The 72,089-nt window shown below is 39.4% G+C and overlaps 1 protein-coding gene and 1 long non-coding RNA gene across 2 annotated transcripts; one reads left to right on the forward strand and one right to left on the reverse strand.

Moving 5' to 3' along the window:
• Positions 1-15,597: 15,597 nt before the first annotated feature.
• On the forward strand, positions 15,598-18,886 carry LOC136057781 (uncharacterized). Its single transcript, XR_010623073.1, has 3 exons — positions 15,598-15,676; positions 17,052-17,185; positions 18,833-18,886. It is a non-coding gene; the product is annotated as an uncharacterized LOC136057781 (long non-coding RNA).
• Positions 18,887-20,123: 1,237 nt separating this feature from the next.
• On the reverse strand, positions 20,124-57,089 carry CUNH14orf132 (chromosome unknown C14orf132 homolog). The gene is made up of 3 exons (XM_065747196.1): positions 57,050-57,089; positions 55,231-55,640; positions 20,124-21,311 (listed from the first exon to the last, which is right to left on the reverse strand). The coding sequence occupies exons 1-3, from the start codon at positions 57,087-57,089 to the stop codon at positions 21,087-21,089; spliced, it is 675 nt and encodes a 224-aa protein (XP_065603268.1). The 3' UTR covers positions 20,124-21,086.
• Positions 57,090-72,089: the final 15,000 nt, after the last annotated feature.

The raw sequence follows: 72,089 nt of genomic DNA on the forward strand, positions 1-72,089 counted from the left end.
TGATGTATTTCAGTGCAAGTTATTTGGTGTCCACAATGGAAAATGAAGTTCAGCTAGCATGGCTGATTTGGCAAAAATTCCCACAAAACCCGTATAGTCTGCCCTGTGTGGTCTATCCGTTCAGGCTAAACACAGGAAACCTGTGTGTTGCATATACATAATTGGAAGTATGACACTTCTAAGCTGGCAGTATCTGGCTACCAGAATGCTCCAATGAGTCAGTCAGTGATCAGTTCAGTATTAAAGAAAGCTGAGAATATTCTAAGAATAATTCATGGTATGGAGTTGAACAGTAGTGTTTTGCCAGAAAAAATAAATGAGTCTCTGTCTTGAGAGATGAAAATAAGCACATCCTCCTTCAGGTAGTCTTATAAAACTGTCTGACTGAGCTGCTAGTCTGTATCCACCTACAGTCAGGTTTCCTGATGCTACTGTGAAATTCTTGCTGATACACAGGAAAGGTGACTGCACCCGAGTGTTTCTGATCTCTCCCAAGCAGCTGAGGTTAATGCTGTACGTCTACCTTGCTGATGTAGTTCCTGGGTGACAAGAATGCCAGAGCAGGGATGCACATGGAAGTGTAAGGAGTACATAGATACAAATCATATGGACATCTAGATCCTTATACTGTGCACAGCAGCAGCTGATGATGTTGACTTAGAGAAGGAAATAATAACAGTACATGTGTGGATAATTCTTCCCAACATCAGCAGCCTAAGGATTTCCTAAATTGGGCTATGTATGTGTATCTTCTTACTAAATAGCTTCAAGCAAATCCATCCCCATGAATGAATCACTGGCAGAAAATAATCATAGATTGTAAATGTTTTTAACTTGAATTTGTTTCTAAGATTGTTTAGAAGGCTTTACAGGTTTTTTTTGTTTGTTTGTTTTGTTTTTTTTCCTTTTAGTTACAGTTCCTTCAGTAAACATTGAAGGAGGAACATTGTTATTTTGATAAATATTTTCTGTGTGGGCAAATCTAAAATGATTCCTCTTTAGTTTATATTATTTTTTGTTGTCAAAGAAAGTGCATACTTTTGCTGGGCATTTGACATTAAGCCACATTTGACTGGGCTGGAAAGCACCCTGCAATTCCTGGTTCAGGGACTTGATTTGAGGTGCCTGGTCAGCCTGTTTGTCAACCAGTATATTTTGGAAAGCTAAGATGTAGTCAGACTAGGAGGCAAGGAATGGGAAGCTTAAGAGCAACAGCCCACATAGGGTGACTGAAGTTGTTCGGGTGGACAGAGCTGTACTGGAAGGCATGTCTGAGTAATCCAAATCCAAAAACATGTTTCAGATTATAAAAGGCTCTTGTAAAAGTGGGCAACAGTTAAGGCACAGCTCGAGGGGCATGTATCTAAACACTTGTGTTTAAGTTTTCCATTTAAATGAGAGCGGCAAGTCACATGCTAGATGTATCTAGGCCAAAGGCTTTCACTTTTTTCCTCTGGTGTTTGCAGAACACTCAGCACATGGTTAGCACTACAGAAATAAGGAACTTCTTTATGACATCAAATATTGCTTACCCCAGATTTCTTCTGAGTGTGCAACACATCTGAATCTTTCCCTGTATATTTATGTGAATGATGTAAATCTGGGAAAGCAAAGATGGCCCTGGAACTACGTGGGTGGGCATGCTCCCACTGGGTGTTGATGTCTTCTGCAGTCTAGCTCTAGAAAGGAATGTCATTTCCACTCAGACTCCCCATTGGATGATGAATTGTAAAGCATATGCTTTTGAGTAGCACATGACCTTGCTGCTGGTTTGCGTGGAAAAAAAAAATCAGATGTAATAAATACTACTATGCTGCTGTACTAGATCAGTAGATATTATAGATCTGTTCTCAAAGGGTATTTTTTTAGATGAATGCAATGACTTGAATGGTGAACTCTGTTTCTATTAACAAAGTTCAAAATAAGGCTCAGAAGTCTCTCAGTTTGAGTGTTTGCATTTGTGTGTACTCTGGGATTCCAATAGGCTTCTTATTAGAAAAGGTCTTTGCAGGCTTCTGCCAAACAATCCAAATCAAGTGGCCAGGCTTCTGCAGTGGTTCATTGAAGGTCTCTCAACTGTTCAGATGAAAATATTTTTATTAGAACTGCTGAAGGCTTTGAACTCCTCGTGTGAAGCGCCTAAGCATGTTCTGAGCTCTCTTCATTGTCCTAGATGTTGTTAATGCTATGGGTAGATTTTCCGGCTGTGTTGGCCTTGCTGAATTCACAGAGTGATGCTATATCCTCTTAGTAGTCACAGCCATTTTACAACCATGTTCTAGTTATTAATGTAAAGCCCACAACTCACTGTTTTTAGTGGCATGTGCTGATACCAGTAAACAGAGTAGTGTGTATTAATTAGCTTGGAAAACAGAAGAAACCCAAATGGACTAGCAAGTCACCTCTAAACCTGTGTATAAACAGCACTCAGAGATGAGGGAAGTAAATGCAATGCCTTTGTTTATGGTCAAATTAAGTGTGGGATAATTTCCAACTGGTTATGCAAGCAACTTGGCAGGAAGGGTGTTTCACTTCACAGTGAACATGCACAGGGTACATATGCTTGTGAGAAAGGTGCTTTCCCTTGCTTTGTCTGAGCCCTGAAGAGCCTTGGGTTATTTATGGTAAGTACAAGGAAGTACATAAAATTAGTTTCCCCCAATGTGGGTTTGTGTTTTAATGAATTTTATTATTTCATAAGGTCTTATTTTCAAGTGTTCTGAATGTTATTTATCACTGAATCAAGCACCCAAAGTTTCTCCTAGTGCGATGCAGGCCACAGCTCATGTTGTTGACAGGAAATATCAGTGCTCGGTTACATGTAGTGCTGTACAGTGCGCAGAGGAAACGACCAACCCCAACTGCTGTCTCCCCAGGCTTTTACATGGCCCCAAGGCACTTCCTCTGGAAAAAAGTGGTGTTGAGGCAGACATAGGTGTGGGACCTCTATGGGGGTGGGGGGGGGTGGTGTGGAATTGTAATAGGACTGATGCAGGAATGTGACCACTGGCCAGTAATCCTATGCAATAGCATATAGGCACAGCAGTAAAACACTAGAGACCAGAGGGAGGGTGACTTTTCCCTCACCTCCATTGGGAAGTCAAGTATAAGTCATCCTCAGCAGTGAGAAGACAATGCTAACTAAGGAACCTCCTGTTGTATAGTTTTGCTCTGATAGCTCTGCAAGTGATGTTCTTTTCCAACAACTTTGTGTAATTTATAATGGAGAAACAAAATAGTTATTTATTTTTAATTAAATAGTAAAGTGTCTGAAACTTGCACGAATGTACGGGGTGCTGTAAGGAAAGCATCCTCTTGAGGATTTTAACTCACATACTGTAAGACCTGAGCCCAGCACTATTTGCAGTGCAGGCCAGTACATCTGGCCCTGGTGGTGGCAGCAGTGTCTCGTGTTACCCCTACCCTGACCATGCCATCACTCCCAATTGTCAGCAGCAGACTGTGGGGACAAAGTTGACAGTGATAACATGCTGATGTAAGTGGTAATGCTGATGGGGGGGAATATTCTTTCCTCTTTTTGCTAAAAGAATGATAGATCTCAGCCATGGTATAGGGTTATATTGCTGTGTGTTTCCTGATCCCTCAGTTATACCCCAAGGATGGAGAAGAGTTGGGTTTGCATAGCTGAGAATTTCCCTGCTAGACACAGAAGCCTTTTGGATAGTACACAGGAAGTATTCAGCCCATTTGCTTCTCCCTTGCCTAGCTATGGTACAGAGGATAAGATCAGGTCATGCCATGGCATGTGGCTTCTTACGAGTTCTTTACAACCTGAAGAATATGACCCTAAACCTGAGATACACTTGGCCACTTTTGTGAACTGGTACTCTGACGAAATTCCTTCTTCTGGCAAAAAGCTTATTAAGGACATAAAAGATTGTTCAGAAAACCTAAACAGATTTTATTGGCAGCAGTTACTTTTATTGGAAGCAATGGAGAAATACTTGTGTTTGGATTTTGTAGCAGGCTTTTAGCCTAGCTCCTCCCAACATCAAAGTATTACAGATGCATCTACTTTTAAACTATATATATTATGGAAATGCATTTGCATCTCAACTTTTGTAGATGAATTTGTTTCTTGTTGGGAAGGCCTACAATCTTCTCCAAATTAGAATGGGACCTAACAAATCATCTGTGCAGTTCCATCCGTGTAATTATCCATGCTCAAAACTGCTTGGGCTGGAGCCTTTCCCAGGACAATGTTCTCATCTGTGCCAAGAAAATGTTCTCTGAAGTTCGTCAGACCCTCTCTTAACTTGGTCAAAGGTCAGCTATCCAAACATGGGGGACTTGAACAGAGGCTTCCTGAAGAGTGTGTGTGTGTGAGGGGGGGAGGGATCAAATTGCAGAACTTAATTCAGGTGCTTGTGTGTGTGAGTGTGTTTAAAAATTAAGCTGACAGGTGTCCTATGTTTTCTAATAGCAACGTTTTACTATACCATTACTATAAAGCATCCTTTTGGAGCAAACTATTGTATCACTACATTGACTTATTGCAATAGTATTTGGAAAAGTGTTTTGTTAGATGTGTTTTGGTTCAGATGATGAATCCCTTAAACATATCTTCCTCTCAGACAGATGTATAATTTTGTAAGTACTGTATAAACAAAGGTAGACACCGTCTAGTTCAGAGGAGCCAGTGGAGGGAGGCCAGGATGAGAATAGAGGTCTCCCAGTACCCAGACTGCTGCCTCTGGCAGACTGAACTTCCTCTCAGTCTGCTTTCTGCTCTGATTTGAAGAACAATTGTCATCACTGGGTCCTTCCCTAATATGGCTAAGGTCTTAAACACCGCAAAACATGACTGTATAATTTTCCTGAGCTTCCTCCATGCTATTGAATTCCATTTTCCTTTACAAAGTCAGGACTAGGTTGGGTGTTTACTTTCAGAAATATGGCCCCAGAGGAAACAATTATGGTTTTCCCCTTCTTGGCCATCTGTCTTTCTGATAAATTGTTATGCCGTGGACTCAGTTTATTTTTAGTTAATTCCAAGCTGCAGCATGTGGCTTTGTTGTCCTTACACTTTTTGCCTGTTTCACAATCATTTACTCAGACGTTTCCTCTTAGTCAAGTTCCTTACAGTCAATGTCTATCTGAAGGAGCTTGCCTTCCATTTCACTTGTGTCACAACTAAGAATGAGTAGAATGTGAGCATAGAAATCAGACATTTGTGGGATGTGGTTATTTGTTTGTTTTTAACAAGTTTCATCTTATTGCTTAAAATTCCTAGGATCGTAACAGGGAGACCACAGTCACTTGTTTTAGAAGTTGGTTTATGTAAAGATTAAAAAAAAAAAATCCCCACAACATAAATGCACAGTATATAGTTTTGTGCTTTTTGAAATACTATTTAATAAAGTGCTGTGTTCCTGACTTAAATACTTGGGAGAAGTAAAATGATCAGTCTTCTAATAATACGAGATTGCATAAAGCCCTCAGATGCTGGGCATTTTGAGATATTCTCATTTTTAGAAAGAGTAGCAGCTGTAGCTCCATTAATCTTCAAAGCTGTGTTATTTACTAATACTCCACTGTAAAGGGAGTGAGTAACAGCTTCAAGGTGATGTTCCACCTAGCCCCTAGTGGTCAAATAAACATGTCTGTTTTCCTCCAGCTGAGGGATCTAGTTCATCAAAGGGCTAAGTTGTGCTAATGTCTGATGCCTCTAAGAATAGCTGATGTTCAGCTTGATATCTAGGATTATCAAAGTGAGCTCCCAACAGCAGGCTATACACTAGGAATATGCACCATTCAACAAGCTGATGACCTTCTATGTGAAAAGTAATCTCTTTGTTTGAAACATCCTTCCTGCTAGATGCAGTTTTTGCTATAAATTTTAATACTGGAAGAAATGGTGACCACATCATCCCTGCAAAATATCTCATTATCGGTCATAATTTTGTAGATCGCTATCAAATATAAGTTGTCACATTTTCTTAAGAGGCACATTTTCTTTACCTCTGCTCTCTCCTGTTGCCCTTTGCTGAACTTTTCCCAGTTTCAGCATATCCTATTCAGATAAGGGAACAAGATGCTTGTATGTATAAGGGACAAATTGCGATAAATTAGGTATGACTGGCAGACATCCCCTTATATTTCTTCAAGTATAAATGCATAAAACCAGCTGTATTTTTCTCTTTATAAGAATGATGAGTTAAGCATTTGCACTTTGAAGAAATAGCAAATGCACTGCATATAGTTTAGAGACAAAATAAAAAGGGAAAGGGAAAAAAATCAGTTAGAGATTAAATGGATAAAAGACTATGAATTCATCTCTAAAGAACAGAGATTGAATATTAGGTACTATGTCTTTTGAAGTGAAACACAAGAAAGTGAAAATATTTTATTGCTGATGCATACCATAGTGAGACAGAATAGCATTCATGAGGCAGCTGACAAAGAAATGGCTATGAGTGGTAACAGGAAATATAAATCAGCAATATTTTTTTTTTTCCCCCAAGATCCTCTGACCTGGAATGCATCACTTTTAAAAATCCAGCACCCATGAAGGTCAATAAGCATTTATATGTCAGCTTAGCAGCAGTTCTTGTATCCTTACGCAGAGAACTTTCCCCCCATTGTATCCTTACGCAGAGAACTTTCCCCCCAACTTTCCCCATTCTCTTCTTCAGAGATGCAGGTTTCCAAAGCAAAGGACAAAAGTACTATGGGAACTTGAGGAGTGGATTCACTCTCTTAATATGCTGGTTCTAAATGAGAAAATAGACTCATTATTCTGCAGATGGAAATACTGACGGAACTCATGGCAATTCTGGGAATTAAGATTTAATTTAAAACTCCTGTGAGTTCTTTAAAGCATGACAACTTGAGTGGCTAGATGTAGTTGCTCTGCTCTTTTCCCAGGCCTGCACTTACTCATCACCCTACTGGTCATTTTTTGAGCCATATATGAAATAAAGGGTCTGACTGAACTTACTGTTAGTGGTCTAAATCAAGAACTTTATTGGAGCCAGTATTATATTAGGTGGGGTCATTTAAAATGCGTATGAAACAGACAAGTTAGATTATCTTCTGGACATCAGTTGAAAATATTGCTCTATTTAGTCAAATTGATTTATTTATTTTTATTTTTATTTTTTAAGTAATGGAAATGGAATTCTAATGTCTTTGCTTCCAAACATTCTCAGTAGTTTGTCTGAAAATACACTGAAGATCTTGTAAATAAACTTTTACACATTTTTAAGCTGCAGGAAGAGAGCAGTATCAAGGCTGTATAATGTTACAGATCTTTATGAATACGTAGTGGGAATTCTTAAGGGTTTTCTAAAGCAAAAAGATGCTTTTGTGATTTAATATCTGTATAAATAGACCACATATTTTCAAACAGTGCTTTCTCACTGCTTAGATTCCTTGAATCTTTTCTATAACTGAGTACCACATAATAAGAAGGAATGTGTATATTTTCGTAAATCTGCACTATGTGGTAAGTCATATCTAGGACAAGAAATGAGATATATTTTTGTTTCAATGTCTATTTTAAGTTTATGATTCATCCGTATGCAACTAATGTGACTGTATCTTTTGTGACTTAGGAAAAAGCAATCAGTTGCAGTGTGGTGGGTGGGGGTGCCTACTTCGAATTTCTCGTATATTGATGGACAAATGTAATGTAAATAATTTTGGTTTTGTAACCTATTAAGAAACAGATTCATCATTCACTGTAATTGTGATATAATGATTAATTCATAGTAGATGAAGTAGCATTCCAGTAGAGAGCTCTAATTCTATCTCAGGGCTATGAAATTATATTAAATAGTGTTCATTACTGATGGAAAATGAAGGAAAATACTGCAGTTCTGATTATAACAGAGCTACTTATTTCCAAAACAAGATGGGAGAAATATCACTTTAGGCTATTGCTCCAGATTTGAAGTATTATTTATGACGAAAACCATCCACAGCTTTTTTCCTGCCTAAATTTAAAAACAGTTCAAGGGAACCTATGTGTTCCTCCAGTATCAGTCAGGAGAACCGAAGTTGCCTGTAGTGTGTACACTGATATAATTTAAGGAATGTAGGAGAGAAAAAGAAGGGAAAAAATCTGTAGAATAAAAACAACTCTAAGGTATTTTGTTGAGATTGCTTGATAGATCAAGCACAAAAAGAACAAGAAGATTCTCATGGCTGGACACTTAAACAGTAGAGACAGCTGTACCATCCAAGCAGATGAGGTTTTTGCTACTGTTTTCATATGGAGTAGAACACTTAATATGTATGAATGCCAACTGTTTTTCGTAAGACCTAAAGGAGCTGAACTGATGCACAGACTGTGCAATGTTTACATGAAAGGGCATTTTGTAAAATGCTATTTAACAAGTCAGAAGGATTACTTGGTTCTTATTAGAACAAAATGTTACTATTTGGAGCTTTCATTCAAAAACTTTTTAGTTCTTTAAGAATACTCTAGCAAACAAAACAAACAAACAAAAAAACCTCATAATGCTGTCTTCTGACAGCCTGGCAGATTACACTGAACCAATTAAAATCTGTATATTGGGGCACTGCCCAAAAGAAAAATAAATAAATAAAATAAAATAAAGGTTCTTTTATTCTTTTTATTCTTTTATTCTTTATTATTATTTATTCTTTTTATTCTTTTATTCTTTATGCTAGTCCCAAGCAGGCAGAGCATACTGTATGAATGACGAAGTTCATTTGTGAGGTCCAGTGCACCAATGGACAGAACTAATTAGCGACAAGAGACTAAGGTCATATTCTTTCTCCTCCTTCCCCTCAGTGTTCAGTGTTTGTTTCCTGAACACTGAGGGGAAGGAGGAGAAAGAATATGACCTCAGAACACTGAGTGTTTCCTGAACTGCTCTCCACCTGAATGTGGTGGAGAGCAGTTCAGGATCCAACTCTGCTTGTGGGGACATGAACTTTCATTTCTAAGGTGACAGATGCACTCACTGAACTGAGGAATGCTATTTGCCGTACTCCCATTTTAGCATTCAGGCTCTAATAAAACATTAAGTGCATGACAGACAGTGAACATAAGTGGCTTAGCAGTTAGGACACTCAGCAGGGAAAAGAGGAGCTGAGTTATCACTGCTCCTCCACTCAGGGATTTCCTACTTGACAAAAGCACAAATATGCAGGCACAGTTTATCAAAGCCGCTACAATTGTTATAAGTTTTTTAGTAAATGCTATGCAGATTTCTAGTGGGCTAATAATACATCTGAAGAAATTCAAAGCTTTCATGACTTCTCATCAATCTTCTCTGCAGCAGTAAGAGATGTGGACTTGATGCTAACCTGTGGATGCCTGCACTGTGGAGAAGTGAGATTCAAAACCAAAAAATGGAAATTGCATGAAAACAATGACTCACTTCAAATATCTAGGGTAAAGTGACTTTTCTCAAGTTGATCAGACAAAGAGAAATCTTAAAATAGTACTGTAGAAACTGCTTTTGTTTTTAAATCTTGCTTTTAAATCTCTTCTGTATGTGAGACGTGTGCAACAGGCTATTGAGATATACAGCAGGAAATGTAAAAGATGTTAGGGTTTATTTGTTTCGAGTTGTTGAATCCTTCTGCACTCAGGATTTTTACTAATCTAGCATGGTAGCATTTTCTCTAGCTTGTATTATGCCAGAGAGGAAGTACTCAAGTGTATTAAGATGGGTGTGTTACAATGAAGGTGTCCACACAGATTGACGGAGATGCTTTGTATGTCCCTGGGGTGAATCATTGAGCTCATTCACAGAGAGAATTCAGGGCAACCCACAAGCAGTGGTTACTCTGCGGTAATTTCCAGGCCAGCTGTACGTGCCTTGCTTTGAAGAGTATTGCTCCATTTACCATCCTTGGTTCCATCCCAGTGCTGCACTCAATCCCAGTAGAAGTTTCTCAGTAGAAAAACGTGTGGTTTTTGGCAGCATCTGTGATGCCTTCCTGTGGTATTCAAGTAACCAGCTGGTTTGAAGAAGAGCTTTTTAGACTCCAAAGTCATCTGTACTCAGCACAGCTGGTTTCTGAGGCAACTCCTGCACGCTCAGTGTGAATAAACACACAGTGAGGACGCAACTGCTGAGTGAAGCAGGGCTGGTTGTTGAGCAGTAAAGTAAGGGTGCCTCCTGTCTGTGTAGATCAGCCTCGCTGGGGGAGGGGTTCACAGTGCCAGCACTTGAACGTGTTAAAATATCCGATGAACTAATTGTCTTGCAGAAGAGATGTTATGAAAAATTTCAGTGTAATTTTTGTGCACTGTACTTTTGGCTTCTCAATGTATTTAAAAGTCACAGAATAGCTTGAGTTGGAAGGGACCTTAAAGCTCACCTAGAGGCAACTCCTTGCTGTGGCACGTTGCCCATCACCAGCTCAGGGCCCCATCCAGGCTGACTTTGGATGCCTTGAGGGATGGAGTGTCCACAGATCTCTGGACAGTCTGTGCCTGAGTGAAGAACTTTCTCATAACTTTAAAAGAGGAGACATTTAGGTTAAATTTCACACGATTCCCTCTTTTTCTTTCACTAGCAGACCACATAAAAAATCACTCTCCCTCCTGATTATTAGCTTCTTTTAAGTATTGGAAGGCTGCAATGAGGTCTCCCCAGATCCTTCTCTTCTCCAGGGTGAACAAGCTCAGCTAACTCAACCTTTCTTCATGAGAGAGGTGCCCCAGCCCTTTGAGCTCATAGCCTTCCTCTGGTCCTGCTCGATTTCTTCCTTGCAATGGGGAACCCAACAAAAAAGATTATACTGCAGATTTTAGAATATCAAAAATCTACAATTGTTTACAACTACACTGTCACATAGTATTGTACAAAAATGCTCTGACTTCTGTCAAATCTTAAAGCATGTCACAGATAAAACTGAAGCTATGCTAAAGCCTTTGGAAATAGGACAAAATATCATTGGCTTTATGCTTGCTTGTTTTATTGGTTATTTTTCTTCACATTTAGAGTGGATTTATTTTTCCCAAATCACTTGAAGAAAAGGAATTCTAAACTGCAGTTTGAAGATGGAAAGATCCAGGTTTCGCCCGGAGTATCCTGCAAACTGAAGTAAAGCAACTAGCACAAAAACCTTACGAATGAGCTCATATTCCTCCACCGAGGAATCAGGAGGTAAGAAAAATCCTTATATGATCAAAGCTTGAGTCTGACTGTAGCAGACTCCAATCAAGCTGTACTTTAGAAGTCTGGGACTGATCTCTAGTGATGTGAAACCAGTAAGAAGTCAGCAGAAATTACTACGGAAGGTTGCTAAGATTTGAAGGGCTAGAAGAATTTTTTATGGTCATATAAATCATTAAAAAAGAAATACAAACAAAACATTTCAAAGGAATTAATGGGTACTTTGGCTTACCAGCAAGTAAGGGAAGTAATCAGTAAGTACATTATTTGCATTAGCTGTCATCACAGAGGACTTTGAAGAATATTTACCCTGAATCTTTTCTTTTCAAATTGTAAATATTGCCAGACATCAGAAGAGCTTGAGTATTAGTACAGGGATGGAAATAAAACAGAAGAAAACAAAAATAATTAAGAAAAAGCCCCAACGTTTAATAGATTAGCAGAGCTGCTGAGAAAACAGAACGTGTTTGAAATCAGTTGCTGCACTGGAGGCACAGGGAATAGTAGAACTTCACCTATATTTTAACTGCTAGGGAAGAACATATCAGTAAAACTTGCTTGTGTACTCAACTAGCGTTGGCAAGAATAAAATCTCTGTAAGCTAAAACAAAAACTTCAGGACAGACCTTTCATAAAAGGAGCATCTATCTTGCCTCTAGCATGCATGGATTATTTGAGTATGTAAAGGAATGTGTCATGGTGCCAGATCCTGCGCTGAACATGGGCTGGCAACTTCATAGTGCAGTGCTCTCAGCCTGCTGCCTTTCCAAAACATTGTGGCATCTCATAGGAATTCCAAGCAAAATGCAAACTCCTGTTTGGTTCTTTTATCATGGCCGGTGATGAAATGGAATGCAGGCTGTTTACAGAGTACTTCTTCAGCCCTAGTAGAAATGTATACGCTGCAGTGAAGTTGTGCAGTCACTCCAAGCAGTTTTGAATTCAAGTTGTTCCTCAGCCTACATAAAAATGTAAGGTAGCACTAGACAATGGAAAATATGGCAGCTGAATTCCTATCATGAACAGGCTCTCTTGGGCTAAAAAATTGATAGTCTTAGTCTTTTTACAAAATAATTTACATTAGAATACATTAGTACCCAGTTTGTTTATGTAAATAATGCTATGTGAGAATTTGTATTCAGATTTCTAACAATTTGAACTGGTGTTATTAATATGAATACACAGAGCTAAAGCTGTACGTGACTGTTTTCCTCCTAAAACATTCAACAGAATACTCCCTTCTGCTTCTAAATTATTCTCATTTCTAATTATTCTGTAGAATTCCAAAACAATCTGAACTGAGATCTGTGAGATTCTGATATGCAGCCAGATTTTCACAGTTGCAACAGAAGGTGACATAATTGGACATTACTGTAGTGTAGTAATTGCAGTCATTCTGATAGGTAATCTCGAATGTTATGGTGCTAGATTGGTAAAAATTGGGAGCAGAAAAAAAGTGTCTGATTTCCATGTTTTTGTCAGATTTGCCATAAAGATTGGCAAAGCAGCTTTGTGATGTTCTGAGTTTGATTCATGGAAAGGTACGTCTCATTTTTATTTAAAACTGTGTTCCATCATTTTCTTAGTAGCTCTGAATGTACTTGCCTCATTGGTTCTGTTTTGGGGAATTTCAAAGCAGGTGTAATGATCTTTGTGTAGGTATTGCATTATAACAACTATTTTTTTCCTTTCTTCCTTGTGCAACTGTTTACTTTTATGTCACTTGCTGAACATCCTATAGTGAGATTTGAAGCACCCCCTCGAATTCCTAAAAAGTCTTTGAGTGGCTGCCCTAGGACAGGAGATTGGGAGGCATAATCACACACAAAAAAACAACCTGTGCTGCACTATCTGAAAGGCAAGGGTGTGCTAAACTGAGGAGAGATCTGGGAGAGAACAATACCTTCCATAAGACTTCAAGGTATAAGGACTTCCGAGCTGAAGCTTGAGGAAGCTGAGACTTCTTTTTGGCTCTGAGGTATGCTGAGATGCTTTGACACAGCAGGTTAACATACTTCAGTAGAGAATGCCCTGGTGTCATGTTTGTCAGTCTTGGTAACTATCTCCTTTACATGCATGGCACAACTCATGCACATTTGTGCCCTGCAAGAAGTTATTAGTGTCTGTATGTCATTGGAGGTAGTAATAATTAAATAGGTACATTTACAGGCTTCATAATGCTGTCAATTAAACAGACTAAAATGAAAAATTACACATTGCCACTGATTTGAAGAACTTTATCCAAAAACACAGTTTCCACCTGATGTTAACAAAACTTATCATTTTCATCTTAGTAAAAGAATGAGCCAGTACCAAGTACATACATAGTGAAAGCAGTCAATAACTGGATAAGAATATAGCTGGAGCTGAAAAGAATACAGTTCTGTTAGCTAAACTTGCTAATTACAGTAAACTCAGAGAAAACAGAGGGTATTTTTTCAGTTTTCTCTTTACAGATAGAGATTCCCATTTCAAGAATGATTATTACAAGAGTAAATGTTTTTGTTTAAACCAACCTCTATAACAATAATAATAATAAAAAGACATACAAAGAAATCCATAAAACCTGTTAGTGTGCAAAACAAGGCAGCAGAGACAAAGAACAAGAGATTAAACTGCCTGGTGTTAAGAAAAATAACACAGCATTCTAAATGGCTCCTGTAAACTTCTTTTTAATGTGAGCTGAAGGAGGATGTCATTTCCAAATGATGTCCATTTTATGCACAGATGTTTTTCAGAAGTGCCACTAATAAGTTTATTTTGGGAAAAAAAGCACAAACAAATAGGCAATATTTGAAATGAGAACTTTAAGTAAATGGTACAGGCTACCTCATAAAGATAGCTACTGGATTTATTTACATTAGTTTAAAATTTCATTGAGGCTTTGCACTTTATTCCTTCCAAGGCTTTATAACTTCATAACTGAAAAAGAAGTTAGAGAATCAGAGAAAGAACAAAATATTTCTCAGTTCTGGTGCTCAGTAGAAAAAGTAGTGCAACAGTTTGCTACATTATATACCTTTCCAGCAAATCTATCAAAATATTCAGACTTGTCTTTTTTTTTTTTCTCATTTAAAAAAATACAGTGCTCTGCTTACTTTCTTTTGATTAGGGAAGTATGAACATATTTAGATGTGTTTAATTTTTTTTTTAAAGGATAAAAAGCTGGCAAGTCAGAGATAGTCCTGCAAGTTGCAAGTTGATCCACTGAAGCAGAGGTCAGAAGTGAAGAAGTGTTATTAATCCAGTTGACTCCAGGTGGAGGCAAAGATCCCTCTGCAAAGAGCAGATATCCAGCTTGGCAACATCAGCTTCCTTGTGAAAGGCAGCAACTGAAATGTGTTTTAGGTTTAATCTCACTCATTATTGGGACTGAACTCCTCAGGAAACACAGCATACCTTTGTGACTGCAGCTCAGGAAGCTCCCAAGTCAATACCAGAACAAGCATGGACTGAAGGTAGATTGTTCAGTGTTTTTCAGTTCCTAAGAACTACACTTTGTTTAAGCATTTCTAAATGTTATTTTTAATCTGATTACAGCAGCTTTTCCATGTACCTGATAAATACAGGCATCGCTAGATTTGAAATACCAGTGTCTCAGTACACTGTGCTTTACTGAATAGCTTGTGGTCCAGGGCCTTGACCCTACAGTAAATCAGGGCTTTCCTACTCTTCTGTTTATGGTATTTTTTAGTGTGTACGTTCAGTGCCCTTCGCTTTACCCAAGTACTTTGCCAGTGATACTGATTTGCAAACGAAAACAAGGGACTTGGGGTTAGAGTTAACTTAGTAAATGCAGAATGATGCAGTAGTAATTGTTTTTATGTATTAAAAAATAACAGAAGTTTTATATATATATTTATATAAGAATTACCTTTGTGCTATATGGATACTAGATGATACAGTTGGAAAGCTTAATGGTCACGTTCTGCTCTTCTGCTTGTGGGGAAATACACTGCAGTTTGCTGAAGTAGATAATAACTAAGATCTGTCTACTGCTGGAAGGGACTTTATTTTACTGATCTTTGTCTAATGTCACTACAAAGGTCACCAGAGGTTGTTAAGAACAGCTGAAGAACATTGCTGACATCCAAACACTTGCGTGCTCTGATGCCAGAGAATGAAAAGACAACAAGGGGAGAAAAAAAAAGGTGTGGAGACACAGTGACAAGCTATTTTAAAATAATGGATGAGAGTTCACATCAGGATACTTTGGGAAGGTAAGAGGAACAAAGTGATGTCTGAGACATTCCTGAAAAACAGTTTATTTCTGTTTTTCACTTCTGTTAATTGTCAGTAATAATGAGATTGCCTTTAAGGTTTACTGGCATAAAACTGTAGAATGAAATATTTAAGTGAGGTGCTGCAACTGAACAGATGACATTTGACTCGTTAACATTCCTTGTGTAACAAACCTGGTGTTTCTTTGGTTTTGCACAAGACTAAGCAGCACTTTAGAAGGTGATTCTTGCATGTATTCAAGAAAAATGGGAAGCTTTCTGTGTATTTTCTACAAATGAAAAATATCTTCACTAGGAGCTTGCACTGGAAAGGTAAGAGTGGGTGGCATAATGATTCAGTGTAATACCAAAGAGATGGAACCACTGGCTGCATTCATATGAAAGGGCACTTACCTTGGTACTAACAGACCAGAATGACACGAAATTACAATACCATGTGGGAAGACATATTTCCCTAGAGATTTCTGGAGAGACAACTGGAGTCTTTTCTTTTACTTCGTGCTAGAAGTGCCAAAACTGAAATGGGATGTGATTGGTTCCAACCTACTAGATTTCCCTATGTGTCTATACACAAGCATAGAGGTGACTTAATTTTTACTGTCTTGAGTTGGAAAGACAAGGTAAAAGGCAAAGAGGAACTGTATGAGGAAAGACAAATATCAGATCTTGGGCAGTCTTGAGGGCTTTAAGACCTCAAGATGTTTTGAGTTCTTTAGGGTGTTCTCAGATCAGTGGAAAAGTAGTTACTACCTGTTAACCCACTCTGATCTTCATCTGATGATGATTGACCAATCTACCAAGTAACAACGTTGCTAACAGAATATTGATCTCTGCTCTTCTGTTAAGGGAATAAATACTCTTGTTTCCCTGAGGATGAGCAAGCTGTAAGACAGGAGGGACACACTGTACTTTATGGCTAGCTCACTTAAACTCAGCTCAGACTGTGTGTGCAGGAAGGCACTGGGGCTCAGAGGGGCAGATGAGGAGTTAATGAAGCACTAAGATTTGCTTGTCAGAACCCTGATGTCTGACATTATCATCAGAGACCTGATTGCCCTTTTTCTTTTTGAACATTAGCCAGATGAAATCCAGTTATCAGAGCTCTGAGTTCTCCAGAAGCACAGAAGTATTTTGATCTACAATTCTGATTTTCAGCCTATTTCTCTCAATAATGGAAATCTGCCTTAGAATGAATAATTTTCCAGATTCTGCTCTGTGATTAGCCACAGGAAACCCAGTAAAATTACACTGTATAAATGAACAGAGCTACATGAAATTAATAGCTCTCAGCAGCCTGCAGAGTGATGTGAAGAGGATATTAAGAACTGGAATAGTTTTGAGAACAGCAAAAAGCTTCTAATAATAGACAAAATGCATAACAGCCTACAGACCAAAGAATCCTGTTTTAGTTTGGTCCTAGATATGAAGATGTATTTTCTGTTTGAACTCTAAACAAATGTACAGGTTGGAATACAAGGTCTGGCTGCTTCTATTTTGCTCATGGAGGTCGTGGAGTCACCATACCTGGAGTTGTTCAGGAACTGTTCAGATGTTGTACTGAGGGATGTGGTCTAGTGGGAAGGAGCAGTGATAGATGAACTGTCGAATTGGATGATCTTAGAGGTCTTTTCCAACTTCGGTGATTCTATGATTCTATTCACTCTTGCCCAGGGTTTTGCTATCATAGGCTCCTCAGCAGTTTGGTGGGATGCTGATGGCCCTCAGGACCCATTGCAAACAAGGATTTTTGAGAGGAGACCTTACCTTACAGCTACCACCTCACTTTTCCATTTAAATTGCTAAATACATTAATCATAGCAGGTAAGTACCTCTGCTATTGCTGTTGCATCCGTTTCAAAATCTGTTACTCAGTTTTGCAAATGCATTGACATGAAATTACATCTCATTTCCTCATTTTATTTTTGGAAATACTAATGCTGTGAACAAGCACAGACAGCTAGTTCTGGAGATAAAATTGTAACAGGAATGGCTGTGTGGGTTTCCTCATTTGTCCTCCTATCTAATGTTCCACTGCTCCTACCTCCCTGTGTGTTCAGCCTTGCTGTCTCCTTGCTGTGTTGTCTGCACAGCAGCCACATCGATCAGCTGAATGCTTAGACCAAAATAAAATTCTCAAGTGACAGTTTGATTATTTGATATGTTGTCACAGATCCCTAGGGGCCATGGCTAGAAAAGGCACAAAGGGCATCCAGTTTGTTTCCCTGCTTCCTAGGGATCATTAATAACACTGCAGAGCAGAGTATTGCTTTTGTGCTTACAGCATAGCTTGGGGTCTAGTACTGCAGATCGTTTTGCTTTATCTGCTACAAAATGACCTCCCATCAGGCTCCTGTAACTGTTGTCTGTGCTAAATGCTTTTGTTTAAAGCATAGAGCTTCTACAAGTGGAATCTTGCTCTGATGTTGATGCACAAAATACTCATCAAAGTACAGAAGCCTCTTCAACTTTCTTCCAGTACAGCTCTGGGGAGTGTATTTGGGCTTACTCATTATCCCTCAGTAGCAGATAGCACTTCTCCAGATGCTGGGCTCCAAGGAAAGCAGCAGCTACCACACTCCAAGTCAAGCGGTGGTGCCAGTTCAGGGTATAACTTACACTCAAAGAGACAGTAATACCACATTTCAAAGGACCATATCTATGAAACAGACATCATTTCTTCCCCACTTCTCTCTGTGGTTAAGCTACACTTAATGATGGGTGACTCCTTTTCGGTGCTTGAATTTTAACCCTCCCTCCTGATTCTTCTAGATTAAGTGATTGCAGTGGATTGAGTGAGAACACAACATCCAGTAACATACATAGCATGTTATCACTATCAAACATGACCATAATCTGAACCAGCTCTTCCTGCTTTAATTTAGGGATGTTTTATATGCCAGGCAGCATTCTGTGTATCCTCTTGGATATAGTATCCTTGCACCTGCATCTTACAGATTTTTTTTTCCAGCAAGAAACTGACAGAACAGTTAACATGTTTAACTACAGGATAGGAATTGCTTGTGCTTGCTGCCTGCACCCTGTTTTCCTATCACACTGTCAAGCCAATTACTTTAATTAAAGTTCTGTCTGGCCCTTTTTGACAACTCAGCCTCTAATGATGAAAGTATGTATGAGGATGATGTGGATTAGGGAGTCAGAACTCATTGTTTTCCAACACTCCTGCAATTGCTATTAATTTCACAGGAAAGTAGGGCACTTTCTTTGGTAAAAACACCACAAAAGTGTCACTCGGGTTCAGTAGCAGAGTGGTGGTTCTCTGCTCTTCCCTCTTTAATGCATTTCCTCATGGGTGAAGCATTCAGTCCAGTGCTTTGAGAAAAAATGCAAACATTGCTAATTGCACTTACTTAGATTAGTATTATAGGAAATTACGTTCCACTGGCAAAGTTATACTTGGCAGTAGAGTACCCTCATTGGGCAAGTACCTTGTTGTCAAATTGCTTGCAGGTTCTGGCATAACTGGAGAGCCTACTGAAATGCTGAAAAGAAGTACATTAGTAAGTAATTGATCCAATGACAAAAGGTACAGAATATCAGAAAATTATACTTTACGTGATGTTTCCATGGATCCCGTGTGTCTGTATACATGATCTTTCCTGCTCAGTTCGGTGTTCAAAACCCCTCTAACAGCCTTCCAGCCTCACTTAACAGTTTGCTTTCTGCTCAGAGAGGATAAAGAATTGAAGAACAGGACAGGTACACAATTTATACAGCTTACCCATTTTTTAAATTTTGTGATTGTTGACCTACATTGGGGCAAACAGCTACTTTAGGACAGTGAATAGCACTGTTTTTCAACATTCTTAGGACTACAGCTATTTGATTATAATTTTCTTTGAGAGGCTAAACTTCAGAACTGTAATTCTCAGGACTTTTCTCAGAACTGGTATCTTCTGTCCTCAACCATTTTTACAGAATTTCTCCAAATAGAAAAATATCTAAACACAGAACCTCAGTTTCTCAAGTGCTTGTCATTGGATTTCTCATCCTTAAGATAGCTTATCCTATTTTTCCCTATTGCTAGCTGTTTGCATCTTACCAGCTTTAAAAGCAAGCTCACAAAGTCAGGAAAAAAGGTACACACAGCAACTAGGAGCAATTCTAATCACCAATTTGGGGCATGCTGCTTTGATTCAAGTAACTGTCCACCGGCCCTGAAGGGAAATGAGTTTAAAGAGAAAAGAAGGAAAATTCAAACTTCCCAATGGATTTGCCATCTCTTAATCCAGCCTCAGGCTCAGTAGCAGGGAAGTGTCAAAAATAGTCTCTGTGCCTTCAGACAAGGCTCTCTGGAATTACCACAGTAGTTCTATGAAGCAGTACATCCAGATTTGGAGCAATAATTTCTCTCCTACTGTCTCAAAGTTCAAATACTGTTTGTTTTTTTTAGGAGGAAGAGGGAGATTTCCAACAAAGGTGGTTTTTTTTAAACTCTTCCCTCAGGATTTTTGTAATCTCTGAAATAAGGACAGCTACAACTTATTTCAAAAAGGAACTGCTCATGGGAATAATGCAATGAAAATGTTCTCCAATAGAAAAAATCCAACGATCAGAGTTGTTACTTAAAGTAGGCTCTACAAAAGCCACTTCCAGGAGCCTCACCAGAACCCAGAGACTTTTTGAGATTGAGATACAGGTACTTGTGTGATACACAGGTACTTGTGTACCTGCCACATATTAGCTTTCTGTGCTACTCCTACCAAGCATACACCTGACTTTTGTACTCCCTCGTAAGCACAGAAGTATCTAATCTTTTTTTCAATTCAGCTTTTTCTCACAGGCATCACTCACTGTTAATTAGGCTTCACAGTTTCCCCACGTTTATTCACTACAATTATATGCTTATGAAAGCATATGAGTTCTGTGAAAAACGTGGATTACAAGGAAATAAGCTTGAAAGCATGATATTTATCATTTGGTTCCTGGATAAGACATCTATAAACTGCTGCTGTCATTGCAATCCAGTTTCTCTACACAGAAATAGGAGCCTGTGCTGTCCTATTCCAGTCACACTTTGTACTAACTGTGCCTCTTCCTGCAAACAGCAGCCAGTTGGAGCATCAATTCGTAGATTATCATATCCAGTCATTGGTACTGGAAGGCAAGTGTTAGTAGCATGCATCTACCTGTCATAATGTTAAGACTCAGGATTTCAAACACAGCTTAGTGTATGCAAGTGCTAGAATGCACACACAACGAACTTGTACTGCATCAGAACTGAGTCAATGCCTATTGCTTACTCCATCTGAGAAACTATGTTTAGCAACTATGACATAGAACAATTCCATACAACGTTATACCACAGTTAAAAAATGCACAAAAATCTGACAAAACCCAGAAAAGCTGCTAGAAAAATCTCAACAGTAGAAAATAAGCACTTCCTGTATAAATCTTACTTTCCTTTTCTATCTGCTATAATCACACGGATCTGTCTTTCATTCTGCTTCCATACAAAACTTGTGCTAGCGCTGTTCTCCATTACAGCTCTCATCTCCATATAGATTGCTATAACATCCAAACTTTCTGCCATCAAGATTCACGATGATTAACTTGCATTTCTTTTCTGTGCTTGTGGCAGTACTTAATCAACAAACTCCCTACCTATATGTATTTATATAGATATACATGTATATATACACACATACATACATACACATGACAAATACTGTTGCAGTTATCCTCCCTTCCAGTGACTGGCATCCTAGAAGGTGAAGGCATACACCACTCCCACAACCACAATATTTCCAATTGTTGCTATAATTGCAATCCATAACAATATGGCATCATTGGAAGACCGGGATGTTTCCTCTGGTGGATTCTGCATGGAAGAGGCTGCATGGACATTGGCTGATGAGTTAAACAAGGAGTACTCTGTACTAAAGTCCTCGTTTGGTGAGTCCATAAAGGCTCCTCCCATAACAGGAAGCTGTGAAGAAGAATATGGCAAAATTAGATTGAAAGCCAATACATGTATTCGTTTGCTTTCAAAGTCATTACAAAAGAGAAAACACTAGCCAACCTCCCAAATCACTGAGGTTCCATGTTCATGGTGCTAAGCTATCATAAACACACTGTACACTATTTCTTCCATTTCTGTTAGGGTTGTGATTAATGAAAGAAACCTATGTATATTGCATGTACCATATATCAGAGCTACCATATATCAGGCTCCAATAAAGCTGCACAATAGTATGAAATTGAAAAGAAATAATAAATGATTAAAAAAAGAAAATGATGATATGAGGTGATAAATCCACAAAGCATTCGCATACCAAAGAACAGCACCTTAACTCTTTCAAGGCTACCAGCAATGGTTTCTTCAAGTAAACACAGTGAGGATGCAAGCAGGGAATTTTTATGTATGGCTTAGAAGTGAACACTTAATTTATACATGCAAACAAAACCAAATGAATTGCAGAAATTGTTACAGTAAAGGAGATGGACTGTACCAAGTGCAGTCACCTCACTTACAAAACGTATCTAATATCTGCAATGTGTTATTCATAAATTTATAAATTCAGATAATTCTGTAAATCTAAAGAATTATTAATCTACACAATTATGATAGGCTTCATAGCAGTGAAAGTAGTGACAGATTTACAGCACCACTCCCACCCACTTGGGGGGGTTCTTAGTGGTTTTGTCAGTGGTGCCACAAAAAGTTTTCAATTCTCCACTTGCAAATGTTTTTGAGCTTTTGGCATCGTTACTCTTCACCTATCCCAACAGGGCTCTTCTCTGCATCTGAAACCAGAGTATCTGTCCAGTAACAACAAAACAAGAATCCTCTCTTCCTCTGTACTAGTAATAGCACTATTAGTACTATTACAGCTAGCAGCAGGAGAGTACTGTTGGAGTTACCATGGCCTGTGAATAATAGAGGAATCTACTTTCCTTTAGCCACATCACAGAAGGTTGCTGTAACCATGAGCACTAAATTACCAGGCCCAATACTCACTCTGCTGGAAAAGCAGTGTCTTTCTTTCAACACTTTCTCCTTCAAATCCTGCAACACATTTTGATTCTCCTGTTGTTACCAAGCTATACCCCACCTGTCTGCCTGCAGCTGTGCTATGGAGGCTAGTAAACAAGAGAGAATTCAAGGATAAGCCACCTCTCTCCTCCCACAGTGGTGGCTGTAATCTACATATTAGAGCAAAGAATTTGCTAAAAGTAAGTGTGACAGTAAAGCAGCTTTTTTTATTCTTGGTATTCAAAACATTCTACAAAGCAGTCTCTCAAAAACTGGCTGCTGAACAGATTTTGTTTGAACTAGCAAATATCATGTCACATTGAAAATGAAACAGAGAACGATTAAAGACTGCAATGGTTATGTCATTCTTCCCAATCCACATTAAATAAAATTATCTTTGAAAGCAAGAAAATGATGTGATCAGACAAAAGCAGTTAGCAAGCAACCAAACAGGAAATTGCAAAAGTCAGGTCTGATACATTGCCCCTGCACCAAAGATTTTTTGCTTCTAATTTCAACACTCTGCTTTAAAGAAAGCAAAAGCTTCCATTTCAAAACAAGCCCAGCTTGAATCCAACAGCACCAGCATCTGTTACATCTTGGGATTCGATAGGGAAAACTGTTCATTTTAATCAGAATTCTGTTTTTATGTTGAGATTAAAGTCAGAATTGACTTTTATAACAAACATTTGCAACGAGAGCATTCATGCAGAAATGCTGCCATTTAGCAGTTATGGAGATACTAGTTAAAGGAGCAAACAATGGGCATGCATATGTTTACCACAGCAGCAGCAAAATCTTCAGAGGTTCTTCTCTTTTTTTCCATTTACATTGATCAAATCTACAAAGTCTTTCAACTAGAGCAGCCATCCTTTGTCATTGTCCATGGCAGACAGAGGGGTACATGTAAATGTCCATGTGCCTAAGACTGTGGGGGGCTGTGAGCACTGTTTCCATCAGTGATATCTCTTTTTTGGGCCATACATTCTCTACCTTCTGTGAATTATTTGAGCTGACAAGCTTCCACTGTGCCAGTCCACATGGCACTGTCACAGGGGCAGGGAGCACGCATGTAGTAGCACAGCCCCACACCACACTGCAAGTGATGTCAGATCTGAGCTTCCTCATTCCGTGCAAGGCTCAAACAAGCTGTTTTCACCATCTGAGGAGAACACATGGTGAAACAGCTCATCTGAGTCTCCAAAAGGCTTCCAGTGACCTGACATAAAACCCTGATGCTCAGCACCTGGCACAGGCTCTTTCTGTAAAACTGACTTTCAGTTTTTGTTTGTAGGTCAGTGGCACTTTTACCACAGATCTGAAAATAAACCTCACTTTTGAAAAAAATTGATACTTACTAAATTTTCATTCTCCTTGTTGATAAAATGGCCTCATGTAGGAGCACAGGAATGGCCACGAAGTATCTAACATAAAGCTGGTTTTCTGGGCTGTGACTAGCTTTAGGAGCCAACAATGGCACAAAGCTCTCAGGAGAAAGAATAAGAGTGCAACTGGACAAGTCTATCTGATCCTGCTCCTACTCCTTAACATCTCAACTGTTCTCTGCTATGGTAGTTTGTAAACCCAATTCTATTACTCTGGATTTAATAACTAACTCTCAAAGAATTGTGTTACTGTGAACTTGGCAGCCTCCACTCAAGCTCATCTAAAGCTGTGAGTGCTTATCAATCTGGCCTTTTGCTTCCACTTAACTGGAAAGGTGGCCCAGTGATTAGCACCACATAAACGGACTGTGGGATACACACCTAGCTCTCCAGCAGAGAGAAGTACAGGGAAAAACATCAACCTCAATAAGATGAATTTCACCCTTAGCTTTAATGTATTTGTTCTCTCAAAAGGTACAATATCTTCCCTCTTCAGCCTTATTTGAGATATTGTATTAAAGCTTGTGAGACGTCCACACCCGACACTAACAAGAGCTGTGAAGTGTTTGTGATAAGCAGTAGGCTAACGAGAGAAACCCTGTAGTACTTCCTATTCTTGCTCCACTAGTCTATCTGTGCCTCTGCAAAATATACAACTATTTTATCTAAGAACTTAACCCACATTAGTGATGTTACACAGGCACCCTCATAGGGTTTTATAGCTGGAGCAAAGCAGTGCAGCACCTGTGCCACACTCCCAAAATTACTCTGCGAGGAAACCAGAGAAAAGAGTTAACTGGGAAACGTGGCAGTGAAGGATAAAGCAAGAGCGGATGGTGGAGGAGAGCACAGTAACGTGGCTCTGAAATGAAACTCTTTTCTAAGTACATCTCTTGCTAAATAGCTTCTGGGATTGACAGAGAAAGAATTCAAACCATTAAATAACAACAAGCAGAAAACTAAATAAAATATCAAAAGGAAATGAGAACAGCCGCTGTGCTGAATGCCTCCTGCTGGCATCTAAGAGGGTGGCTGAGGGTCAGCAGGAGCAGAACAAGGCTCTTGAACAGTTAAGTGATTCATTTTCCTGTTAGCAGAAAAATTCTGTTTTATAACTAAAATGATTCACATGAAGGAAAGAAAACATGGCAGGCCCCAGTTACCAATAGACTAAAAATGATGGTTTTCTTAAGTAACATGACATAAAATCCATCATTTAGCAATAACATCATTCCATTTCTTTGAGAATCGGGACATCTTTTACAGCAAGCTAGACAAGTATGACATTCAGTTCCTGCTACGTTAGAGGAAACTCAGGCTCAGCAGATAGATTTGAAAGCACAGCTAAATCTTCCAGTAGCTGTTTTCAAGAGACTAAGAAACCTTAGCAACATCTTTGACAGATGTGCTGGACCTTGGCCTTGGCTGCAAACTTCTCTGGAAATGAGAGACTGATAGGTGAAATGTCACCCCAGTTAAAATGTTGCCTTGGAAAATCATTGTTGTTACTTCAGAATATCTAAATGCTCAAGTTTCTCTTAGGTTACGTGACATATTCTGAGCACATATAGTGAAATGAGTATTTCCTTCTGGCCTAGCAGCATGTGATCACTGCAGTGGATATTTGTATCTGAAAACATTCTAGCTGCAATCACAAATCAATCTGACTAATGCAGTTGCCAAAGATGACAGCAGTACACAAAAATTTTGTAACCACATTTAAATTCTTAGACTCTTTAAATAAATGTTTTGCATTAAAGACATGTCCCACATGACCAGTATTTTCCCTGCACTAAGTCTCTTGCTTCTATCAGAATCATGCATATATGTAATACACCATTTCTTCCATCCACAATTTACCAGAACATCATCCTATGATTTACCACACAAGAATTTACCTAAACAGTGACACCAGGACTGTTAGTTGATGTTCACTATGAGAAGATTATATAAAATGCTTCAAATCCTTACACAACTGGAATTAAAGGGCACCTAAAGCAATCTTATTTAATGACATTAAACAGGTACAATTCTTGAAGGGGGAGGATCCACGCAAATGATTTATGCAGATAACTTCAAATTCTCCCTTAAATTAATTCAGATTCTTGCTTCACCATAAAATCATAGTCTCAGGTTGACAAGCTGAAGAAAAACAGCTGCTTATTTTCAAAATGTAGTTGTTAAAATGCTTGCCCTACCAATGGCAATGGAAAAATTTCTAATTTGAAAGCGTAAAGATTTCACATTTTACTTTTAATCCCATTAAAAATTCTCTTAGTCTAATCAATCTCTGATTTTCTTCCAGTTTATTGTATTTCTAGGACCTGTGTATTATTTCCTTCACCACTTTCCTGACTTGTGCTAGGCAAGATAAGTTTTTGTCCTTCTAGATGAGACTAATGTTCACAGCTGTTCTTTCTTATCAGCAGTATCTCAGATTCCAGAGGCACAAGTTTCAGCCTTGCTGTTGACCACACTATGAGTTGTCATGCCCAACAGATATTCAGGAAGGGATGTCCAAAGATGACCAGAGCTGCAGTAGACACTTCAGTTCTGAGTTTGCTCTTGATGTAGAAACTACTTTGCCTTAACTAAGGAAATCCAATAGGGAACGGAACTCAGCCAGATCTTTATCCGTAAGCATGGCCACACCTCAAATACCTTGTAGAAGAACATGCTTTGTGCAGACCAGAACACCTATCTGTACAAAATTATTCTGCTAACCAGCTGAAAAAAACAGTGTAAATAACTGGTGAGATGGTGTTTCCATCCTGACTTTTTTTCACTCTCATACTTCTGCGTAAGTAGCATGCAAGATGCATTAGTGATAAAAAAAAACAACACTGCAATTCCATTCCACACAATCTAGGCCCCCCAAATGCTTCCTTGAAATAGCTGTTATTTCAAAAAATGCTGCTGCTTTCAAATTGACAACTGTGTCAGTTAGCTGCTCTTGGATCTCAGCTTCCAAGTGTGGAAGACTAGAATCAAGTCAAGTCTTTAATGGCTGAAAAATGATGAGTCCCCAATAGAAACAGAGGAGGGCTTTATCATCTCATCCCTGGTCACAAGAGTTCCTCTCCTTCCAGCCATTGTCAGCAATGCTCCATAAAGAAGAAGAGGAAGCTTTGCTTAGAGCTGAACAGAAATATAAACAACTGTATGAAGAAACTTCAAGTCTAAGTTTTATTATTTAATTTAGACTGTGGATATGTATACTCTGTACTGGAGGTGGTGATGAATACCACAAAAGTGTGCAGGGCAGTCAAGCGTGACATGCTTTAAACTATCTGGATGAGTCAGGAGTAACCATTCAAAAATCAGTATTGTAATATAATAGCAGCTACCATCCTACTGCAGACACTATGCTAGAGAAGCAGCTGCATCTACCTTTCATGCTTCCAGGCACATACATATACATGCGGAAGAAAAAGTATGAACAGAGAGGACCAGAGAGGAATATTTTTAAATAGAGGAAAAGTCAGTAGGAGACTATAAGATTAGCCATCAGTGTTATCACAAGAAACAGCCATTCAAATTTGTTCACAATTTTGAAGACTGGCAGAATGGAGGACCCTCTTGCACCTTTTGTAGTCACATTGGGAACGACAGAGGAAATAGGAATTCCTTTAGAGGTAACAGCAACTTGCAGAACCGTCAGTTTAATGCTAAACACAATTCTAGTAGGACTTCAAACACCAAGCTCCTGAATTTAATTTTTCTATGATCCTACTGGATAAGAAAGAGGTGCTGAATATCCCACCTTTTGGAGGGTTTCTTGCACCATCTTCTGTTAGTTTTGGCATTGGTCAAACTAAGCCAAACTAGTAGATGTAGCTGGACTTGTACAATCTCCAGCTCTTACATAGGCTGGCAATCATTGTCTGGCTTCAAATGTAACTTTCCCTATTGAGAGAAAAAAAGGAAAAAAAAAAAAAAAGAAAAAGGAAGGACAGTATGGAGAAAAAAAAAAAGAACATTGCATACAGCATAACAGCTTACAGGATGGAGATATTGCTGGCTGGAAGCAAGTGCACAGCCACATACTATTAAGTGGAAATTTCAAGTAAGAACTTTTTAAGTTCTTACACAGGGAATATGTGGCTATCAAGTTCTGAAGGGTAAAGAGAAAAAGAAGTGTAATATAATCTGGTTGTAAAGATGTTCCAAATCTTCAGGAGGAAAAAAAAAAAACGACATTCCCACCATAAACAGAAAGTCAAATGATGAGGTTAAAACACAGAAAACCAGAAAGCAGAACACAAGAGCAGGTATGTGGGAATAACGAAATGAAGCCTAATCCTATTTCTCAATTTTCCTCCATTGAGGTCTTTGAAGTCATGGTCATTTGTGACAAAGTATCAGTGTCTCGTGACTGATTCATTATTGTGGCCAAGATAGCATAGAAGCTAAGGGGTCTGATGACTACATTTTTCAGAATTACTGTTCCTCTTCCGTCTCCCTTATCCTAACACTATGCTTAGGTTGTTTCTTGGAAGGAGGCAGTGGCATAGCAACAGGGAAAGAATAGGAATTAGTAGCCATTCATGGCAGTAGAAGCAACAACACAATTGAAAACTATAAGTAGTTCCAGGTGAAAACTTGAGAAAAGGGCAAAAGCAGTGAGTATGTAAATCATTGTGTCCTTCAGTACTCAATCAGGATGCTTCTCACAAAAACTAAGAGATTTCAAGGGGCTGGTGTTCAGGGAGTTAGACTGAGAAGGATATTTTGAACATCATCCTCTAGAGAAAAATATAATTGAATACAATTTCCTCTGTGTTGCATGTGCTGATCATGTTCAAACTTAAATCCGGTAAGAAGAAAAATCATGCATGCTAGCTCCAATCCCTACTACACAGCCCATGAAAGATTAATTGGCTAAGATTTAGCTATACCACAGCAACAAGCATAATAAAGCTTAGCTCTTTTTCAACAGAGAAACTATTTACTATTCCATGATGAATCAAAAGCTTTCAAACTATACATTTGATCTTTTACACAATGATGGTTACAGTACAAAAGGCTGGGATACATGTCACAGAATCACAGAATTGTAGGGGCTGGAAGGGACCTCCAGAGATCATCTAGTCCCACCCCCTTCCAGAGCAGCTCCCTAGCCCAGGTTGCACAGGTAGGCGTCCAGGTGGGTCTTGAATGTCTCCAGAGAAGGAGAGTCCACCACCTCTCTGTGCAGCTGTGCCAGTGTTCTGTCACCCTCACTGTGCAAAAGTTCCCATACACATTTGTGTGGAACTTCCTATGCTTCAGTTTGTGGCCATTTCTCCCTCCTCCTGTCTCCACACACTGCTAAGAAGAGTCCAGCCTTATCTCTTTTCCTCCCACTCCTTAGACATTATAGACATGGATCAGATCCCCTCTGAGTCTTTTTTCAAGGCTAAACAGACCTAGGTCTCTCAGCCTTTCCTCATAAGAGCTCTTTATCATCTTTGTAACCTGGCACTGGACTCTTTCAAGGAGATCCTTGTACAAGTACCAGGGAGCACAAAACTTCAGATGAGGTCTCACAAGAGCAGAGTAAAGGGGAAGGGTCACCTCCCTTGACATGCTGGACACATTCTTTTTAATGCACCCCAGAATCCCATTGGCCTTCTTGGCCACCAGGGCACACTGCTGGCTCATGGCCAGCCTGTCATCCACCAGGACATCCAGGTCTCTCTCCTCAGAGCTCTTCTCCAGCAGTTCATCCCCCAACCTCTACTGGTGCATGTGGTTGTTCCTCCCCAAGTGCCACACTCTACACTTGCTCTTGTTAAATCTCATCTGGTTCCCTTCTGCCCAACTCTGCAGCCTGTCCAGGTCTCACTGAATGGCAGCACAGCCTTCCAGCATGTCAGCCATTCCTCCCGGCTTTGTATCATCACCAAACCTGTTGAGGGTGGACTCTATCCCCACATCAAAATTACTGACAAAGATCAAGTTGAACAGGACCAGACCCAGCACTGATCCCTGAGGAACACCACAGGCCTCCAGCTGGACTCTGCACCACTGATCACAGCTTTCTGAGTTCTCCCAGTCAGCCAGTTCTCAACCCACCTCAGCATCCACTCATCTATTCCACACCTCCTCAACTTTGTTATAAGGATGCTGTGGGAGACAGTGACAAATGCCTTGCTGAAATTAAGGTAGACTACATCCACTGCTCTCCCCCCATCCACCTAGCCAGTAATGACATCGTAGAAGGCCACCAGGTTGGCAGAGCACGACCTCTCCTGGTGAACCCATGCTGACTACTCCTGATAACTCTTCTCTTTCAGTAGCCTGGAGACTGCATCCAGAACAAACTGTTCCATCACCTTTCCAGAGATGGTGATGAGGCTGACTGGCCTTTAGTTACCCGGATCCTCCTTCTTGCCCTTTTTGAATACTGGAGTGACATTTGCTATCCTCCAGTCTTCAGGCACCCATTCTCCGAGACCTCTCAAAGATGATAGAGAGTGGTTCAGCAATCACCCCTGCCTCAGCACACATGGATTCATCCCATCAGGGCCCATGGATTTATGTACAATGATGTTGCATAGACACTCTCAGACCACCTCCTCCCTCACCAAAGGGAAGCTTTCTGTTCCCCAGACCCTCTCACTTACCCCCCACAGTCCAGGAGTCCCAAGAGGGAGTTCCCACAGTGAAGACAGAAGCAAAGGCATTTAGCATCTCCACCTTCTCTGCATCCCCCGTTACCAGCCCCCCCCCCCCCCCCCATTTAATAGGGAACCCACATTTTCCCTAGTCTATCTTTTACTGTTGACATACTTAAAAAAACCTTTCTTATTATCCTTTATCTCCTTTGCCAGATCCAATTCCAGGTTGGCTTTAGCTTTCCTCATCGCATCCCTGCAGGCCCTGACAACATTCCTATATTCTTCCGAGGTGGTCACAGCCTTTTTCCACATTTCATGGACCTCTCTCTTTCCTTTCAGCTAATGCATGAGCTTCTTGCTCATCCACGCAGGTTTCCTGCCACCCTTGCCCAATTTCTTACTCACAGAGATGCCTGTTAAGGGAAGTAATGACTACCACTGCAGCTCTGCTGTACCTAGTGATAAGATATAAATGCCTCATTTTCAGCACCTTGGAAACAGCCACCTGGAATCTATCCTCAAATATGATAACAGAAGAGGCCAGTGCCCTGCATCATAATGCAAATCCACTGGGAAAAAATCATTCTGTGATGATTTCCAGAAATTCATTTACCTATGCAAAATACTTCCAGGCATCCAATAGAAAATCTTAAGATGGAAATTAAGACAATTTAACAGTCTCAACTGAATCCATAATGATTATTTTCCTAAAGTTTATATAAGCTATCAGACTCTATCATAAAACATAGGAGAGAGAAAACTGCTAACAATGTTAGCAATTTTATTTGGACTATGTATCATTTTCATCCAATATTTTATACCAGTTTATTTTCTTCTTCAATTTTTACGTTGCATTACATTTTCAAAAAGAAGGTCTGAGGTATGCTGATAAAGTATCTGAGATACATCTCTCAAGTACCAAACCTATTTTTATAAATACTTTTGCTTGCCTGTTTGGCATGTAGTTCAAGACACTTAAAAAGCCCAAGAGTATGAAAAAAAAAAGATGTATTCCATTTGACAAAAAAAAAAGGTAGAAAAAGCTGACGCAGTGTTAAGCCTCTTCATGTCTGGAGACCATATGAGCAGCAGCACGCATGAAGGTCAAAGCATACAGAGCAGCTTCCAGTAAGACAGGACTGCCAAATGTTATTCCTACTGTGTACACTTCATTTGATAGAATACCAACATCTGGCAAACTGCCATGCTTCTTGATTCCATTAGGCACATCAGGCTCAACATATGGCTTGAACAACCTATAGACTACACACCCCCTTCAACTTATTCTGTAATGCGTAAGAAGTGGTTTATACCTGAAGAAGAAATCACAATGTGTTTGGAAACTGATATTATCATCTTGTATTTTGGCCACGTAAGTGAGCTAATCATACAATGAACAAGAGAATAAAAATTAGAATGTGAAAAAATGTTAAAAATTTCATAACTTTTGAAATTTGAGAAAGAACTTGCAGTGCTAAGAAAGCTGTCTTCCAAATGTTGAATGTCAAGAGGCAGCTAAAAGCCTTCGCACCTGTAAATCTTGAGTGCTCAAGAACCAGGCAATTGCTACTAGGCAACTGTTTCAGCCATCTTCTAGAATTTACTGTTCCCACAGCAGAGCTTAAGGAAAAGAATTAACATGTTTCTCACCCACTTTGGTGCAAAGTCAACAGGCATAGTTTAAATATTTCACAAAGTCTTAAAATAAGCCTTGATCACTTTGCTTTGAAGTAGAGGGGGATCACCCATGTGAGATGTTTCACTGTCCCTTTTGAGGGGCAGAAGCTCTCATCAAACTGTGAGAACAGCCTTCCTCAGAGCCAAATATTCCATATGTTTTCACAAACCCAGATTCTCACATCCTAGGTTTTTGCTCATGTATTAAGACAATAAAGGGATGATTAAGTGTGGCTGAACTAGACAGCAGCTGATGGCATCTTTATGATGAAGAAAACAGAACAGCCAAACCATCTGTTTAAAACTGTTCAAACAGTTCAAAGAAAAATATAATAAATTATACATCGATGTTATCTCTCCAGATCAAGTGTAAGTCTATATATGTATGCGCAAAGTAGCACTCTTTAGTGACTGTTTATATACATACGGGCTTAAATCAATGTATAATTTATTATACTTCTATTTGCAGTTCGATGTTTGTACTTTGAACTGTTGCAGTTGGCAAGGCTGCACAGGATAATTAAAAGGCATGAATATGTAACAGTTTTCTTTGGGAATGAGTATTTTCCTACACAAAACTGACTTCAAGAAAACTTCTTCAGTTATTTCTGAGTTATGTAACGGAGAGCAGATAACAGAGAAAAGGAGGCAGAAATTACTGTGCATGCATTCTTTCTCTTCATAGCTCAGATTACATACACTGAATAAAATGGAAATACTACTGGTATGGAGGACTGAAACAGTCCGGGGAGCTAGAGCAGTGTGGTGGCCTCACAAACTTCTTGTTTTCCAGGCCCCTGACACCTGAGGGTCTTCAAAGCAATGCTTTGAAAATGCAAGCACTTAGAATAAACAGAAGAGAAATATGTTCTTGTCCCTGAGGTTGATAGTGTCCCTGAGTCTGACACAGCTCAAGTATAGAAAAAAATAACCATCAGCAGCACAACACAAGAGTTGAAGATTTTTCCACATATAGAGTGTTAAAAAATGATCAGGAAATGGGCTGGTTACAACTTCTGGAAGGGTTTCTTCAAAGCCTGACAGGCAAAGTAAAAATGCAGTCCTTTCTTCAAACCTCAAGTTTGGAACCATTTGAAGTTCAGATGGTAAAAGCAACAGAACAACATAGCTAAGGGATACCACGGTGCTTTAGGAGACAGGATTCAGAGCAAGACATATTCATATTCAGAGCACAGACATATGCTTATACTGATATGCACTTGCACATGCAATCAAGTATATGTTAATGCAGTGGCATCTTGCAGCTACATGCACAAATTTAAAATAACTGATCTAGTCAAAGGCAGCCCAGGAATGAAAATGAACTACTGGAATGCAACAGGTGGAAAAAAAGTAAAGGTAAGGTAAGAAAACTGCACCACAGTCCAAAAGCCTATTTCATTAAATCATTAGTACAAATCCTATAAGAGCAGCTGAAAAAAAATACCTGGCTGAAGTAAAACACCTAGCTCTGAGACACTTTAGCATGTGCAACACAGTGCAGTTCCCAGCATAACAGGGTTCATCATTGATGGCAACTCCATGTGATCAGCTCCAAGAACTTTCCTAGCACTAGGGTCACACCGACAGACCTCTTTGTGAAATTACAAAGGAGATAAAAAATAAAATAAAAATTGTGAGGTAAGAAAAATTCTCACTGAGAAGTTGCTGGTTTTAATACTGGCCCAGCTCAGTTAAAAACGAGGTTTGGGGTTATCCCTGCACCACTTATTCCAGCCATTGAAATCTCAAAAAAGGAAGCCAGTTTAAGAAAGATACTGTTAAAAATCTCATCTGAGCTCACTCTAAAACATTCTAGAGGTTGTTGGGTCCTGGAGACCAAAAGGGCCTCTCCCTCTCCCCTGCAGCATGGCAGATATCCACCTACCCACGCTCCAATAGTGCCAAAGCCTTCAGAACTGCAATGCAACCCTTTTCAAGCTGAACATTACTTGTCAAAAATACAACAGAGTAACATCAATAAACAGCATGGTAGTCCTTCAGTAACAACAGTACAAATATCTGATATCTGCAAGCATCCCTGTAATCTTAACGCACTAACATTCTGACACAATGAAGAACTCCACTTCAAAAATTTCTGCAGGAGACTTATGCATCCATAGTATTCTTTGTCTTGCACAGACAAATGTGTAAGATGATGAGGTACAGAGAGCTCAGGAAGAAGTCACAGACAAAAAGGATTACAACAGATGACCTAGGAAAACAGAAACCACTGAGGCTCACTCCACTTGGTTTGCAACAACAGAAGTCTCCTCAAAAACACTCACACTCACCATCCAGCCAAAAGGAGGCAGTTAGAAATTTAAACTGGGTGTTGGGATTTCCCTTTAGAAGGCACATGTGCAAAGGCCAGGAATGTAAGTATCATAGCATCAACAAGGCTGGAGAAGACCTAAAAGATCATCCAGTCCAACCATCACCAGTCCAAGTACTTACAGTTGAGGAAGCGCACATTTTGCAAGGTTATATTAGAAACTTTTCTTTGATGCTGACATAAACTTATTACTGTATTCCTACTTCTTACATTTAAGATTTTAGAGCTGCAATAAAAAGTAGAAAACAAAAATATATCTATGATATCTACAAAGACTCATCCTAGAGGTAACTGAATCAATAAATTAAGAATACAAGAAACAGCAGAGAAAAAGATAAAGTTTTCTTAGGATGTAATTTCTTTTCATCAATTCTGCATTATCTTATTTTAAAAGTGGCCTGAAAGTCAGAAGTCCTTCTGTAATATGAATGTTTGCACACTGAAAGCATGCTGAAAGGGATAAAAGTAATCACATTCAGATAAGTTAAAATGAGGTCCATTAGAAGGTTTAAAATATTCCCAAATAAAATAAAATTTTCTACATATTTATTGATAGCCCTGTATACAAGACAATCTTTTATATAATATTTCTCTGAGATCCCTTAGAACTTCATAAAAGCACAGATGTACTCAGAGTGCTTTCCTCCTAGCACATTCATTACCTGATCCAGTTCTCCCTTGAAGATAAATTGTAAATCATGATGTAAAATCACATAGTACACACCCTGACTGGAGAGAACATAATGCCTTTAATCTGTGGTTTGCCATTACTTCAAGTTCCTCTAAGTTAAGGAAGGACGTTATTTACCTATTGGCAAGTACACTGAAATAATTACAGAATAAAATCACATTTAATCATGTTGCTAAAAAAGCATCATGAAAATATCACTGATAAAATGCAATACACTGTTGCAAGAGAACTTCCCAGCTTAAAAATTCACTACCAGCTAAATAAGCTAATAAAAATAAGTTCCAGCTCATTTCGGGAAACAGGGATATAGAGCAGTGAGAAATAAAAACAAAAACAAACTAACAAATAAAACTTCCCAGATTAGGATGTGTGTAACACTTGCAAGTAATTCTAAACTCTTTTATTTTTATATTGCTAATATGAATTCAAATTAATTCTGCAAAACAAATACACCAAATTTAAAAGTGAATACAATGTGGTTTCATACCCAATTCCAAACCATACTCCATTTCATACAATCTACAGGGCTTACAGATACGAGTGAATAAACTCTATGGGCTTCAAAGTAGAAACACTAGTGGCCTTAGGCAGCCACACATCTGGAAAAGAATAGTTTGAGATATAGGAGGTGCCATGGACAAACAGGATAACGCACGTGACAAAAAACTCTTATTTGCATCCTTGCTATTGCTCATGCCACTACCTTAGGAAATTGTCCTTTTATCTATTTTTCATGACTTACAACTTAAATGTTAAAGGTCATTTCTTGAGAAATGGTAGATCTTCACTGCAGCTTTGCTTAGTCTTAGTTTACACAAAGCCTGCCACATTGATGTCCCAGTCTTATCTGGACACTTTCACTACATCATTATTAATTTTCTACTATAATTAGTAATTGCAATTACCAGTGGTTTGTTTATACCAAGATTTAAAAGCGTAAGCAACCTGATTGTAAGCAACCTGTTGATCAGTAATTCAACTGATGTTGAATACCCTTTATCAGTGCATGGCATATCCACACCTGCTACTATCTGCTACCACACCTGCTATGTATCCAGAAACCAAACCAGTAGATTCACTGAACCCAATTCTCTTTCCGTTAGACTTTTACTGATATTTACTGCACTAATATCAGTTTGGAGGAAAAACAAGCAGAAAAAACACCCATCATTTTTTCACCTCATTTACATTAGGAAACACATAAGTAAAATGCAACAATGAAGAATTTGCCTCTTCAGAACTGCCTGAAACCAAGGAGGATTCTCCTTGGAAAAATCTTGAAGACACTCAAAATGTCAAGTTTCAGTATCTTGAAGCAAGTCTAAAGAAACCTGTGATAAAAAACACACTTATACAAAACACAAAAAGGCAGCAAGTCAAACCTCCTCAGGAGGGACTGTATGAAATGTGACCATCCCAGTAAATAAAAGAGCAAATGCAGCATGGTTAAACTTTAATTCTATTTGGCTCTCTCAAAGCAGATGCTTGCAGACAGATTTCTGTTTCAACCACTAATGACTGTCATACACAATCATGTCACCGATTTCAGAGGGCTGCACAGTTTATATGCTTGCAGGCAAAACTGACAAGACACAACTAAAGAATATTCACAAAATCTAATACCCTGCTTAGTCCAACAGGGACTTTTAAACATTGCAGTCAAGATAAGAGAACCAGACAGTGCCACGCAGTTTCAGTAATTCTAACAGGGACAGGAATAATCATCAGAATTTGCTGGTGCCTGTTACAGATTCTGTGCTTAAAACAATGATCCTCCAGACTGTGGTTCAGAAAGTCACAGTGTTGCCCTCCTCAGTGTTCCCAGTTTTAGTTTTCTGGATTATCACATAAAGATAACAGGAGATAGTTAGTAAAGCAGAGAGACAAAGACAGGCAAGGGGCATGAGTAAGAGGCATGTCAGAAATAAGTGCAAGGGAAGACAATCTGTTGAGAAGCCATGTACACTGTATGTACTTATCTGTGGCCCAGAGTAAACCTTCTCCAATTTAAGTTTTCCTAATCATAAGCTTCAGATATAAGCTCCCTAAGATTTTATAATGGACCTCGGATAACTTCAGTTTTTTTCTGCAAGATTTAGAAAGAATGAAAATACTCATTCCCTACTCTGAGGACATGTTTCTAAAGTCTGTATCTTACAAACTCAGTAAAGATTGCATCAAATGGAACTCAAGTCTGGAAACAGCAAAAAATTTAGAGTTACGTAGAACTGCTTTCATGAACCTTGATTCACCCAATTTTACCAAGAACAGCTTCTTGTTCTCACCACTCAAGCAGAAATAGAAGAGGAAACATTAAGAACAAACCTTTTGTCTCTCTCCTTCACTTCTAAGGGTGGACAAAGCCTTAGCATGAAAAAATGAACTAAAAACCCAATATCAATGTACATGTAAGGGTCATCACTGACGTTAAACATTCTCTTCAGTAAGGATGCCAAGCTGTGTCTAGCAGCTCTGGCTATGGTGGCATTTTCTTTTCCACAAGGCAGCACATTACTGCAGTACTGTTAAAAACAGTGACATCATCTCTGAAGTGAATGCAGAGCCTGAATTTTATGTGCCAGATCCAAACTCAGTAGAGTCATTCAGTAACCTGACCAAGCCATAATAGAAGGGTGAGCTATCTACCATTAGGATCCATTTCCCTCTGAAGTCCTGCAGTGCAGGCACCATTCAAATTTCCACAAATCAAAAATGCCCTCTTTGCAAAGTACCACAATACCACCCTCCACAGATAATCACATTCCCTGTAAATCAGACCACCACTCATTTCTTTTCTTTCAAGCAACCTACAGTGATACAACAAGGAAAAATAATGATAAAACGTTAACAATTCATTCTAGTCCTTCTGACCTCATAGAGAAAAAGAGGAAAAAATAATTTCTAGAAAGCACTGAAGTGCATGACTAATTATTTAGCAAATATCACTGGGTCACATCTGCCTTTGGAATGACCTGGCAATTTCCTCATGCCAAGAAAATTTTTACCTATTGCTCAGCACTAAGTGTTGGATGCCAGTTGATCAGAACCTATGAAGGCTCCAAATGAGACTGGTTTTCAGCAAGAATCTGCTCACTTGTAGAGAACAACACAGCATGCCCACTGCTTTCAGAAAGCATCGAGTATGGGCTATAGCAGGGGAAAGGTGCTGATTACTAAAGGTAATTAACTCACGTCAGTTCTTCGTGGCATTGGCATTAAGCTTGAGAAAAAATAAAAAATAAAAACAAAGACCAACCAAACAAAAAGGAAATGCCAATTCTCCAAAGGATTTTGACAGAATGAACAACCTTAGAATTAAGAATGACCCAGAAACATAGCTAGGTTATTCAGGTTGGGTAGGCTGAAGAAATCAAACTGAGGAGTCCAAGATAACTTATATTTCATACATTGCATCCTTTCTCCCATCTGACTCATCTCTCCTTCTCTGCTCCTGTTACAGTCCAATTTTCCCATTTTTTCATCAGTTTCTGCTTCTCTTATCACTCCAATTCCAGTACTTGCAACCTGATCTCCTGCCTTTGATCTGTCTCAACAAAATCCATACATGATTTTGATCAAAAACTGCCTAGTATTCCAGAGATGAAAGGTGCATAGCTGATTCCCTGTTCCTCTACTATTTTGACAGTTAAAAAAGAAAGATAAGGCAGCAACATCTGCCAATTGTACTTGGACATTTATAAAAGAGCAAGATGACCACAGTACATGTTAACAAACTAAAAAAGAAATAGCAAAATATCTTATAGAGCTATCGTATTATTTTATCATTATACTTTATTAAAATACAATGTAGTTTTTATTTTATGTATCAATTAATATTTTAAGTCCTCATTAGTTAATATAATTTAAATATTTTTTTTCCTTTGTAGAAATGCAAACAAGATACTTTGTGTGTGAAAAGTTTGACAATGGGAGAGTGAATTATGGGGATACTGGTGTACTCAAAAGGTTAGTGTGATCTTTTGTTGATTAAGAGATACGTTATTAAGATAAATGTTTCAGTTGCTATAATTTATTTCAGAGAAAAAATCTAATATTTTTACACAAAGTACTGTAGTAAGATAAGGAAAGCATATTGTCAGGTTAGAGTAGGAGGTCTGAACAGCTAAGAATGAAAACCACATGTAGGACAGTGTCTTCCAGGTAATACCCATTTTATCTGTTATCATTCTCTCAAATAAAAAGTGTGTGAAAGAAAAGAAGCTACTAGCAAGGATAAACATGACTTTAATAAAAAATAAACTACTAATTCATATAATGATTTCAAAGACACAGATTTAATTCTTCTATGTCATAGAGTGAAAATAAATGAATCAAAACCAGAACAATGCTACCTGGACTCAAACTATTCCATACATACCTGACATCTAACACAGAGGTACTGACTTAAACTCAAGGTAATGGCCATCTCTTCTGAGACACCCTCAATCGTACAACAGATCTGCAGGAGTCAGCACAGACCCTGTCCCTGAGACTTACACATTTGTTGAAAATGTGCTAGATAAATCCAGCTTTCATCTAGCTAACCACAAAATCCACTGCTCATCTTAAGCTTCCTTCTTCCTCAGAAGGCTTGTTTTAAAAGACAGTCTGAGGAGGCCCAGAGCAGCTACAAACAACTTCAACTTGAACAGAGAAGTCCTGGAAAGAGTACAACATTTATCCCACCATAACATAACACGCATAAAGACAACTGCAATTATAGTGGCAGGGTGAAAAAGATAAACAAAGACTAACAACCTGAAATGGACTATGCAAGTAGAGCGATGAACTGATGCATAAAAACTGGATCTAAACACGTGCTTTTGAAATCCAGATATAAAAAATCCAGATATATTTAAAAATAAAAAAAATTGTACTGACAGAAAAGGAGAAGAACAGAGGAGGTTCTGAGTGGGTGAGGAAAAGATTCTTCATCAGAGAGAAGTGGACGTGGGACAGGCTCCCCAAGGCAGTGGGCATGGCCCCAAGCTGAGTTCAAGGAACATCTGGACAATGCTCTCAGATGTATGGTCTGATTTTTGGGAGGTCACGTGTGGAGACAGGATTTGGATGCTGTGACCCTCATAGGTCCCTTCCAACTCTGGATGTTATGTGGTTCAGTATATATAGATAGTTAGAACGGATGCAAACATACTGCCATTTCCCACACAGAACCAACTTGGGTACTTGGCGGAAGTGTCAGACCATTGAACAAAGAAACATTTGAAGCTGAATTGCTTAAGTGAAAGAAAGTTTGCACAAAGAAATACTCTTTCCAATTGAGTTAACTGTCTAGAGAGCTCCTTCACTTTGTTGCTGAGGTGAGAAAACTAAAGCAAGGACCAGACTGACTTCCTCACTCCAGCACTGCTAGTTTCAGAACTGTTCTCTGGTTACCCCATGTAGCTATGTAATCATTCTGAATTTTTCATTCTCTTCTTTGTTTGGTTTTACCAGTATACAACCAGAATGGTATTGAGTTCCCATGTCACCTAATTCATTGCTCAGAGGGAAATGGTGCAGCTACTTGACATGCAGTACCTTTGGGGATGATCAGGGGTAGACCGGCAACTTTCAGACATATATTGATACAAATATCAAATATGAGAACAGTTATACCAATTTTCCCCACATCTGAGAAAGATGGAATTCCTTCAAAACACAGGTCCAATTGGCTGAACATTCCAGTACCCATGATTTTTTGTTTGTTTTTTTGTTTTACTCTTTATTTTGTTACCACAGATAAATATAGAGAATTTCACAGGAATTATGAAAATAAATAGAAATGTCTTAACTGAAACCTAGTAAAAAAGGAATGGGGGGCAGGCAAACATGGCTGTGAGCTGCAGATGTAAAATTAAAGGTATCAAAAGCTCAGCCATTGCTCAATATTTTGCTGACTTTATTTAAATAGGACAGTTTTCAGAAGGTACTCAGGAATAAACAGCAAAATGATTTTGCTGTATGTATGAAAGTATACACAAGGCTGAAGGAATATGTGGAAAAAGGCATCTGCATGGACAATGAAAGTGGTCATTGTAAACCAACTGGAATTAGGAGATGACTTTTGGAAAGAAAATACAAAAGGATGGATGAGATGTTTGCCATGAGGGTTTACTAATGCTATGGTCCTCCCTTTGGACACAGGAAATTGAGACAGACAAGGCCAGAAATAAAGAAAAAAATAACAGTTTCTTCTGTTAATTATTTAAGTTTCCCATATTTTCATGGTACTCCCGCTTTTCTCTGCATCCAGCCACAGAGGAGAATGCTGCCCAGTTACTTATTTTCGCAGTACTTTTCTCTTCAAAGGAGGGTGTAAGGCCAATTTGTCTTTCACTTACAGACTGCAATTCACAAGCAGTTTGTGGGTTGAAAGAAAGGTGAAACCTGAAACCCAAGAAGGGCTGTCTGCAAAGCACACAGGACACTGGATGGATCAAGAAAAAGCCAGTGGGCTTATATCTGATCATGATTCCTGCATGTTTTTCCTATACATCTCAAGCATATGACAATTTTAACATGTGCATGGCTTACTCTTAGACATAAATACATAACTCAGACAAGATGTGTTTATTTCCAACAATGATTTACGGCTGACATGAGTGCAGAGTGCACAATATGCTCTCAGAGAGATGTGGACCTGAGAAATCCCTTGAGAAACATAAGACAGTGGGTGTATGGGAAACACTCCTCTTGGGCTCCCTTTGTGTTCCTTGGATAAAGGCACTTCCCTCTCTCTGAAAGATGAGGGCAGCTGTGTTGGAGGGCAGCAGCAGATGGAGAGCAGATGAGCAGTTGGACCCACCACTCACTCGAAGGCCACCGCTCTTCCTTAGACATACAAACTTGGTACTGTTTGCTCCTGCATATTGGTGATAAAACCAGGGCTAGCCCTGTTCCTAAGTGGCCATAAAGCCAGGAGGCTGCTGGGCTTTCCCAGGCAGCAAGGAGGGCGTGCACAGACCCACACTGGTAGGCATCTGGTTTACATGATGTAAATGCACAAATACCCTTACATGTACTTTGTCTCTAGCCTTCCAATGTTTGTTATTCTTATCAAGCAGTTTCTTTGCAATGTTAGCACATTTTCCAAAGAGTAGATTTAGAGGCTCTTTAGTGACTTCAGTGAAACAGATTAAAAAAAACAACACTGAAATTATGGTTTTGCTGACAGTTCTCATCACAAAAATCCAGGGCTCAGTTTGGGCAGTGTAGTCTATAGCTGAATTTGGACCCACAAAAATAAATGTAATCCTTATGAAAAATTAAATAAAGCTCCAATAGCAGGAGCAGCAGCATATTCGTAAGATGAATGGAAGTTGTGCTGCTTAAAATGCAGGTTCCTGTAGTCCTGAACTCATGAAAGTGAGCTTGCTTTATGATTACTTAGAAAAACAGAGAGAAAAATATGAGACAAAAAAAGAAAAACAAAGAAAAATGCAGACTGGTACATTTTGGAAGCTGTAGTCTAGTGCCTCTGGAGAAACGCAGAGCTTTCTTGACTGTGAACCAGCTGACCACATCAGGAGGTATCAAATCCATCTGCAGTATCCTATGGAGGATGATGCTTTTCAGTTATTCAATAAGTTTATTTCTTAGTGGTTCTGAGAGACAAGCATCTTTGGTACTAGCTGATGAGGAAAGGAGCAGCATCACACAGATCCACAGCAAAGGCTGGGCACAAGAAGGTCAAATGGCAGATGAGGTACTCAAGTACTGGCATTAAGCTGTGTCGCCCAGGTGTTGGATGCAAGGCTGCATAAGCATATTAACAACAGGCAGCTGCAGCAGGGATGCAGCCTCCCAAAACAAGAAGAAACCAAGAAGCATAAGACATTCCTCTGCAGCTCTAAGGTCACATCCCCCAAAACACAGTCAGCACCCACCAGGTGCTGAGATTATAAACACACCATTTCCTACACACTTCAGAAATAGCTGAAATCCTAAGGGGCCAACAAGTCCCAGAAATGGACAGTGACTGCAAGTCAGCCTACTCACAGAAACCCTTTGCAACAGCCATTGTACATGTGCAAATCCTGGGGAGCCAGAATTGCCAAGGGACAATGAGCAGTGATCAGACTCTGCTCCTGACATAAAACGTTTCTTGTATGCTGTCCTCTCCGTGAGAGGAGGAAAGCAGAAATAAGGAAAGACAGCATCCATGTCCTCAAATACTGCGCCTCTACATGGTTTATTAGAGGCTCACACATTCTGTATATCCAGGATTATCTCACTTCAGTCTCAAAGCCAGAGAACAAAATTTAATCCTGTCAACTTTTCTGATGGAGTGCTTTGATTAGAAATGGCCTACTGTCAGACACTGTTTAGTAAATATTTAGCAACTAAATACACTATTACATTCAGCTTCATGCCAGCATTTACGGGGATACAATGCTGGAAGATATGAGCTTGAGTATTTGTTTCATGATTATCAAAGGGAAAACATTTATCTTTACAAATGTTATTCTCCCCTCAGTGGTTTTCAAGCAAAAGAGGAAAGCAATCTCCAATTGTTATTTCTTTAGACATCCACTCAAACACAAATTCACTCAGCCCTTTTTCAGTAAATATCAGTTGCCTATGTGTGAGGTAATCATCACTTCAGAGCTAGTAATAAAACCAGGGAATAAAGAGGCAGCAGTGAACAAGAATTGCTATGTACCTGCATTTGGAGAGCCAAATCCTCACAGAGGAGAAATGTGCTTCCACTATGTAAGGATGCAGCCTTTATGTCAACTCTTAAGTTAACAGAGAGAAAGGACAAGCCTCAGGTCAAGCACTAGGTTGCAAATTGCAAGAGAAGTGCTGTCAGAGCTGTTTTCCATGTGCCTTTGTATTTTTCAAATGACCAACTTTCAAAATAAATTGCTAATCATGCAACTGCACGAACAAACCAAGTTTGTTTATCCTCACATCAGTGAGCAAGGAGCTGTAAATAGGTGTGACAGCTGCAGCATCTCCTCTGTTGTCACTGCTCTGCTCCTCCTGTGAGACAGGCGGGGAATGGGATGACTACCAGGGCTGACAGGAGCATAGTATGATCCTCAGGCAAAGAGCTATACACAAGCTGTATTACTCTTAAACATCTGTCAAAATCAGCACTCAGAGATGCTGCTTGATTCAATGGGGAGGATAATGCCCCATTCTGCAGCTGGACAGGCCTTCGCTGAAACGGTGTAGCCAGGCTGACAAGCTCAGGTTTCCAACCTTAAAAATCACCTGCTAGATTCATTTTGAAGGACATGACACCATGGTTAAAAATAGAAGAAAATCACAGTTTGAGAGTAAGAAATCTAGTTTTTAAAGGTAGAGCCACAAGCTTCATCCAAACCCAAAACTCCAGGGATGTGCCAAGTGTTACTTGCTGGGCCACCTTACTGCAGAGCTGGCTAAAGAGGGAACTGCCTCTCTCACAGAGCATGTAAGCTTCCTCACTGAGAAAGCCCCAGTTTGTGAATCTGTTCTAATAAATTTTTTTATTTCCTCCGTGGTATCACAGCAAAATCAGTTTCCAATCATGCCTCAACCAAAGTGAGGGTATGTACCTAATCATCACTTACATAACAGAGCTCCAGGGATCTCTGGAATAAAGCACCCATACCCTAGATGTTACACATCTCTGTTAGAAAACAGAGCAAAACAACCATCATGGATGTGGTGGAGTCCAGCTGAATCAAACACTGCAAACGTGAAAAACAAATTCCACATCTTGTATAGCAATTAAAAAAATAAAAAAAAATGTTCATTTATATAGATAAAATATTATTGCTTGAACAAAACAAACCCAGGTGTAAAAACAACTAGTTTTCTAATAGCAAAACAGCTTTCATTGTGAAACAAAACAGCTTTCATTGATATCCATCTATTCTCTAGAGCTGAATTTAAGCTCTTCAGAAATAACAGACCAGCTCCCATGGACAGGCCAGCATTCTCTGCATAAATTCAAATCATACCATGCTGCACGCTCAAGATGAACACCAGAGTTAGGTCAAAACTACCTTTTCTAGTTATCTCCCATTTCCCTTTAGTTCAGCATTCCCTGTGGCATACAGTAGTACCTAGAGGTTTTACTGAACAGCAACAGAATGCTGACACTGTAAATCAGAGGCTTACATCAGCACGTTGCCTTCTGCCTTGCCTATGCCCTCCTCTGCCTTTTCTGTACTGTGCAGACCATAGGTTGAGACAAACATTACTGAAGCAGAGCTGTTTATTTTGTCATCCAAATACTCATTTTTAAAGCACTGTTAAGAGTATTATGTACCCTAAGTAAGAGATGTACTATGAAAACCAACCATGCTGAAAATCATAGTTGCTTTGGAAAAGGTTACCTGTGAGAGTACAAAGCACAGTTGTAAGAGAAGTCAGGAGTCTTCTCACACTTGATAAGATTACAGGAGAAATGAGCTGCAAAACTACACTAGAGAACAAGTGAGAGCAGGCAAAGCAATTCAATTTCTGCTGCTTCCATTTCATGTGTATGAGAGTCATCAGGGAATAAAACATCTGCCACCTTGACAATGACTCGGTTCAGGACCTCCATGCATGACTCATATGCACAGCGTGCTCAGTCAGATGTTTCAGAGACCAATAAGGAAGGAGCCATTTCACAGCCTGGATCGGAGCAGCACCTCAGTTCAAACTACAGGTGAAACAGGAGAGCAAGAAAACGCACAGGCAGTGGAAGCAGGGAAAGGTAACTTGGAAGAAGTACAGGGATGCTACTAGACAATGTAGGGATGAGGTTGGGAAAGCCAGGGCCCAGCTGGAACTGGACTTGGCAAGAAATGCAATCAATTGGAAAAGGGAAGTCCATGAAAGTATACTACCCCTTATGTGCAATGCAGGCAGGCTGGTAACCACAGACAAGGAGAAGATTGCTGAGTACCTCAACTTTTTTTTTTTTTTACCTCAGTCTTCAGTAGTAACTGCTCTACACAGAACCCTTGAGTGGATGGTTCAGAAGGTGGGAACCAGGGGGAGTGATGCTCCTCCTGCTGTAAGTGAAGATCAGGTTCATGACTGCCTGAGGAACCTGGACATCCTTAAGTCCATGGGTTCCAATGAGATGCATCTCAGAGTCCTGAGGGAATTGGCTGACATTGTTGCCAAGCCTCTCTCAGTAATATCTGAAAAATCATGGTGGTCAGGTGAAGCCCCTGGTGAGTGGAACAAAGGCAATATCACACCCATTTTTAAGAAGGGTAGAAAGGTTGATCCATGGAACTACTGATCCGTCAGCCTCAGCTCTGTGCCAGCTAAGACTGCGGAGCAGATCCTCCTGTTAAGGCATATGGAAGAGAGAGAGGTGATACAAGACAACCAGCACAGCAACACTGAAAGCAAATCCTTCCCAAGAGGTCTTCTACAATGGCCTAACAGCTTCACCTTTGATAAGCAATATATTATAAACACACATCTTTTCTATACAATTTACTAGCTGCTCAAATTTAAGCTGCTTCCTCTTCTGTAGACAGTGTTTTTTTGGTGGGTTTTTTTTTTTCTGTTTTTCTGTCACTTCAAAGAACTCTAGCAACACAGGATGAAATTGGATATACCCAACACTGTGTAAACATTTGCTGTCTCTCAGATCTGCATAAATCTTTATTAAGGCATGATAACATGTCCTTGCACAAGGGAAGTATTTTTTTTTGCTGATTTTTTTAAAAACACAAGTTTAGATCTTTGAAGGATTTGGAATTGAGTTGGTGTGTCTACAGCAGCTAAGATAATTTATAAAAGGTAGGCATAGGGGATAGGAGAGATGGAGAAAGAAGATACTGAAAAAGGACAGAAGACAATTTGGATGGAAATTTTTATGGAAGCATACAGAAGAAAAGGTGGGAGGAAATCCAAATCCAAACAAATAAATAAAATTACATGGTGTGTCAGGCAGAGGAAGACAGAGAGAAGAGAAAGGAACAACCCAATTTCTTTTCAGTGGAGCTCACCTTCAAAGAAAAGTTACTATGATACCTCAGAATGCTTTGACAGTTACTGTACATCATCAAGGCACTTGATTATATAATTTCTTTAACAAAGATGTTGTTCAGAGGGTTACTCACATACTTTAAGCATACTCTTAAATGGCAGCTGAGAGAATGTGTGTGACCTACTATTTCAAGTCCTTGTGTTCAGCTGTACTTTCAGAAATCCTTAAAAATTGTGTATTTGACAAATTTTCTTCCTTCTTTGTTTAGCTGTTATTTTTCTTCTCCGTATGCACTTCAACACATACACAACATCAGCTGAATGGACACAGCTGTCCCTTCTGTTTCCATGCAGCAGCCCCATGGACCTGTAAGCTTTTAATCACTCCCAGCACAATTTCCCAACTTTTGAAAATGCTCATCCATTTGATATGACAGAAAAAAAATAAAAATCAAAGTGGAAGTTGGTGGTAGAAGTGTTTTTTCTGTTTTAACTATGTACAGCTTATCCCTAGTCTGATTTCTGTCACCTAATACTTGGAATGCTTACAAGCAAAATGGCAGCAAAAAAACCTAGTTGAAGTTAAAAGCTTTTTTTGTTGCTGTTGTTTTTAATTCATTTTCAAAATCACTTCCATGCCAAAGATAATCTGTGAAACAAGAAGAATTGGCCTCATAGCCAACTCTTTCTCTCAAAGCCTGCTGCAGAGAGGTGTTGAGCTTCTCTGAAGTGACTCTAACAATAACAGTTTCTAATTAGCTTCTGCTTATCAGGTTTTGGTTCTGGCAGCTTCTATGAGTGTAGAATTGAGTTCTTAGAATAGAAAGAATAAAGATTCAGCCTAAGAGTACATGTTTCAAACACATAGGACTTTCAGGTTGTTCTTGCAGCACTATGTAGCTGTGCAAGCCTGCAAGAGAAAGGATGACTAGTGACCACAGCCTAGCTGCCATATGCATGTGACATGGCTGCTTGCAAAGAGCAATCTTGGATCTGGTGTTGCCTTGATTAATTCTTCCAAAGTTACAAAGCTTTCATTCTGTAGACGTTCACAGTGCCTGGCATCATGGTGTATTCTCCTGTTTAAATGCTCAGTGTAGGGACAAACATTGCTCACTCCAGTAGTGGAGGGTACAGGAGAGTGCAACCTAGACAACACCATCAGCACTGTCAAAATACATGGCAAGGAGGTCATACACCTTTTACTGACCCTTTTTATTACCCTAGCACTAACAGTTTATATATGCAGCATCAGCAACGTGTTTGCCAAAGGCTTCCACCACACTGATACTGCTGTTACTCCACCATAGCAGAGCAACTCCTGACTTGAAACCAGGCACAAGAAGCAGATGAAGCCACTGATGAGTGATGACCGCTTTCAGTTCACACCAATTTTCACTGACCTTCCTTTCACATTTGAGTATCTGCTGAAAAAAAGCTCAGAATAGCAGAGAACCATCATTATTATCTAAATACACCTTTGAAAACCATCACCCTTGAGAAGGGTGGAAAGGGTTAATACTCATCCAGTTTAGGGTACTACACACTCATCCAGCCAAGAAGCATATCAAAACAACAGACAGGGCTCCAATAGACCTCACTGGCATAGAGAGATAATGCAATTTATGACAGAAAATACCTTCAAGGAAAGTTAGTCCCAGCAGATAGATGCAGCAAGCTAATGGAGCTAGTCACTGCTGAATTTACTTGGATTATTTTTCAAATGTTCTGCTTTCCACATCACTACAGTTCATTTGAAGACACTAATATTTTCTTTGAACAATGATCTAATCTGATGGTGTATCAGTGGTCACCAAGTACATCAGCCTGCTCTACTTAATTCCATGCAACCCTTCAACTCATTTGAGATTTTTGCACTTAGCTTCTGCCTGACATCAGATCAAGATTAAGAACAGTTAAATGGTGCAACCTAACGGCCACCATTCATGCCATTTCCAACAAAATGTAAAACAAGTTTCCACACGCGTTTTCACCTCATTAACAAATTAGAAAATTCAACTTATGATAGCCAAAAACAAGCTTTAAAACACATAAACATAAAATATATATTTAAGTATCTTCAGTCAAAATTTTTCAGTCTTTGTGCTACCTACTAAGCTCAACTCTCACCACATCTGCCAAGAGCATTGCTGCTCAGTGTATCAAGGTTGCTAAAGAAATACCAGACACCTAAACAAGCAAGATTTCAGACACGAATGTAGTGCTGCTTCAGCCTTAACTTCTCTTACCTGTCATGTGTAGCAATTTGCTGCGTATAATAGGACTCCAACTGCTGCTGCCATCAACTATGTTGTTGATGCTGGTTCATCTTTGTAATGCATGTGAAAGTGTTCTGCAGTCATCTTACAAGCCTTCTTTTGCATTCAGCAGAAATGGAAGAGTCTGAGATCTGCGCCCTTTGTGAATCATTTAGCCCATATCCACTGAAAATCATGTCAATTGATAAAAACAAACAAAACTAAAACAAAAAACGCTTCATAGAATTTGTCTCTTAGATTAGTTAATCACCACATGAAACACATTATTTTCAGCCTCTCCTTAACCCTCTCTATGAACTATGTATATAGACTGCACAAATGAAGACATGAGCTGTCTCCTCCTTTCCTTTCCTCGCTGTTCTTCCAGCCACGTCTCCTGAGAGAAACTGGACCTGCTGTTAATCACTGAAATTACAGTAAAGCTAAAACATAGCCTGATGACCAATGTAAGGTTTATTCTTGCTCTTCAAAGAGCTGTTCCTATGACTTGCAAAGCGTTCTTACCCCATCAGCTCCAGACTTTTGAGATATGACCTTTTAAACAAGCAGACATTCCTGCTGACATTACTAGAACTGCATACACGTGCTCAGAGCCCAATAAGTGCTTAAGTGTTTTCTTGGATTGGAAACACAGCTTTTAGCATCTCTGACAGCAGTTACAGCCTGAAACAGCAGCCTCTCCCGAAGTACAATATCCACGCTTGACCTAATCAGTTAGTCCAAATCTCTGCAGAATTTTCAAAAGCTTCGTTGGCACAGAATTTTATGCTATAGAAGACTTGGAAGTGGAGTGTGCACTGTCACTGCAGTGATAAAAAACATGCAGAGTTTCCTCAGTCCCCACTCCTCCCAATAAAGACCTAATGTGGGTGCACTAAGCAGCTAGCAGAAAGACTTTTCTAGCAAATGTTTCTCATCTCAACTGCTAACAACATCCTGGATGAGGACAATACCAATTTCTGTACATAGAATATTTTTCAACATCTAGATTAGGCAGCTGGGCTATATATCTGTGCCATACCACAACAAGGCACTGAAGTTTAACTTCAAGCACTTTAGACACTTTCAGTTAAACTCTGATTTGCTCTTTCAACTTTCTGATGTCTGATTTCTATTTACTATAAGGCAAGACAATCAGGAAAATTCAAAGGGTGGCAAAGGAATTCACCTTTAGAAGAAAGCAGAGCTGGCAGAGTAACAGTTACATCCCTATCATTCCTACACAAGTGACCACTGAATTGTAAGGGAATGCCCACATCTTCATAGCTAGCATATTTAATGTTTGATGCTGCAAGTCAGAAAGTTCTTGTCTCACAGATTTTATTATAATCTTAGGCCTGCTTTTGACAAGGAGAGGTTGACTGACCTTAAATCACAATTTGTCTTGTGATTTGTCTTAGGGTTGTGCTGTTTTTTTCTGGCAAGCACAACTTAAAATAAATAAAAACAAAAATAAAATAAAACCAATGTGTCTGTCTCAGCTCACATCAGTAGTGTAAAAGCTTCTAAATCAGCACAGATTCTCAAAGCACAAGCACAACCCAAAGGTCTGGTGGTCTCTGCAGTTAGCTTTCACAGAATATACACACAGGCACACACACAAGCTATTGTTGAGCAACCAGCCTGGGATCTGTTTTATGGTGGTAGAAATAACCTACCAAACCCACAAAGCCTGTTTGGTTTTAATGTCTTCAGAATATTTTGCTGAGAGCACACAGCTAATAAAGGCTTCGAATGCCTTGACCCTTGAGAGAGAAAATACATTAAGAGAGATGTGGGAAAACAGCTGTGGGATTATCCTGTGCTCTGGTTTCTCTATTCTGGTACAACATACTACAGCAAGTCCTAATTGTGGCTCTTCTTGCATCCAGAAATCTCATTAGAAAGGAATTAAGGGGAACAGCAGCATGCCTCAGACGTCTGAAAAATGCAGCAGCTCTGTTCACCCAGGTGATTAGATTTCCCAAAATACCTAGCAAACCCTCCAAACACATAAACCAATTTTGCAGCACAGACATGAGCAGTCTATACCTTTGATTTACAATCCTAATTTTCCCAAACTCATCTTAAAAAACACTCAGTTTACTATGGGCACTCCAGTGCTTTCCAGAAGTTACACAGCTCATAACAACATGCTTTTATTATAGAGACATGACAGCCTCAGACTTCTCATACTGATAAGGGCATAGGCAGCTACCGAGCTTCTTCAAGGTACACCAAGACCCACTGTCCAGTTATGGGGAAAACAACCAATCTGAACTACTGCCAGGACAGTAAAAGAATCAGTGACTGGAATGATCATTGATCAGACCCAAAATACCAGGACGGCAATACAGAACACAAAACCAATGAAAAGTTTAAGTTCTCTTTACTACACAGTCTTGCTTTCTGTACCAAGTTCATTCATGTTTCTCAAACTCCTGAAACTATGCTTTCTCAAAATGTCTACAGTAAAAACAAACAAAAAATCCTCAATACCATAATAGAAATTTAAGATAAAGAACCTCAGTTCTATTCACTGAAATTAAACACAGTTCTATTTACCATATTTCAGATCCTCAGTAATTTAAGAAGAGCTCTTGAACACACAGATAAATATGCAAACTGTATACGAGTAAGACAAAAACAATTCCACAGAAATGAACGTGATCCCAAGGCTGTTACTAGCTCTCCTCTGTTCTGTATGTAAAAGAAATGATCATTCACCTGGCAATTACAGTGATATTTTTACTACATGTACATATACAAAACTATAAAGATATTGCAAGCTGAAGTCTATTCTGCATTCTCAATATGAAACAAAAAGCACAGAAGTCATTTAAGGGAAAGCTAAATTGCAAACACAAATCCTGAAAAACAGATAACTGCTATTGTGACTGCAGGTGCTGTTCAGCTCATATTGATTTGTACCGCACTGAGGACCATGACATCATTTTTCCCTCTGTAGCTTCCTACTGCATGCCTCTATTTTTCATGCTGAATAGATGTTCCAGCCTTGCTCACGATGTTATTAACCCTGATGCAATTTTCACTATTAGCTTCCCCAGCAGAAATGCTTTAGCCTGCTCTTAGATATGAGAAATGGAAGGGCAACAAGTTGCAAAGCTCAGACCCCTGCTTTGCTGCTGAATATTTCAACAGCAGAAGCAATGTGCAGCCAGTCCTGAAAAACACTGAATGCTCTTAGCCTGGACACAGTCTCAAGACCCTAAATCAGACTTCCATGCTGGAAGCTGAAGGCCTTACCTATGATAAGAGCTACTTCTCAGGTTACCTAGACTACAAGAGCACTCTGAAATCACTGAAATGAGCCACACATGCACAGCCACACAGCTCAGCAGCAGCTGAACATATTAGACGGTATTCTGAGGCACACAGGATTACTTTAATTAAAATCTGGATTCAAAATGAAAAAAAATCCTAACTAATAGGCTTTCCCTATTAGTACAGATGACCTTACAGAAATCAATTACAGCACCTGCAGAGCAGGGGACACTGAAGCCTCCACAGCCCAGTGCTGCTGAGCACACAGATGTGAAAGGGCTTATTTTAACAAGGGATTTAATTGTCAGAGTTGAAAGCTGTTCCTCATTACAGACTAATAAATGCACAGCTGAGCTGTTCAGACAAGTGCCTGAGCCGGGGAGCCCAACCTTTGTGCTGTACCTACAGTGCACACATTTGTTAGCATTACTTCTCTGACAATCTCCAATCTTCCACAACAATTTTTATCAGCAAAATATTATCCTTTCTATGGCATCCAACATATCATTCAGAGGGCATTACATTAATCTTCCTGCTAGCAGGAAGAATGGTTTCAGGGCCTCCAAGGCACAAAAGCAACTTCCAGGAAAATAGCCTAAAGTATCCTGCAATTCACTTGGGAGGTAACCAGCATTGCCTTGCCATTAAGGATCTCAGTTTAGGTACTGCCTATTTGGCATGAAGTATTAACCTGACATTCACCAGGTAAAATACAAGCCCTGCTGAACACCACAGGGACACTAATGAGCAACAGCAGAACATTGTTAGGGTCAGTCAGTCTTCTCTTCTACTCCCACAGAATCTTCACTAAGGGTGATCTCAGTGGACCATGTCACCAAAAACATCACAAAAATGACTCCAAAATTGAGTAAAAGATGCAGCAGAGACAGAAAGTGGAAGAAAAGTGGTACATCACTTCAAGAAGTGACACTGGGGGTTAAGTACCTCTGTGATGACAAATGGGAGTTGTTGCTTGTGTCAGAAGGAGGTGCAAAAAGCCCATCAGAGAGGGACAGGTTTAAGCACAGCATTAACAGCATACATCAACGTAAAAACAAGGTACACTTCCCTCAGTAGGAGTCCAAGAAACCCTCTCCTGTACTTGTGAAAAAATCCCCTTGGGTTATGCCCCTCAACCTTATCCTAGCCACCTGCTGGGAGAGCCCGCAGCTGCCCTGTCTGCACAGGTTCACCACAGTAACTGTGATTATTCTTTGCCACTTGTTGGTCAAACAATAACCAACCAGTTCCACAGAATCAGGAAAACATGGACACAATTTGATGTATACTGTTGCAGTAGCAGCCTCAGTGGAAAATGTATTTATACGGATTAGGGAACTTTTCTGTGAGGACTTAAGCACAGCCCTGTGGCACTTGTAATGCATAGGACAGGGGTATAAGATGCATGGAGCATGACCACAAGCGTAAAGCAGAGCCTACAAAGGGTGGTACCACTCCCAGCTTTGGCACAGAGCACTCCCACCACCAGAACAAGCTGCTGCAGTATTTCACCTCTGCTTATGGGATGAGAAAACAGAGCCTTAGGGAACCGAAGGCAGATGCAGGGAGCTCAGCTAGCAGTAGTACTAAGCAGCCTGGTGGGCTTCTGCCCCACCTGACAGCAATCTTTTGGCAAAAATTCAAACTTGGATCCAAATAGTCCTTGAAAACAAACAACTATATCCATACATAGAGTTATTGCTGTGCAGAATTTTGTGTTTATAGTCACACGTTGGTAATCAACGACAGAATGGAAACAGCACGAAACTGCACCAGGGGAGGTTCCAACTTCACATTAAGAAAGCACTTTTTTTTTTGCCATAAAAGTAAAACCAGCACACACTACCTATTGAGGTGGCTGATGGCCCATGGCTGCCAGCACACCAGAGGCATTTGAGCAATGCCCTCAATAATATGCTGTAACTTCTGGTTAGCCCTGAAGAAGTCAGGAAGCTGGACTTGATGAGCCTTAAAGACCTCCATCAATGGAACTACTCATAGAATCACAGAAATGTAGGGGTTGGAGGGGACCTCCCAACCTCTTATTCTATTCCAGATAGAAGAAATCATTCTAGCAAAACATGAAATGGATGCTCAATATGCATGACTTTTTCTGTACAGTTTCTCTGCTTAAAAACCTAATTCATTTGGATTCACGAGATGCTTTGTGTCTTTATGTGCCCTATAGATGCAAGGGGTTCTTCTGTACATTAATCACCAATATTCACAAACCTCCCTTGAGCTGAAGCCCCAACTTAGCTATGCAAACAGGAGCACCCCCGCATTCACCATTCCACTTACAAAGACAACTCATACAAAGAACACATCCACAAACGTGGAAAAAACGGAAAAATCAGCTTTCCGCTTTCTATTTATAGCCTAGAGCAGGAGGCAGGGACAACACTGCGTTGGCCTCCTCCTTCCCCCCCTCCCAGCGCGACGGTGGCGGCGGAACGGCCCAAACGATGCGCTCCAGGACCGGGCGGGGAGCGGTCCCACCGCTGAGCACGAACACCTGCTGCACCCAGCAACTTCAGCGCCTCCTTACCCCAACTGCCTTCCCCCTTCTTCTTTTTATTTCTATTCTTTCTCCCTCTGCTACTTTCCCCCTCCCCGACGCGGCCCCGCGACCCATACCGCGCCTCCCCGTGCTCCCTCTACGCTGAAACCCCCGGCAGCGGGAGCAGGAGCGGGGCTGCACCTACCTGCGCGGCCATGAAGGAGAGGTCCATGCTGCTGCTGCTGGAGCTGCTTCTCGAGCTGCTGGAGGTGCTAAGGCTGCCGCCGCCGCCGCCGCTGCTGCCGGGGGCGGGCGGGGCGCGGGGGCGCGGGGCGGACGCCGCCTCCCCCAGCAGCGGCGGGCGCGGCCGCGGGACCGGCACCGGGACCAGTTCCAGCTCCGGCGGTTCCCGGTTCGGCACGGTGCGGAACGGCACGCTGCTCCGACTCGAAGAGGCGGCCCGACCCCGCGTGGGCTGGGCTGGGCTGTCCCGCCCCCACGTGGTGGGGCGGCCGCCGCGGGCACCGCCCGCGTGGGACACCGCCGTTCTCGGGGTGACGGTGAGCGGGGAACGCCCCAGCTCAGCCGCGTCTTGTTCTTTCCTCAGGGCTGAAGCTTACGTGGAAGAAAGTGCCCTACAGCTCCTACTCCCCAGTGGGTACTGAGACAGGGAGCCCGGGCAGAGCGGGTCGGAGGCGCGGACGGTGCTGGGCAATGCCGGAGAAATGCGCTAGGGAGCAGGTGCAGCACGGCTTTAGCCGCGTCTGCAGATGCTTTGCATGATACAAACCCCATGAGATACACTGTCTGACTGCTACGCCCCTGCTTTTCTTGCCAAGATAGCAAATCCATCTTTTTTTTTCTAATTGTTTTTGTTTTTCAATCACATGCCTCCTAACCCCACCGCTGAGAAGAGACACTTCATGACATATTCTTGTTCTTAGATGTTTTCATGACTTAGCTGCTTCATCTGTAACTCCCCTCCTTGGTCCCAAAATTTACCATTCAGCAACTCATCACAAATACATTTTGTGCCTTTTATTATGCTTTCTCCTGTATTTCCCAGATACTGCCATTTGAGGTGAAAATTCAGTGAACTCACATATTGGGCAGCATTGAAAAACCTTTGACACTACTTAGGACAGAAGAATAATAAAAATGGAAATTCTTACGTGCTGAATGTTTTTCTTCTGAGGATTTTTATTGTCTTTCTGTTTCGTGTTGGTTTCATCTCCAAGACTAAACCATTTTATGATATCTTTACTACTTCAGCTGAATGCAGGGGCCTGAGGGGCATATGAGCGTTATGCCAATAGAGGAACTAATATGAGACTCAGTTTTGCTGCGTAGTTTTAAAATGCAGAAGAATAAAAAAGCACATAAATTCATGCTGTGAACTGTGTGCTCTTGGGTTGGTAGGTTGAGTGGGTTGTGCTGTTGCAGCAGGTGGTGGTGAAAGAAGCTCAGCTGCTTTACATCAATGCTTTACTTGATTGACTACCAGTGCACCTGCCAAAAATGCTTTTATGTCAAGAGGCCCATTAACTCTAACAAGTAAAATCCGGAAGAGATGGTGCCATTTTATGAATTTTTAAACTCAGTTTTGTAAATAATTGTCTGTTTGTGGATTCTCTCCAAAATTCTGAAAGAATTTTGGTGTGTGCGTCAGAAGCCATAAGCAAATTCAAGACTATTTTAGTCCTTATCATCCAGATAAATTCTACACTCGATGCATGGACATCTCTGCATGGTAAATGTAGCTGAGGCTGCCAGCGCTTGCAGCACCAGCATTTCATTAGAAAAACAGAATAATTAGAGGCTTTGAAGTTACAATGACTTCTAATTTTGGTTAATTTTATGGAGCCTAAGACAGATAGAGCTGGGAAGGAGCTCAGTCTAGTCCATGTACTTGCTTAAAATACAGCCAGTCACATCTGTGGCCCTTCAAACAGGGCCTTTATGTTTATCCAGTCTCTTCTTGAAGGCATTCCATGAAGAAAATTTCATTTTCTGTCAGGCCTTACTCCACTGGCCATTTCCTAAGGCTCTGTACACCAGCGACATGGAGAAGAGATTGTTTCCTCTGGGAAAGCTTGCCTTTTTGAGAACTATTGATGGGCACTGTATTTGTCTGATCTTAAGAGTATCTTGTCTCTTTCTTTAAAAACACTTAACGAAGATCACTCGTGGCAACAAGTGTTCAGTCAGATTTTCAAGTACTTTACTGTGATGTTCAACAGATTCAACCAACAGAGTGGTTCCCAACAGGTTCCTGGCTAAGGCACTACTTCTTTCATGCATGTAACAGAATAAGATTCTTGGTCGTAGCTGGCCTTTTAGTGGGTGATGGCTTGTCATCACTTTGGATTTCTTGGCATTAGTTTTTCCAATAATTTTGCCTTTCCATTGAGAAAATGACCAACACTTTCAGTAGTCTATTAATATACTTCTGCACAATTTCCTTTTTATGCTCATTATTTCAAATACTGATTTCCTTTTCCTTGTCTCATGCATTTGCTTACTTCAGGAGTATATTACACAGATTAGCGGGAGAAAAATGTGAATTTTTCGTGTTTCAAGTTTTTATTTCCAAGCTAACTTCCGGGGAAATGAAAATCTGTTAAAAAATGGATTATAAAAGCACAGTTCCACAGTTCAATACAGAGGAGAGTAAACAGCTAATTTCAGTTCCTATGACAGAAGCTTACATAGTAATACGGAAAATTGCTGGCTGTTGTGGATACAGAGAAATTCCTATTGGTTTGGGAAAGAGGCATTAACTGCACACAGCAACATTGGAAAGAGGTACCCATCATCATGTATGTTATATTTTTGTTAATAATATAGATAGAAGATGATGACATCTGTTAAGTACTCTGAGACTCTGACTGAAGTGACAGTAGAGGAAAAATCATTCTAAGGCTTACTGCATACACCAGTTGATCTGCTTGTGGTCCAACCATGAGCATCCATGTAGCCCAATGCTGGATTCTTCTAAATACCACTAAACAGTCCTTCTATTCTTGATTTCAGCTGGGAATTTGACTAATTTATCTTGGGAGATAGCAGCAGTCAAAATCAGTCTTAGAGTAAATGGATAATTTCCCTACATTTAAACTATTCACTTCTTTTATTTCTTAGTTTCGAAAAAAAAAAAGAGAAAATTAATTTTCAGTTCTCACTTCTGATTGCTATTTAGATTATTGCCTTTTTTTCCTAGAGAGCACATTTCTGTACTAATTAAGATGGAAATAATTTATTAGGGAAAGCAGATTATTTGTTACAAGCTTTTATTATGTTACTACGAAATACAAAGTTTTGCTTTTCCTTCTTCCCTCAGAATACAATTTGGATGGAAATTGCTTTACAATAGCTCTCTAAGCTCTTCTATAAAGCAAATATTTTAGATCATCTCTCTTCTAGTACTGCTGATGGAGAATTTAAATTGAGATCTAGCAGCTGTGTTGTCAACCTTTTGTTACAGCTTTCCCATCAAAACTATCTAGACCACTTAAATAGATTATGTCATGATTTGCTGTTGCTGTGGATGAACACAGTAGCTGACAGCTAAAACTGCAAACATAGTTGTATAACATTACTCTTAAAAACAAGCTGAAGTTGCCTAAGATGGTCTTTAATTAGCTTTAAAGCTGTTTACTAAAAAGACCACATTTTTCATTACGGCAGAACATGACTCCATTAGAGAATATTTTGGGTTTTCAGTTTTCCTGGGGCAGAGTAGGAAATCCTCTGTTGCTTTGAATGTGTGCATAAGCTCTGCCTTTGCTTCACAAAACAGACTTAACAAAACATGACAACTGAATCTTGCAGCTGAAGAGGGTTCTAAATGGGCTTGTATCTCTACAGCCCTATTTACCATATGTTGTATTTTGCTACCTAAGATGATGATCAATGTTCAGGTTTGCATTATTTATATCTTATATTTATATAGGAAGAATTAATTTCCACTTTGGGAAAGAGTATTATGTTTGCTTCTTAGTGCATTTTCAGTGTATGTAAATGCTACTTGTATTGAACTCCAATATTAACCTACTGCTGCCTCATTGCAGCAGGTTACAGTCACACAAGGCAATTAGCTCCCTTAATCAAGAATCAGGCAGTGACACGTGGTATCCCATCTGGAGACAGTGCACATTATCTCTGACAGACCCCAGCTGTTCAAGGTAACTCAAAGGAGGCCAAGGATGCTGAATTTTTCATATGTAGTCTGCTTGAAATCCCTCCAGAACCATTTGACTTCTTTCTTTCTGTTCATTCAGGAATCAAATGATTAACCAGAAAGTATGTTAATTTTTCTAACAATATTTTGTTCTTCACCACCAACAACAGCATCATCTGCAACTTAACACCATGCAGCCATTGTCTTTCAAGCTGCTATTTTCCCTGGGTGGAATCCAAACACCTGAACTTGCTTCCCAGGTCCATGAAGAACTGCTAGAAGACAGTTACACTTTTCAGAAAGTCAAACTGGGCATGGATCTTGTTAGAACTGACTGGTAATAAAGAGTAAGAATGGGTGCTTAAAGAAATATTCCTTTTTAAAACACAAGGGCAAGAGTCCATGTTGCAGATCCTCCATCTCCAGATCCAGTTTCCTGTCACTAGAAAGGATAGCCACAGTTTTTCTTTCATGAAGATAATGGACGACTACTGGTCCATTTTATAGTTTGTTCAAAAAGTTTCACTGCTTAAAATAGTAGGATAAAGGATAAAGCTAGGAGAGGGGAACTGCCTATCAAGAGACCTTACCACGACCAAGATGGACCAAACAGGCCCTGCTCCCTAAAGGAATGTACAACAGAATAGTCTGTGAGTGGGGAGAAGACCTACTCTTCATGCTGAAGGCAGGTGTCTCTGCAGAAGGATGTGTGAACCAGTGAGTGAGGAAGAAAGAACTCAGAGCAATCTTTTTGTAGCTCAATGTTAAAGGAAATCCTATGTGAGAAAAGCAGAGCCCCAGATCCTACTGTCTGGTCTGACAAATAAAATGAAAACATACTTATTTTTAATATATTTACTTCTTTTTAAGGCTGAAGCAACCACTGTAATCTCTTGAAGTATCCTTGGTAGTCATAAGGCAGGAGGCAACACTGCTCAATACATTTGATGTGGAATACATCCTTTTTTATTCATCTAAAGCTCAGCAGTTATATACTGAAGGCCTCATTCATATATAACTGTCTGATGAAATGAACTGGTGCCAAATAATTTAATGGAAAATTAAGTTAGTAACTTTCTGAGTGAGTCCTGAATCTCAACAGTTGTCCACACAAGAAAATAATAGTCAGCCGTTACTCTCAAATTACTTTTGGGCACAGTATTCCTCCCAAAGGAGTTTTGGATTTAAAACTCCCCTGAAAACCATATCATTAACAGAGATATGAGCTGTAATGGTGCTCAAATTCTCAACATTTCAAGCTTTTATCTTCATGTAAAATTTAGGTCTAATGGGCAAGAATACTCTTAAAATCGAAGAAATTTCATCTTGTACTGCTGGCATTGCAGCATTACGAGCTAACAGTCCACATCACAACGACACAGGGGAGCAATGCAGAGGAAACTGAATTAAGAGAGAGAAAACAGAAAAGAAAGCCTTAAACTACACTACAGCTCCTCGTCTCCTCCATGGGAGAGACAGGCTCTCAGACCTTTGGGGTCAGCATTCCCAAGGAATCTCTGCTAGATGTTTGGCTGCTGTAAGTCTTTAAGGAATTGTCATTTGTCTCATTGTCTCATTTATGTGATCTGAAAATGCAACTGAAGCAGCAAAAACTGAGAAATCCAACTGCTCATTCTAGCTATCTTTACCTGCCTGTGCTCTCCACTGAGTCTCATGAGTGACTCTTCCCATAAGAAGGATGGGGCAGCATTTTTGTCACCAGGTACTCCCAACCTTGATAGGAAGAGAGAGAAGTGCAGGGAAGGAAGAAGTGGGAAAGCAATTGGCAGGGTGGATGACCTAGCCTCAATGGAGATACACATATTTCTCAGGGATAAAATCTCTCTTACAGTCCTGGCTGACAATTCATTGTACTAATGGGTAGGTTTGAAGACAGGAGAGATAATGTAGCCTCTCTTCCTAATTACAGTCCTCTAAGTATTTTGCTGTAGAATCATTTTTTCTTAGAGATTTTCTGTTAAAGTAATGGCTAAAAATTAGTTTATTTCATGTTAGAGAATAAGGCCATTTGTTATGGATCTGGCAGAAGTTTAACAGAAGGGCAAAACCAGAAAATGATGCCTACATGTGCATTATGAAAAGCTTGTGAAGAGAATTATCACAATATGAATTCTGTTCTGAGCATGAAAAGTAACCATGCATATAAGAACCATAATCACCTTCTTGGAAAATCTACTGACTGCAAATTAGTTGACATAATACCAGGATGCTGATTAAAAGTGTTGGAAAGGTGGCATACGGCCTTGAGAAATTCATGGTTGCTGACAGAATTTTCTAGGGAGTAGTTTGCAAAAGAGATGCTCCTGTGAACCTGTTAACCTACTAAATTTCATTTTAGATGATAATTCAAGATCCAGAAGAAGATAAAGGAGCACAAATCCTTGCATGATTATCTACATCGGTTCTCTGCCTTGAATGAGGATCAGCTGTAATTTACCAGCTTGTCTCCTTTTTAAAGATGAACAGGTCCAAGTATGTCTCTCATAAGAGCTGTGCTGCCACTACTAACACAATATCCTCCCTGGAAAACAAAACACAAACAGATAATTTTAAATATAAATGTTAGTGTTATACTTTCTCCAAATAGAATCATAGAATTATTAATGTTGGAACCGACCACTAAGATCATGCAGTCCAAACATCAACTCATACGTGCTATGCCTACTAACTTATGTCCCTCAGTGTCACATCTATGCTATTCTTTAATACTTCCAGGGATGGTGATTTCACCACCTTCCTGTGAAACCTGTTTGAATGCCTCACCACACTTTCTGAGAAGAAATTTTTCTTAATATCCAACCTAAGTTTTCCATGGTGCAACTTGAGGTCATCACCTCTTGTCCTACCACTGTTAATTGGGAGAAGGGGCTGACCTCTCCACAACCTCCTCTCAGGCAGTTGTAGATAGTGGTAAGATAGATAAAAAAACCTGAAGAAGGCAATCAGGCAACCAAAACAACAATCACACAATTTAATAGATTCAGAGTGGGAAATATTAGCTGGCAATAAGCCCTGCCTAATTTGATTTTTATTTTTCTCTTGCCCTTACTTGAGGCATACTGTCTCCACTTCCCTTCCTTGGGGAAATGCTGAAGCCAGTGCCAAGGAAGACTGATATCAGGGCTGCAAATGATTGTCACAGAGTCAGAAATCAAAAACGAGCAGCTAAGAGCAACACTGTGCCTTCTGACAGCTTCATCTTCGGAAGGTTTGTAGAGAGAGAAAAAAGCTACGTGTTCTTTTTATACGGAGCAATCCCGTTGTCTCCCTTTCCTTGAAAGAACACACTCATGAAATACTCAAATTGAATTTCACTGTTTCTGTCACCTGGTAGTTTTCTAATACAGTACCAGCTAGTCCCTGATATTCAGAAGCAGGCTGAATGTGGGTGATCAGCAGCCATTTAATTTTGCTTACTAGTGAGCCAAAGCAAATGAAGATGTCTTCCAAAGTAATGTATCGCATGCTTAATGTGACAGCACCTGAGAAATCAAATTTCTCTCTTTAAAATATGCAAGGAGATTTTAAAGAGAGAGAGAACATAAGTTAAGTGTGGACATTACTGCAGTGCCCTATTTCTGTGCTCTGACCAACTGAAACGTTCACAGTGCATTCCATACATTCTCCCATGATCTACATTCACTACAATCAAAGGGTATCACAAGAAGATCTTGCTTTTGATTTCGCCAAACACTGTATGGCAAAAGAAGCTACTTCAGTGAATCATCTTCTTTTAGTTAGTATAATATTAATGAGGATAAGAAAGAGGGAGAAGACACCTGGAGGGCCAAATTAATTTGTAATATATTTCATAAGATTTATTACTGATTTATTTCCTTCTAGATACTGTGAGATGTTACATTTCTATGGATTCTGCATATTTTTTTCTTCTCCTTATCTTGAGACATTCCACAAAATAAAAATTACATCAGAAAGAAGTCATCTGACTGCCATGGCCACTCTACCACAGAAAAAACCATGCAAAGTGAGATAAAGACCTGGTGTCTCTAAGCAGAGGCTTCAATGCACAAGATCTAAGTGGCTGGACAGGAGCAAGAAGTAGGGAAAGATCTGTCATTGTAATATTGGAAGGGTCCCAGCATTTTAAGGGGTTTCGAATCAGAAATGTTAGCCATTTTTTCATTGTTTTAAAATGAAAATAAAGAAAATGTGACCTTCTCATGTGCAAAATGTGACAAATGCCTCATTTACTGAAGATCCAATTAGTATTCTTGACATGTCAGTACCTCCCACTGCATTTTATGAGTGAGAAACTTCAGTACTATTACATCTAAATAATACAAAGTAACCTGCTCACAAAGCAGACATCATTTTTTCCTCCCTCTCACCTGCCAATGTTTATGTCCAGCTTCATTTATTTTAATTAAAAGACTGTGAAAGCATTAAAGAAAAATGCAAGCAAGCTGCAGGATTCTATAGTGGAAACCAAAACAGATGTTTCTAGAATGGGTGTAAACAAACAAGAATTTCTCTTCCTTTGAATTTGAATTTGTTGATGGGTTCCCCTTTCTCTGTTCTCCTGAATGTGAAGAAATTACTGCTAAATCATTAGCAACTCTGACAATATATTTCTGCAGAAGAGCAACAAGAATCCTTAGAATATAACAGAGTTAATGGGTGAATGTGAAAAGGCCAAATCATTCTAAAGGCATTGACCAAAACAAATGGACCAAAGTGGCACTTTTCTTGCTACTGCCAGCTGCAGAACACAAGCAAAGCCAATGTCTCTTTCTGAATGAGTTGCCTCTCTTTCTGTCTGTACAAGAAGATGATATTGTTCGTTCTTCCTAGCGAGTGAAAAGATGTCAGGAGCACCTTAAATACATTAGCTATATACTGATATGTGGTTTGGGGAACAGCAAACAACAGCGAATGTTCTGAGCCTGAGCTGTGTCACTCTACAATTTCAAAGACATAGTGAGCTACAGCATTGATATTATGGATATTATTGATAGATGGAGAACAATGTCTTCTACATTGCCAAACCCCTTTCTGGTAGGGTATCTCAGAGTTTCCTACTTTATAAAAGGTTTTAATTTATCTTTTTTTTTTCTTTTTCTTTTTTTCTTGCTGTGTTTTTCTTTAATGTGCTGGACTTAACATGAACAATTAGATTTTGACTGGTATTACAAGAAGTATCCTGACTCGTTACCAGTATCTTATGAATCTAAAATATTGCACAAGTGTCATATTATATAATTGTCATTCAGAGACATAATTATGGCAAAGCCTATATATAGTTTACTATATATATATAGAAAAGACTTATATAAAAAACTTTTCTATATATATATATATATAGAAAAGTAAACTATAGTTTACTTTTCTAGTCTATGCCTATTGTAGTAATTATGGCAATAATAGTTCATACTGTTTAATATCTTAAAATGCATTTTCTGCTCAATTAAAAATTATCTGTTTTCGCAAGGCTTAGGTAACAAGGAGGTTTACTCCTGTCTAGAGCTCCCAATGATTTTATCTCTTACAATTTAACTTCTCCGTGCTGCACAGCCCAGCTCTCTCAGCCTATCCTCATAGGAGACGTGTTCTGCCCCTCGGATCATTTTTCGGCCCTTTCTTGGACACTCTCCAATGGACCTATGTCTCTCCTGTACTGAGAATTCCACATCTAGATGCATTACTACAGATGAGGCCTCACCAGCACAAAACCTGAGCTCTGGTGCTCTCTATTCTTTATATAGTTGCATGTTTACAGAAAGATCACAGTCATCTGCTGGGAACTCTTAAATACATATGGAATTACTATTACATCATAACAAACTAACATATTTTAAGATGCAGAAGCACAAAAATAATGAACTGGATCTTGGATTGGTTCATGCTACTTGTTAAGTATTCACTCATCACAGAATAGCATGTAAAATGAACTCCCTGACCACTGATAAATGCCATTTCACTGCTTGTACATTTGCAGCAAATTTTTATCTGTCAAGGAAAAAAAAAGAGCACTATGGTGACAAATACATTAAAATTTTATGTAATTATACTCTGAAAGTAAAGAAATGTGCTTTTAAGTTTTCTGTCACAGTGATTTCTGTGTACAATTTTACGACTAACAAACATGGTCTCCTGCTGGAAATCAAGTTAGACACCTCCTACTGCACATCCTGTTACCAGGGGTATGTATCCCCCAATTATTAAGTAGCATTGTGATAAATCCAGCCTAGACATACAGCAGAGAAGAGAAACAAGAACATTCTTAAAGACCTGAGAGATGGAGGACTAGCCCATAGGACATATTCCTACACCAATATATTTGGTCTGTTTTTCCATGGTTTTGAAAATCTGTGGGTAGCTCAGTCTGCATCTTACTGTTAGCCATGTAATTAAAAAGAATAATTAAAAACATATAGCACCCTTTGCTTTGTGATGCAAAACACTCACAGATATCACTAATTAGTTCTTTACCCTTCAGAGAAAGAAGCAATCATTTCTAGCTCACCTTTGTGCCAGCTCAGCCACTGTAGCAGCAATAAGCTATAATGCATCAGGAGTCCCAAAAACATCTTTTGAGACTGTGCATGGACAGAGTTAATACAGTCACAGAAAATAAGACTAAATAGGACCTGAAAAGGCCATGCAACCCATTTTCCCACAGTGAAGCAGAATCTAAGCTATTACTGGCTCTTATAAACATCCTGTCAGGAGGCCGCATGGTAGAGAACTGCTAATTCCCTACGAACTACTTTAATTTCTCCTTGCTATTGTTAAAACCCATTACTTTCCTCTCATCCTTAGTTGGCATGGAGAACACTTCAATGACTTTTTCAAATGGAAACATTCAGAGATATAAAAACTACTATAATTTTGCTTTCATTTCTCCTCTTTCTGTAGCTAAACATCCCCAAATACTTCAGCCTTTCTATACATCTCATGGTTTTTAGGCCATGTGAGATTTTCTTGACTTCTTGTTTTTCTCTGCTGTACTTCATCCAATTACTCTGCATCACTCATGAAAATGAGGCCTAGAATGGTTTATTATACACGAATTACATCCTCACAAGTACTAAACTTTGTTTTAACCCTTGAAGTAATGAGGTTTATTTTCAATCAAAAAAGAAAATAGAGAAAAAAAAAGAAATCTGAGTCTGCTCAATGTTAAGTAATTAAGGTTTCTCCTAGAAAGCTTGCAAATAAAAAACATGGCAGAATGACCTCTGCAACAAACAAATTTAGGAAAGTTTTTAAAATCCAAAATAGAAATGCAGAACGTACACTGTTATTGGATATTGCAGATTACTCCCGTCAAAAGAAAAAAAAACTAATACAAAAGAAATGAAGATATGCTTTGAGCCTTGATAAACAGTATTTGGGGAAAAGTAGTTTGAATAAATAGTGCAAATACACCTTTTTGCTATTAAAGCACACATTGCCTTGTGGGATGTGAACAGCTCGTTAAAGTATCAATGTTTTTCATAGACTTCACCTGTCATAACTGATGCATCTTTTATGGACCAATACATAGCACCTATCATATCAAATAAACCATGAGCTAATCAAATCAGATACACTGACTGTGGTGAAAGAAATAGCCTATCAAATCAGACACTGAATGAATTTTAAGATACCTTCAGGAGGGATTGATTTTCTTAGCTGTCCTGTTACAGGCTTTAGTAGTTTGTTCTAATCTTAAGCAAAGCTTACTTGCTTTGGTGAAAATTTCTCAAAGGTAGGCTTGGCTTGACCTGGTGTCATCAGCAAACTCGACATAGGTACACCCATTCTCATGTCTATGTCATTAACAAAGATGATGATGAACACCAGTCCCAAGACAGGCACCACTCGTGACTGGCCTCCACCTGGACATAGAGCCATGGACAACAACCCTGTGGCTGTGACCATCCAATTCTTGATACAACAAATAATTCAGCCTTCAAGATCATTCAGAGATGATCCAACAACTGCAGAATAGAGGGTATGGAACATTTTCTCTGACTTTATTTGGATGCCTTGAACAGACATTTCAATGCAAGACTTCTCTTGAAAATCAGTTATAATAAGCAAGTGTATTTTAGCACGCTGGTGCAGTTATTAATGCAAAAGTTCTGTTCAGTAAGACACAAAGCTTTTAACTGCAAGTGTCCTGGAGATACAGACAGAGAGTCTGTCAGATTTAACAACGCAGGTTTCATCACTTGTCAAATACTGTTGTAGGGAAGCCCATTTAAAAATGCCATGAGATTGAGCAGAAGTGTAGGTGTACATTGTATGTCAGAGCCTGTTTTATTTGCTGTTTTTCCTCTTTAAAGTGCTCTTTAGGTGTCTACAAACAATACACAAAATCTTCTGAATAACTCTCTGGATATTTAAAGTCTATTATGAGTCTAAATTAAAGATTTATATACTGTGTTAAATGACTGTATCTTGTAGATCTTATTAGCTGCAATTTAAAACACTGCTTACTGCAACTATAAAGGGTGGGATGCAACTACATTTTAGCTTAAAAGGAATTTCTACACCTTGAAAAGATATTATGCATAGGAAAATGTCAGATCTGACAAAAACATATACTCATGCTACATGTCTATGTAGTCATCATGGAGCCACTATGTGATTCAGATATCATATCTTATTTTTCCATGAGACACAGAAATATGATTGTTTGCACTGTCAGATGCATGCACCTTTCCTGCCCTGGATGTTTCTGGCATTTGCACTGGATGTTTCCCATGAATAGTTAGAATAATAGCTTGGCAGCAAACAAACCTAACTCTCCTGTTTCACCCAGTGCTATTAATTCAATTGGAGAAGCGGTTTAGTGTAACCTAAAAAGTTATTCGTAACAGGATTTCAGGCAGCTGTTTTGTATTTGCCATTCCACTTTCTCAGACAGTTTCAAATGCTCACATTTTTGTTTCAGTGCTTTCAGGTACCATTCTTAATTGTAATGCAGGATACTGCCAGCTGAAAATATTTCTGTGGTCTTACTGTTGATTTTCTTATATTTTTGCATGCATGGATCTTAGCAAGCAGCATTTGGGATCAGTAACTGAGGCAGTGCCTAAGGAGTAAGAATGCTTCACTCTTCAGTGAACAAATCCTGACACATTCTGCCTCCTTCAAAAGAAAAAGCAAGAGATAGAAGCATTTAGCTTTCCATACACCAGCAGTTTGCAAATCAGTATTAAAACTGAAAATCTGAACGTTTCTTAACCTGCCTAAATGCAGAGCCAAGAGAGGATTTTGAAAATAAATTGAAGAGCAACCCGACACCTCCGTTCTTCCTTTCTATTATAATAAAATGGTTTCATTCCTTGATAGTAACATGAACATAGGTATACAGTGGCCTACCTTCTCTTCATGAAGAATGGCAGGGGGAAAAGAGGGGTACTGGTTTATTATAGCTGTGCCAAATTAACCTTCTACTCCAATAAGGACAGCTATGGTTTCATGTTGCGCCACTTGAGAGTGGTAATATTTGCTTTCTGAAACTCAGCTTGTTTTCTAAAGCAAATTGTCATCTTGATTACATGATAGTGTACTGAGAAATCTTTTGGAGTGTTTATGAAAAGGGCAGGAAATAAGAGGTAAAGCTGAACTCATTTCAGAAAAGTTTATAGTTTATCTAAATTTCCTGGCCCTGAGAAGTTTAGTCTCTCTAATGCAGCACCACATTAAGTTAATTACCTTGTATATTCTTTCTAATTTGAATGTAATTCTCAGACAAACATAGCTATGAAGGCATCTCTGTGTCATTGGCTGTATATGTACAATCACAGCACCTCTGAGCTCTAGTTTGGTATTTCCCATGTCACATTCAACATTCCTGTTTCTCTGGCTGTGCACTCTGGGAACACTCCCAGTCCCTGTGCTCTGGGTAATTTTTCCCTGTGGATACAAAGATGAGGGGTAGGGAAAGATGCGAGTCTGTGAGTGTGAGGTTCGTCCCACATTGGAGGTGGGATTTCACAGAGAGAGCAAAGAGCTGCCAAGTGCTCCCTCATCTACCATTACAACATGGCACAAAGAATAAATCTCCTCCCCTACTTTCCAAAGCTCACAGTCTGAGTGTCTAGGGAACAGACTTTAATATTTACTTGCTATTACTCCAACCAAAGAAGACTACTCTTCTCTGGGGAACAGTCAACAAGCCTTTAATGCAATACTCAAGCTCATTAACTGCCTGTGTAGAAAGCCCAAAAGAAAGAGGTCAGCAGAGAACATTTAATAGATGGGGTCTGTACCTGAGGAAAAATGCAAAAATCAGAAGATATCCACTCACAGAAACAGTCTGTTAGCAAGAGCTATGCTGATGGCACAAACAAAACATAAATGAATACATTGCACGTTGTACAGGGAAAACCCTAAAGCAGAAATTTGAAGCCAGAAAACAAACAAACAAAGCCAAACACTTCATGAAGTCTTATACTGTTGTTGTTGATTATGTGCAGTAAATACTAAACTGGAATTGACTTGGACTGCACTATAAAAGTTCCAGGTGGACAAACAAGTATTAGTAAGAATTATAGATCACCAAGTCTCTCCTCAGCATAAGTAAAGCTAATCAGAAGGAAAATACCAGATTTAAAAAAAAACAAAAACAAACAAACAAACAAAAAAAAAACAAAAAAAACCACCCTGTTTTTAGAAGCAAGAGACGAGCTGGAACTTTCAAGAAGCACAGTTTGAAAAGTAAGCTTAATTGCAAACAACAGCATAATTGTACCCACTTACCATACATAAACTAGAGTAGTTTTAAGTTAGTGGTATAGTAAGCAGGAAGAAATTTTAAACCAATGTTCCTCGTGCTCTGAGTACATCCTCATAGGCCAGCTGCAGAAACAGTTACGTCTTCCCAGAAGCTTTAGTTTGAAGTTTTCATCAACAATGTGCCATCTAAAATATTAAAACTTTCTAACTTACTTACTTTTCATTACTTTCCATCTTTATATTTGTACATGTCTATTAATTTATTTTATTGTATTATTTTAATTAATTTGTTTTATCATTCTTCCCTTTGTCCCACTAGATTTTATGATCAAGATTTTAAGATGATTATTTTTTTCTTTTACCAGTTTAAAAAGCCCTGCTTTGAGGCTTGGGCTCCTCAAATTCTTCAAATTCTTTTCACTGTCACCTCACACCAGGGAGTCAATATTCTTCATGCTCACATCTTTAATTTGAGCAGGTCCCACTGGTCTTTTCCAAAGATGACAGCACTTCAAATCAAATAATATATTACAGCTGAATCTTTACTAAGGAAAGGTACACTGGGAGGAAATATTTCATGAAACTTGAAAATTTTACTCTTGGTAATACATCCCAGGATGACACTAACTAATTTTTCATTGACATGACACAGTTGACAGGAGATCAATTTATGGCTCATACCAACCCAGATTCTTCTCTTCAGAAATAATTCCCAGTTGTTCCCCATCTTGCATCAATAGGGATGATCAATTCCACTCATAAATCATTTATTTGGCTTTTTTTTTCTTAGTTGCACTCTGGTATCTTTAGTTTCACTCTATTTTTAAGCTCATTTTTCCAAATTGTCAAGGACATTTTGAACTCTATTCTTATGCTCAAAAGGATTTGATGTCTCTCTTGGTTTAGTGACATCTGCAATTTTAATGTAGAAACTAATCAGTAGAAATTGGAAACCTTTATCATTCTTGCTTTGAAGATGAATCACAGATTGGAAACCCTGAGAAGTACCAAGATTTCATTTCAGGTCACCTCCAAAGTGTGATGAAGCTCACGCAGATGAGCAATCAGTGTCACTTTGGACTGCTGCAGGAGGAAGCTGATTATTCATCAACTCGAACAACATCAACTCGAAGTTCTTTGGTATCTCAGGCTATTCATGAGTCCATAGCGTGGGGAGATTTCTCTCTTTACACCAAGGTAGTTTGCAAATGACATCAAACAAATGGCTCTGACTGCTGAATTCCTTTTCATTACATGATTCATTCAAATGTTCACTAATGATGTTATCTACGTTGTATATATTTTATATTTTTGTTTTATTATATTATTACTTACAGTATTCCATTCCTCATTAAATTAATTTCTGTGTTAACGAAAGTATTTGATTTGGTAGACATGTCTTGCATTAGGCAGGGGATTAAGCAAAGTTCTCTGGGGATTCTGCCCTTCCTTTTCCTTAAGTCACATAGTTATGGTTCTATGATTTTTGTTGTATTATTGATAAAGAGTTAATGCTGTGGTTAGGAGCCGGCGCTCGCACCGCCACAGCCCAGGTTTGATTCCTGGTCAGGTATACCCAGAACGGAGCTGGAGCATTAACTCTAACTCCCAATACACCACATGATGTTATGATGTGGACTATCAGTAATACAACAAAAATCATAAAACCATAACACACATGGAAAAGTTTCTAAAAATAACGATATTAGAAGCTTTGACTGGTCTAGGGAGCCTGCTTTGGTGGGGGTGTTGGACTTGATCTCTAGAGGTCCCTTCCAACCCCTACAATTCTGTGATTCTGTGACACTAAAGCATAATTCATAAGGTAAATTATTTGGCAATATGCACAAAGTTCATAAGTTCATAAGTTCATAACTTATTCACAAAGGAGTCACAACTCAGAGTTCATAAGTTCATAAGTTCATAAGTTCATAAGTTCATAACTTGTTCACAAAGGAGTCACAACTCAGAGCTTCAATTTAAAGGGCTCTTCTTGTCTAGCACAGAACAGCTGGATCAGTCTGCAACAGCTCAGAACCTGCACTCCTTCCAACAGGGTCATGCCAGTTCCTCCTCCAAGCTGCTGGAAGCAGTCAGGTATGCTGTGTGCCCATTGGATCCAGAGCTGCGGACAGGAAGAAGCAGGCTCTGATTTGGATTGTAGCTTTAAA

Source organism: Cyrtonyx montezumae, unplaced genomic scaffold (assembly GCF_038088225.1).
Source record: "Cyrtonyx montezumae isolate F1298 unplaced genomic scaffold, pur_monq_1.0 scaffold_10, whole genome shotgun sequence".
NCBI classification, from domain to species: Eukaryota; Metazoa; Chordata; class Aves; order Galliformes; family Odontophoridae; genus Cyrtonyx; species Cyrtonyx montezumae.

Excerpts from the sequence above, each read along its gene's own strand:
- CUNH14orf132 (XM_065747196.1), bottom strand. The coding sequence starts at position 57,089 with ATGTCGCTGGTGTACAGAGCCTTAGGAAATGGCCAGTGGA. Across the intron at positions 55,641-57,049 it reads CTTAGGAAATGGCCAGTGGA|CTTCAGCCCTGAGGAAAGAA; the intron begins GTAAGGCCTGAC and ends CTTCCACGTAAG. Across the intron at positions 21,312-55,230 it reads TCTCCTTCATGGCCGCGCAG|CTTCCTGTTATGGGAGGAGC; the intron begins GTAGGTGCAGCC and ends TCTTCTTCACAG.